Genomic DNA, 57,517 nt, shown 5'->3' with positions numbered 1-57,517 from the left:
CGCAACCCAATAATCATGATATATTGGGTAGTGGTGATTAATATCTAGCGGTGCTAGGATTGCTATTATGTTGAATCGTGCGCGAGGTGAGTCTCGTTTGATAATGTCCTCAAGAGGAGCTCGGACAAGGTTTTATTATTCGGAAAGCTAGCTAGTTGGAGTTTTATCACTCTATGAATAATAAATAAGTGTTTCTTGCTAAGTCCACTCTTGGATTAATAAGGTGTTAATTAATTAAGTCCATAGCATACATTAATTAATTAATGGACATTTATATCTTAAGCGTGCGGAAAATAAATAATATAAATAATGGAAACCCGAATTACTTATAATTTCAGATTTGGATGGGGAGTGCAATATTACTTCAGTAGTGGTCTGCTCGTAATATTCCAATATAAGCTTGTATTAAATTGTGGGTTCAATTTAATTAGTAAAAAGCTAATTGGGGTAGCCCATATCCAAAACCTTCCATAGATCCCTGACTGGGCCCAATATGAACTTAATATAAATAGGAGAATAAAGGAGAGACAGAAACACAATTATCATTAGATGGAATTTTCGTCCCCCTCTCTAATTAGTAGAGGAGCTCGAAAATCCTTCAGCTCTCCTCCGTGAGGAATTTATGTCTTCTTTTATTCGAGTCCTAGTATTTTGATAAGATCAGCCCACCCTGATATCGAGATGCAGTTCGGGAACCAGTCAAAAGATCCGTGGTCTAGTATTGAAGATAATCGTGGAGAAGACGCGAGCAATCGTTGATTCTTTGGAGAATCAAATCGGTAACTCTAAACCGTAGAATTCATGTTTTAGGATTTACTTTCTATGAGCATTAATTATTTGCGTTCTAGCATGCATTTATCTGTTTAACATGTGAATTGATTAATCGCATAATCGGTCAAATAGATCCGTATCAGATTTATTTGTTTTGTATAAGTCTTCCGATGTGCAAGGGGCCCTAAACCCCAGCACACTTGCCAAGCACCTTACTTGTGCTCGGACATTAACGAGCACTTTTACCATTGTTCGGAAAATACCGAGCACTTTTACCTTTGCTCGCAAAACTACCGAGCATATTTGCTTGTGCTCGACAAACCAACGATTAGCTCTTACTTGTGCTCGGAAACCCAGCGAGCACTAACTATGCTCGGAAAGTTCCGACCACTTCTACTTGTGCTCGGCAAAATAGCAAGCACATTTAAGTGTGCTCGGAAATGTGTAACATAGAATAAAATGGCGATACTATTTCTAAAACTACAAGTATAGAAGAGAATGGAGATACTTAAATATAAAAAAAATGTATTAAAATTATTATAAAAAAAATATTGGTCGTGGTATCGAACGCAATCGTATAACCTATTAAATCATCTATAAAACCCGCGAGCACCTTTACTTGTGCTCGGATAATACCAACCACCTCTACTTGTGCTCGCAATATACCGAGCACTTCTACATGTGCTCGGCAAACAACACAACATCGATTAAAATGCCAATACTATTTAGAAAACAACAAGTATAGAAGAAGAATAAAGATACATAAATATAGAAAAATGTATTAAAATAATTTTAAAAAAATACCATGCCGAAATGACGTGCAATAGCGCAGCGAAACCACCCGCTTGTGGTCGGTCCGAACGGTTGATATGGATTATAAACTAATTATTTGATTCAAATTTTCGTGAGAACGATTAGTTTCATTAAAAAAATATTGGTCGTGGTATCGAACGCAATCGTATAACCTATTAAATCATCTATAAAACCCGCGAGCACCTTTACTTGTGCTCGGATAATACCAACCACCCCTACTTGTGCTCGCAATATACCGAGCACTTCTACATGTGCTCGGCAAACAACACAACATCGATTAAAATGCCAATACTATTTAGAAAACAACAAGTATAGAAGAAGAATAAAGATACATAAATATAGAAAAATGTATTAAAATAATTTAAAAAAAATACCATGCCGAAATGACGTGCAATAGCGCAGCGAAACCGCCCGCTTGTGGTCGGTCCGAACGGTTGATATGGATTATAAACTAATTATTTGATTCAAATTTTCATGAGAACGATTAGTTTCATCAAAAAAATATTGGTCGTGGTATCGAACGCAATCGTATAACCTATTAAATCATCTATAAAACCCGCGAGCACCTTTACTCATGCTCGGATAATACCAACCACCTCTACTTGTGCTCGCAATATACCGAGCACTTCTACATGTGCTCGGCAAACAACACAACATCGATTAAAATGCCAATACTATTTAGAAAACAACAAGTATAGAAGAAGAATAAAGATACATAAATATAGAAAAATGTATTAAAATAATTTAAAAAAAATACCATGCCGAAATGACGTGCAATAGCGCAGCGAAACCGCCCGCTTGTGGTCAGTCCGAACAGTTGATATGGATTATAAACTAATTATTTGATTCAAATTTTCGTGAGAACGATTAGTTTCATTAAAAAAATATTGGTCGTAGTATCGAACGCAATCGTATAACCTATTAAATCATCTATAAAACCCGCGAGCACCTTTACTTGTGCTCGGATAATACCAACCACCTCTACCTGTGCTCGCAATATACCGAGCACTTCTACATGTGCTCGGCAAACAACACAACATAGATTAAAATGCCAATACTATTTAGAAAACAACAAGTATAGAAGAAGAACAAAGATACATAAATATAGAAAAATGTATTAAAATAATTTTAAAAAAATACCATGCCGAAATGACGTGCAATAGCGCAGCGAAACCGCCCGCTTGTGGTCGGTCCGAACGGTTGATATGGATTATAAACTAATTATTTGATTCAAATTTTCGTGAGAACGATTAGTTTCATTAAAAAAATATTGGTCGTGGTGTCGAACGCAATCGTATAACCTGTTAAATCATCTATAAAACCCGCGAGCACCTTTACTTGTACTCGGAAAATACCGACCACCTCTACTTGTGCTCGCAATATACCAAGCACTTCTACATGTGCTCGGCAAACAACACAACATCGATTAAAATGCCAATACTATTTAGAAAACAACAAGTATAGAAGAAGAATAAAGATACATAAATATAGAAAAATGTATTAAAATAATTTTAAAAAAATACCATGCCGAAATGACGTGCAATAGCGCAGCGAAACCGCCCGCTTGTGGTCAGTCCGAACGGTTGATATGGATTATAAACTAATTATTTGATTCAAATTTTCATGAGAACGATTAGTTTCATTAAAAAAATATTGGTCGTGGTATCGAACGCAATCGTATAACCTATTAAATCATCTATAAAATCCGCGAGCACCTTTACTTGTACTCGGAAAATACCGACCACCTCTACTTGTGCTCGCAATATACCAAGCACTTCTTCATGTGCTCGGGAAATAACACAACAGAGATTAAAATGCCAATACTATTTAGAAAACAACAAGTATAGAAGAAGAATAAAGATACATAAATATAGAAAAATGTATTAAAATAATTAAAAAAGAATTGTTTAATTGTTTAATGAATGCCAATAAGTTCTAATAAGTTTTAATATTTTCTACCACTATATCAACAATTATAAATCATCCACTATATTACAAAACGGCGAGCACTTTTAAATGTGCTTGGAAAATTGCGAGCAAAATCAAAGTGCTCGGCAGCCATATAATATTAATTTTAATTTTGAAATACTATTAATATAATCCGTGACTAGCGAGCACCAGCTATATGTGGTCGGAACATTCCGAGCACTGATACTTTGCTCGGGTTTCAAATAAAAAGAAATTCAACAATTTTGTTTATCTGCAATACTTGTGCTCTAAATATACCGAGTCCTGGAACTGTGCTCGGGATTCTTAAATCATACTCCCTACGTCCCACAAAAGATGTCACACTTTCCTTTTTAGTTTGTCCCACAAAAGATGTCACATTTCTTTTTTTGAAAAAAGTTCCTTCTCACATCAATTATAAAATTATATTTTCTCTCACCAATTAACATACAAAATAACATCTCCTAAAATCCCGTGTCATTTCCCAAGTGTGACATTTCTCTGGGACGGAGGGAGTACTACTATTAGAACAAAATTATTTCCGTGCAAATCTCACCGGCACATTTTAGAACAAAATTATTTCTCTCAAAATTTCACCGCCTCTATAGACCCTAAACCTCCCTTCTCTCTGATTCTTCATCGGCGGCGAGATTCGACCGATTGGGTGGCGTTTAGGCATTTCATTTGGTTTAGAATCTGCGAGCTGAGTGTCGCACCGTTCGGGTGGCGTTTAAGCATTTGGAGAAGATCGTCGAGCCGAGATCGGTGAGGTTATGTAATTGTTGTATTTTATTTTTCAAAATTTGATTGAAATCGGTGAGGTATTATTGATTTCTATTGTATTATCAAATTCGATTGAGGTTTGGATTGTTGACTCTGGTGCTTGATTGATGAGCTTTTTAAATAATCTGAATTTTCATGCTTTAGAGATCAAAATGGAGGATTATGATGACTATGCGTTAAGGATTCCATTAATCATATATACTAGTTTGTAGATGGTTATTTTGATGCATTGAATATAGCTGTTTTTTTTTATTTGGAGTTGATAAAATAAAATTATATGCTGCATTTTACATACAGTAGACTGGCATATAAGTTATTGAGTATCATATTCTATTGTAAGATGATTTTGAGCATGTTTTGGTTAAATTGGTTGTATATTGGTTTCATATAGGCAGTTTGATTCTGTCGGCGACAAATACAGTTCTCGGCGGGTGATGTATCCTCTCATATCCTCTGTTGGTCAGTTCTCGTATCCTCTCTCACTCTGACTCTTAACTCTGATTCTTCATTTGGGATTTCAAAATTCGGCTAAAGTTTATGATATTCGGCACAGATGTGTTGATTAATCTCGAATGACTATATGATAAGATTTTTACATTATCATTGGCCATTATGAATTTCAGATTTCCATTTGCTTTGCTTGAAGATTTGAAACGAGGGAGATATTTGTGCTCTCTCCATGTTCTTGGGAATCCAGGCTGACCTCGTGTGCAAGGATAATGGTCAAAACTACAATGATTAGGTATTATTGTAAATAAATACTACAGTATGTATTTGTGTATTAAAAGGTCATCATGTACAACAACACAATGATCAGCTTTAACATGATTGAGGCTGCAAGGATAATGGGATTAAAAGGTCTTCTTTCTTTGAACTGATATCCTTCATCTATAGCATAATTTTGAAGTGAAGAACTGAAATGGACTTTAATTTTGGTGTATAGGTTTTTTCTATGCCTCCAGTGCTTGTATCTATCCCGAATTTAAGCAGTTGGAGACCAATGTGAGCTTGAAGGAGGCTGATGCATGGCCTACAGAGGTTTTTTCACCTCCTATCTCGATTAAATTGTTTTTACATTTTATTTTCCATTATTGACATGAGCTGCATTTTAGTGATTGGTGTACCCTCAAGATGCTTATGGTCTAGAGAAGCTGGCTACCGAGGAGTTGTGTAAACACTACAACAAGGACTTTGGTATTGAGTGCCGCATAGGAAGGTTCCATAATATTTATGGTCCATTCGGGACATGGAAAGGTAAACTAGTATGTTTAGTATTCTTGTTGCAAAAAAGAGAGAAATTAAACAAATAAAGTTGAGTAAGGATTTGTATCATCTGTGGCTATAGGTGGGAGGGAGAAAGCACCAGCTGCTTTCTGTAGGAAAGCACTCACTGCTACTGATAAATTTGAGATGTGGGGAGATGGCAAGCAAACACGGTCGTTTACCTTTATTGATGAATGTGTTGAGGGTGTTTTAAGGTACGAAGTTTACCCAATAAGTGGAGTCTTGTTGCATCAAATTTCACTGCTGATACTAGTGTGGTTTTAGTTTTATACCATAAAACAGAATGGTGCAGATAAAGAATTTTATTTGTTGTTTTTCATTGCTTGAAAGGAGAAACTAACCTTCGATTGCCTCAGATGGTACATATTCATTTATTATGTTTTGATGTTTGGAGCTAGTGTTTAGCTAATGTGATATAGAAAAGGCAGCTTTTACTTCTCATGTTACAATAAGCTAAATGTTTCAGTTGGTATATCGATTATTTATGTGGTAGACAAGCAAGGTAGCACTTGATCACATTCCATACAAGTTTGCCATAACTATTTCATTTTACATGCTGCTGTTAGTTTGTTTTGTGTGAAACCTCCTCATGATGGGACTTGGTTTGAGATACATGTATCAGTATGCTAACAGAGCTCTCTCTCTCTCATTTTTTGATTAGATTTTTCTCGGAGTACAAATTTGATATCACAAAGTTGGAGCCTTGGGGTCCAAGGTGAGCAATTAATTTTTTGAAAAGAGTTAGCCATAAATATCTTAATGCATATGTACTTCATGGCAGAGTTAACTCATTGTAAGAGAATCTGATATAGCTTAAGAGCTATAGATGTTTAAAGAAAGTCTCTCTTTTACATGTCCTACTTATAGTTTGTTGTCTTAGGCGGTTAATCCACCATCGTTGGCTTCTTTGTCATAGGTGATTACGTGGTTTTCCCTCGTACTGGAATGCATGCATTTTTTGGATGTGCTTTTCAAGGTGGTTGGGTCCGGCTCGTGATAGCTGATGCCTTCCTCCTCATCATGTACTACGGCTGCCATTACGGGACATTGAAGCGATACGGATTGTGAGATGCATAAAGGTTTTGCTAGCTTGGATTCTAGTCTTGACCCAAGCTTAGTGCTTTGTCTATTCAAATTCATAAATTTTTAGCATTTCAATTCAATTCACTGTAAAACAATTTAATTGAATTTAATATAATGCAATTTCAGTTTTGTTTACTTTATTGATTTAATTAATATTAATTTTTAAAAATATAATAAACTAAATTAATTTATTTATAATTCCATTAAATAAAAAATAGAGAGAAACCAGAATTCCGAGCACCTAGGTATGTGCTTGTAAATTTCCGAGCACCTAAGTATGTGCTCGCATATATTCCAAAATCTGAAAATCATGTAAGTGCTCGGAATATTACGAGCACCTGGGGATGTCCGAGCACTCTAAGGTGCTCGTATAAAAATTCCGACGAAGCGAATACCGAGCACTCTCGGTGCTAGGAAAGTGCTCGGTATATCTCGATTTTCCGAGCATTTTGCTTTATATTTCCGAGCACTTGGTGCTCGGGAAAGCTTGTTTTTTTTTGTAGTGTGTTTTCTTGGTAATTGAAATTAAGAGAATTAAAAACACACACACTTACTGTACAACATATTCTCTCGAATCTATGGCATCAAATAACCATCATTCAATTTAAATTTTCAATTTGATAAGTGTACATAATTAGACATATGAATCCATTAAATTTGAATACGTAATACACGAATTGAACCAACTGAATTTGAATTGACAATTCATGAAATATACAATTCATCGTAATCTGAAGTTTTAAAATGCTTGAAACATGTTTTAAAAGCAGTCGATTCAAGAATACATAATTGAGTTCTCAATCGTACGAAAATACATGAGTTCTCAACCATGCTCTGATACCACATGTTGGAAATTATTTTTCATCATATATTCAAGAATACATAATTGAATATAAATAAAGCAAGATCTTCGAACAACATGTATTTCACGTAAACCATAAACATAATAGGATCGAGATATACCTTGGCGATCCATAGCGGAAGCGATTAGGGAAGACGGAGAGAACTTCCTCGGACTTTCTTTGGCGTAGTAGCACAGCTCCAACTCCAAGGATTTGTTTCTCTCTCTTTCTCTCGTTTATGTGTTCTCTATAATGTGTGTGATTTGATGGGATCACTACACTTGTATTTATAGGCAGAGAGTGGACAAACCCTAATAAAATCATTAATTGCTCTTTCCATCAAAGTGGCCATTTAATATAATAATAGGAGTGTTTCTTTTCCATAAAATGGTCGACTAATATTCATAAACTTGATCCTCAAGTTTTATGTCAATCAACATTATTCCTTACAATATTTGATCAAAATATAGAGCTCTTCTTTGATAAGTCAAACGACATAATTAATGTCAATTGCTAATCTAAAATTATATAATATATTCATTTCCTTAATTGTAATAGGAATGAATTAAAAGATCACAATATAGGGTAAGAATTATGATTCTCATATTGGTAATTAATCACATGATTAGAAACATTCCAATAATAATAATAATAATTAATTAGGGAAATTCTGTCTTGTACCAAGTTAATGTTATTACATTCAAAATCCAATTTTATTTAGGATTCTATCACATGTCACATTTGTGAGACACAAAACTAACATAAATATGCAATAACGCTGGAATTATGTTTAAGATTCGGCTTGAAAGGCTTTCTTTATTATCAATATCATGAGTTTGATTTTTTTTAAAAATAGGGCCATTTTTATGGTCTTCTTTAGAATTAATTGTGTTATACGGAAAAAACACCAATAATATATACTACTTTGTAGTGAAAGAAAAAGGAAATCAAGAAATCAAGCTGGCTTCATGATGAGTCTAGTTCTAGGCCTTGGTTACTGGTCAGTATAACGTGCTTTATTTGATAATATGTGCAAAATAGTTGCTAAAGTGTGCAGGTTGAGGTACTAAATCAGGAGGAAAGGATCAGAAGGAATTGGCATGAAAAAACAGCAAAAAGTGTGCAACTGGCCAGTATGAGCAAAAAAAGTGCAAACTGGCAATTATGGGCAGAACAGGTGCAAACTGGCCAGAATGGATGCTACGGAACTAGACACGAGAAGAAAGGACTTACTTGGAACAATCATCTACTAAAGAGGGGCAAAATTGTCATTTCGCATGAAGAGGCAGCCCTAGAAATTAGAGCAAGCCACCCTATAAATAGGAGTTGAACATAAGGAGGAATCACTTTTTGACTCATCACTTTATGATCACTTGGGACTTATCACTTATCACTTTGAGAACTCTTTTTGGGAGAATAGCTCCACTAGCTCTAAGTTCCACTCTCTAAATCCAGCAGCCTGCCATGAAGATTCCGGCCACCAGCCGGCGGGGAGTCATCATGCCTGAATCATTCCAGCCGCCGTAGTCCAGTTCCAGTTTCAGAAGAAGCCATCAGCCATTTACATGCTTTCTTTTAATGCTTTCTTAGTTTAAGAACTTGTTTTACTTGCATTTGTCTCGGATTTCAGTAGTTAATCTGTTTAAAGCATCTTTTGGTTTGAATGTGTGAATGAAGTTAAGTTTTTATGGTTTTATTTGAGTTTCAGCTTTGTTATTGCTTTAAATCTCTCTAGTTAGCTAAATCTGATAGTTTTATGTTGTTTAAGTGCTTGAATGTGCCTAGCTTAGTTAGATCTAATCTTTCCTTATTGTGTTTACAAGTTTTAATCGGTTTAAGTTTCTAAAAAATGCATGGAATTCGTTTCTGTTTGTTTCTGTCACTCTGTCCTGTTGACCAGTATGCGTAAATCTCAGTTTTTCTTGCTTTCGTTCTCAATTTCAAGTTAAATATTGCATTTACGAATTTTTGAGCTTGAGCATTCATCAATGGAGTTTGTTAGATCTGGTTAGTTTAGCTTGGTGAAGAAGAAAATGTCACAGTCAAAGATATGTTGCTTTTGTTACTTTTTGCTTTTGTACTTGCACTTTTTTCAGCTTTTCTACAAACCCAGCAGCCAGTCTGCCAGCATATCCTTTGATTCCCTTTACCTTTTGTCTAGGCATTTTTAGTAAGTTTCGTCTAGTAGCTTCTCATATGCATAACTAGGTGTCCAACTTTCACATTCACGTACACATCCAGTAGCATTAAGCATTTAGTTACTTACTGGTCAGTATAGGTAGAGTCTCATTTTAATTTTACGCCTAGGTAGAACTCAACCCCAAAAGCGTGGTAGCAAACCAACCCTTCCGAAATGTCTTTGCAATTGCACTTCGCCTACATCCATCTCTGTGGGATCGACCCTTACTCCATTATACTAGCCAGTAGAAGTGGGTTGAGGTATTTTTGTTGACAAGAGGTTTTAGGCACAGACCCAACGACACAGCTAGGTCTAGGTACCCTCCTGGCCAATTGACACGCACACACAAGAGTCGCCGCCCAATTAAAAAAAAAACCTCGTCTTGTCAAATGGCGCCGTTGCCGGGGATGGATGGCGTATCATGTGCTTTTGTTAAGAATTTTGGTGTAAATATTGTAAATAAACTTTTTTTTATTTTTTGTGTTCCGCAGTTTAAAGACACTGAGTCCAACTGGCTAAGGAGAGAAGGGGTAGATCCAGTCACCACTCATTCAGGATTAACCACTGCCTTGCCTGTTGACTTGGATGCGAGCATTGAGGAAGATTGTTGCACAACCATCAAGAGTGAATCAGAATCAATATCCACAGCTGAAGAGGAGAATGCTGCCGAGATGGCTGAGGGTCCAGACCTCGCATCTGAGGCAGTAGGAGATAAGAGCCCAGCAGAGCCGATAAGAGAACCAGAGGAGGAACCCGCCAAGCCAATAGAGAAGGGGGAGTCCGAGAAAGTGATGGAAACGGAACCACAAGTCCCTACTGCCCAGTCTGTGGCAGAAAAGTCAACCTTGACGAAACCCGAACCGGTAAAGTGGAAGTTGGTATTAAGTGATGAGCCGAAGGAGAAGCAGAGGCCGACGCGTGTATCGAAAAGATACCTCGGGCATGGGATGGCAAAGAAGACAGGGGCAACCACTGCATTTAAGGCAATGGAGATTTCGAGCGATGAAGATCAGGAGGATCCTACAAAACCTGGGGAGAATCCCGACTTGACTATTGCCCAGAAGGAAAGCCACCCAATTACAGAATCAGAATCGCCTACCGCTACTAGCCAGGAAGAAGGGACTCCTACAAAACCTGGGGAGAACCTATTTGAAGGGCCAAAAGAGGAGGCGGTCGTTGAAGCCCGAGAGCGCCTGTCTACTGCCCAGGAAGAGATACCAGCACCAGAAACCGACGTACATGAAAAGCAAGACAAAGAGGAAAGATACAACCAAGAAAGAAAGAGGAAAGGCATGGGGGCAACAAGGAAAAAGGAGACCAAGAATTCCAGGGAGGTCCTAACGGCCGTTATCATCAGGAAACTGGAACAATGGCCCAAACTGATATGGAGCAAGGACCTCTCTAACCATCGTCTGCGGCCCATGGAAAAGAGGAAAATCATGGGATCAAGAATCATAAGAAAAAGAGAGTGACACCTCCGATGATGTACCACGTGAAATACCCAGCACAGCAGCTACACAATGCACCACCCCAAGGAGGAGCCGAAGGAAGCAATGACACACCCCCACACTGACCAGTTAGTTTTTCTTTTAGATTTTCGTAATTTTTAGTTTCTTTTCTATGTGTGTCAGTTTTATGTTTATGTGTTAATACGTTTGTGATATCATGCGTATACCCCTTTTCATAACACTTAGCCTATTTCATAGTCTAAGTGTGAGAAGGCTGGGGTTTACACCATATATGTGTTTAGGTTGTTTAGAAATTTTCATTATGTTATGTGATTTTGTTTGGTAAGTATTATATCTTCTCTCACTTAGCCTATTGCATAGTCTAAGTGTGAGAAGTTTTGATATATAGTATGTTTTGCATATCTTGTTTTTGTTCTACTTTGTCTATAAGTTCTCTATGTTAGTTACTCTTGCCCCACTTAGCCTATTGCATAGTCTAAGTGTGAGAAGTTTTCATATGTAGTATGTTTTCCATGTGTTATGTATTTTTCTATGTTTTCTGTGTTTCTATGTGTTTGATACTAGCCATCATGTTTTCCACTTCACTGAGCTACTTGAGGGCAAGAAAGGATGAAGTGGGAGGGGGGGAACCTAATGGCCAGTATAACTGTATATATGTGTTGTCACGTGTCGAGTCAGTCCCTAGTAAGTCAGTTTAGGTTATGTTTTTTTTAGGATATGTGTTGAATGAACGGGCTTAACACTCAATTGTTTTAAACTAACGGTGAGGGGAATTGATGGAAATAAAGCATGCTAAAAAATGGAAACTACCCCTCCCAGTAGATCCTAGTCAGTACAGATGATGCGAGTATGAGAGAAAAGCCCAAACTTAAGGCCAGATACGAAAGCCCTCTTAAATGGTGAGTTAGAAGCCTAAAGTGGAACTACTTTCCGCTAAACATATAAAAAAAAGAAGAGTGGCTGCCACATGATGTCTAGGGTGAAGTGACCATGTGTAGAAAAATCCTAAGGGCAATAGGAAAACCCCCCTGAAAAAAAATAAAAATAAAAAAATAAAAAAATCTTCCCTTAGAACCCTTTTTTCTAGCCCATCTCCTTTAAACCCCCGATATAACCCACTGGCCACCGGGACTGTGTGTATGAAAGGCATGGCAAAGAGCTACTGATCAAGAACAAGGGCAGAAAAACCAGCCGGTGAAAGGAGCAGAAAAAAATGAAGAAAACTGACCAGGAGGAAATACTTGGTCCCAAAAAAAAGGAATAAGGGTGGCAAAGCCACGAAAAAGAAAAAAAAAGAAGAAAAAAATGGAGAAAATGGCCTGGAAAAAGTATCCGGACCACACAAAAAAAAAAAAGAGAAGAAAGAATAAGGGTGGTGAAGCCACAAAGGATGTCTACTGACCAGTTGGAGGCCAAATTGTGAAAAAAATCAAGCCAAGCAAGAAGAGATGCCAAGCGCCCGAATACACACAGCTCCTCCGCATCAGAATAAAGTAGTATTATTTTGAACCTTAGAGCCTTAGGAACATCCACCCCAAACGTTACAAGCCCAAAGCCCCGTTACAAGCCAATAAAGACCCTTAGGAGCCGCACGTGAGATCTATGTCCGAAGCATCAGTGGTTCAGCATTTTAAGGGAAACAGTCCTAACATCCCTGGTGAGGAATGAGTGACTAAGCGAATCTAGTGTTTGGCCGAGGGTTTGGGTAATCTTGACGAGCGGATGTACTGGCTAGGAAGGAAAAGGGGGGCGGCGGAAATTCGAGGCTGCTTACAGCCGGATTGAACTCAAACTTGAAGGGAAGAATGGTTGAAAATATAGCCTATTCAATGTGTTTTAATGTGTTTTCGTTTATGTGTAATTTTTCTTTTAGTGTTTTTTCTATTTGCATCAAGGTTTTTAGAGTGTTGCGTCTTTTGTTCTTTTTAGTTTAGGTCGGTCAGGGGAGGTAACCAGGCTTGTGAACTCAACTCATTATTTTTATTTGGCTTGTTTCTTCATACTTGAGGACAAGTATGTGTTAAGTGTGAGCAGTTGATGAGTCTCGTTCTAGGCCTTGGTTACTGGTCAGTATAACATGCTTTATTTGATAATATGTGCAAAATAGTTGCTAAAGTGTGCAGGTTGAGGTACTAAATCAGGAGGAAAGGATCAGAAGGAATTGGCATGAAAAAGCAGCAAAAAGTGTGCAACTGGCCAGTATGAGCAAAAAAAGTGCAAACTGGCAATTATGGGCAGAACAGGTGCAAACTGGCTAGAATGGATGCTACGGAACTAGACACGAGAAGGAAGGACTTACTTGGAACAATCATCTACTAAAGAGGGGCGAAATTGTCATTTCGCATGAAGAGGCAGCCCTAGAAATTAGAGCAAGCCCCCCTATAAATAGGAGTTGAACATAAGGAGGAATCACTTTTTGACTCATCACTTTATGATCACTTGGGACTTATCACTTATCACTTTGAGAACACTTTTTGGGAGAATAGCTCCACTAGCTCTAAGTTCCACTCTCTAAATCCGGCAGTCTGCCATGAAGATTCCGGCCACTAGCCGGCGGGGAGTCATCATGCCTGAATCATTCCAGCCGCCGTAGTCCAGTTCCAGTTTCAGAAGAAGCCATCAGCCATTTACATGCTTTCTTTTAATGCTTTCTTAGTTTAAGAACTTATTTCACTTGCATTTGTCTCGGATTTCAGTAGTTAATCTGTTTAAAGCATCTTTTGTTTGAATGTGTGAATGAAGTTAAGTTTTTATGGTTTTATTTGAGTTTCAGCTTTGTTATTGCTTTAAATCTCTCTAGTTAGCTAAATCTGATAGTTTTATGTTGTTTAAGTGCTTGAATGTGCCTAGCTTAGTTAGATCTAATCTTTCCTTATTGTGTTTACAAGTTTTAATCGGTTTAAGTTTCTAAATAATGCATGGAATTCGTTTCTGTTTGTTTCTGTCACTCTGTCCTGTTGACCAGTATGCGTAAATCTCAGGTTTTCTTGCTTTCGTTCTCAATTTCAAGTTAAATATTGCATTTACGAAATTTTGAGCTTGAGCATTCATCAATGGAGTTTGTTAGATCTGGTTAGTTTAGCTTGGTGAAGAAGAAAATGTCACAATCAAAGATATGTTGCTTTTGTTACTTTTTGCTTTTGTACTTGCACTTTTTTCAGCTTTTCTACAAACCCAGCAGCCAGTCTGCCAGCATATCCTTTGATTCCCTTTACCTTTTGTTTAGGCATTTTTAGTAAGTTTCGTCTAGTAGCTTCTCATATGCATAACTAGGTGTCCAACTTTCACATTCACGTACACATCCAGTAGCATTAAGCATTTAGTTATTTACTGGTCAGTATAGGTAGAGTCTCATTTTAATTTTACGCCTAGGTAGAACTCAACCCCAAAAGCGTGGTAGCAAACCAACCCTTCCGAAATGTCTTTGCAATTGCACTTCGCCTACGAACCCAGCAGCCAGTCTGCCAGCATATCCTTTGATTCCCTTTACCTTTTGTTTAGGCATTTTTAGTAAGTTTCGTCTAGTAGCTTCTCATATGCATAACTAGGTGTCCAACTTTCACATTCACGTACACATCCAGTAGCATTAAGCATTTAGTTACTTACTGGTCAGTATAGGTAGAGTCTCATTTTAATTTTACGCCTAGGTAGAACTCAACCCCAAAAGCGTGGTAGCAAACCAACCCTTCCGAAATGTCTTTGCAATTGCACTTCGCCTACATCCATCTCTGTGGGATCGACCCTTACTCCATTATACTAGCCAGTAGAAGTGGGTTGAGGTATTTTTGTTGACAAGAGGTTTTAGGCACAGACCCAACGACACAGCTAGGTCTAGGTACCCTCCTGGCCAATTGACACGCACACACAAGAGTCGCCGCCCAATTAAAAAAAAAATCCTCGTCTTGTCACTTCATCAATGTAATTATGCGGTTCTTGTTTTCTTCAAATATACTACTGCGAAATTTGTACAATTTTGAATCTTTCTTTTATCTCTGTCCAGCTTGTAAAATTCAATCATAAAGTACGAAGATACCAAAATATATTTAATAATTAAGAAACAAAAGAATATACCGTCTAAAATTATAAATTGGTGTATTCAATTTGACATAAGGAAACAATCTTGAGGGAAACGAAGATACTAATATATGTGGAAATAGGAAGTTTTATTAATGAGAAAAGAAACGAATAATTAAAGACGCAGATTGGGGAGAAATAAGCAAGTAGATTTACTTAGTGAGGAATTCGATATGCAGACGGAATTGATCAGCGGCGGCGTCGTGGCGGGAGGCGAAGCCCTTAACGGAATCCCCGACCTTGAGTTTGTATTTGTCGAACAGCATATGTCATTCATATGACTAATTTAATGTGTATGGCTAGCTTTCAGTTGTCCAATTAAAGTGATCCAATAAAGATTAAAGTTTGGGCTAAAGTGTATTTTAATTGTTATGGAAATAAGTGTAGATACCATAAAGTGATTTTCTATTTGATGAGGGACCGAATAGAAAATAGAGGGGTTTATATTTAATATAAATATAAGCTAGGGTTATGGTCCTAGACGTCAGAAGAACGTTCAATATCTCTGTATTCTCTCGGCAGACTATTGTGAAGGACGTCTCTGATCGTTTGGAAGATCCATAGCCGCTGCAAAGCAATTCCGCCTTTCAATTTGTTATGGATCAAGGTACGTTTCCGCTCTACAGTTTATGCTCCTTCTCTGTCGTTCTCGGTTAATCATCATAGAGAGCTTTATGTAATTGTTCATTCAATTATTACAACAAGTGGTATCAGAGCCACTCTATTGATGATTCTCTGAGAAGTGGAAAAGGAGAATTAAAGTTTTATATTTTCGTGTGTCTTTTGGATCAAGAATTCAAATTTCTTGATATTAGGGTTTGTGGTTATTTATTTAATTTTGGTAACCACGATGCACTTTTATATGAATAATGAATTGATTTGTTTAGTTAGGTTGATTTCATGAGAAATTGATGTTTATGTACATATTGGTTAATGAATTGATTTGTTTAGTTATGTTGATTTCATGAGAAATTGATGTTTATGTACATATTGGTTAACTGACGTGGTGGATTCCAAGTTCTTATTATACTGGAATTGATTTGGCTGTCTGTGAAGAATTGGCCGTCGCCTCTTTAGGATGAATTATTTGAGATTTGGTTTGTTTCCTTTCACAATTCCTGTTATTATGTATGCTCAAGGTAACTTTAGCAAGAATGAATTGCGTATGGGTATATAATTATGCGCTAACACCGGCCGTGAAAATATTTGGTTAGTAAATCTTTTTCTTTTGAGTTGCTATAAAGGAATTCTTAATATTTGTTTTGCTTTTGCAGTAAATCCTTTTGCACGCTGATGAGAATCTTCAAAATTAGCCCAAGACTTGTTCTTGTAAAAGCAACACAACTAAAAACTACAAACTAAAAACACTACAACAATAACATAAAAACACATTACATTGAAACTTAAATAAATAGTACATTAAAAAGGATAGGTGTTCCATCCCACAAAAAGATAGAACAAAATAGAATGGGCGAGGGGGATCGAAATGGAAGAAATTGAGGAGAGAACAAATGACCTCTTGGAGACCGAAGGACCTCCACCAAAAAGATGATGGCAACCCTTGGCAACTTTCATCCAAGCAACCATTTAAATCGACTCACTCGCTAGCTTCACGACACTAGGGTATACTTTCGTTCGAGCTCCGCCACTAGAGGTATACTCTTTCGAGCTCCGCCCCTAGGGTATACTCTCACTCTAGCTTTGCCACTAGCTATATGGTGCTAGTTGTGAATTTACCAAGTGGCTAACCCCGAGCTAACCACAAAGTAACCATAGCCCGGCCATGAATTTTTCCAAACATTCATCTCACCCAACATGGAGAGGGACACTCACAAAGGAGCCACTCTTTTTCTAAACTCAATCTAATCTCTAATCTATTACAAAAGATACAAAAGGCCCTATTTATAGATGTGGGAGATTGGGAGATGAAAAGTCACTCAAACTAGGGTTGGAATATGAAAAGACACTCAAAATAATTCAAAATCCCGCCTTTTGAATTCTTCTCGGACACAAATCACCCGGTCGGGTGTTTTCATGCAACAAAACACCCGCCCGCGTGAACTTTCTGGAGCCTCCTTTGCTTGACTGCGTGACTTTCGTTAAATGACCATAATTTCCTCATCCGAGCTTCGATTGAGTTGTTCAAGATACGCAAGCGAAGCTGTTTCGACGATGAAGGCAATGGTAGTCTTTGAATAGCATTTTGACATCATATGGATAGGCGAATAGTTGCTCAAATCTGACCCTAGTTGCGGCTTGGCTCATTATCACCTCTTCACCTCACTTTCCTTGGTTTAGCTTTACCCGGATTTGCATCACACGCATAATTTGGTTGATGTTTTTGGCAATCAGTTTTTGGATTCTATGTTTTGAAGTTGATTGCAAATATACAGATGTATGTACATATACACTTTGGACATGATTTTAAGGACTCATGATTATATGTGTTTGATTATGTATGATGTTAATTCTACATATATTGAGAATATAATTGTATATTTTTTTAGGCGATTATATTTTGTTCTCGCTTATTATGTGAATCCATAAAATTTAGGATTTGTGTTTTGTAGATTTGTTTAGTTGTTTTGATGTTGCTTGTGGTTATCTATGTTTGTTAATTTTGATCTTGGGAACATCAAAATTTGGATTTTGTCGATTTTAGTGAAAATCGGATTTGGAAAAATTATATGGAATCCCATTAGGAGTTAGCAATTTGTGATTTACTAGGGAGTTACAGGGCTGGCCGTCAGGATTCAGCGACTTGCTGAGTTCGCGAGGTATGTGAACTCAGTGACTCGTTGGCTAGCCACTGTGTTCCAGAAAGTTATCAACGACTTGCTTGCAAGCGTTTGTATTCAGTTTTAAAATTTAAATTCAATAATTTTGGTGCATCTCATGTTCCTTTTATTGATGTGTGTATTTTAATGTGGATATTAGTCGGCCCAAAGGAAGATTAATATTTGGCACGAGATACACACACATTAGGTGATAAATACGTGACAATTATTCAATTTTCATGTAAGTAGTGTGATGCCCAAAGGTGGACACTATTTGACATGATATCATTGTCAGTGTTTGATCACTATAAGGAGGTTGTCACTTGCAAGTTCACATTACTGTCAAAAGACTTGATGTGGATGTTGTGCTCGAAACCTCGTAATGTTTTACTAATATTCAAAATAGATTAGTCGAAACATGACGTTGCCAAAGTAACCTCTCTTGTCTAGATTTCTTTATTGAGAATATTAGGACGGTGACGTGTGTGTGTGTATTTTAATGCGGATATTAGTCGGCCCAAAGGAAGATTATTATTTGGCACGAGATACATACATACCTGTGGTGATAAATGGGTGACAATTATCCATTTTTTGTGTAAGTAATTGTGATGCCCAAAGGTGGACATTACTTGACATGATCTTATTGTCAGTGTTTGATCACTACATAGAGGTTACCACTTACAAGTTCATATTACTGTCCAAAGACTCGGTATGAATGTTGTGTAGGTACCTCAAGATGTTACCATTTTATTTGAATTTTTTGATGTGAGCATGACAATTTATTTGGTTTTGTTCTCTGTTCAATTATGATGTCTGCTTCTGCAGTTTCTTCCAACATGAACAATATGTCAGTGTTGAATGGGTCAAATTTTAAGGATTGCGAAGATTATATTTTGATTGCTCTGGGTTGCAAGGATCTGGACTACGCGCTAAGGATTGAGCAACTTACTTCTCATACGGACGGTAGTACTTCTTATCAAAGGAGAAAGTACGAGAAGTAGGAATACTCGAATCGTGTAAGTCTACTGATCATTAGCTTTAGCATCCCAGAAGCCTTTCGAGGCACTGCATCTAAGTATATCACTAAGGTCAGTGAATACCTTGCCAAAATTAATGAACGTTTTGTGAAAAACGATAAGGTTGAGACAAACGTGTTTGATCACAATAAAGTATATAAGGGCAAGGGCAATATATGGGAGCACATTATAAAAATTTCTCACGTTGCTTCACTTAAACTTGAATTCTAAAGACTTGCTTGTGCTTTTGGTGTTGCACATTTGGTCAGTATCTCAAGATATAAGTAAATGGGGTTGAAAAAAAGTATATTGAGAATGCTGCTATGGATGCGGGTTTATCACAAAAGTAACAACATAAGGATGATGATAGTTGTTTATTTTGTGGTAAACATGGATATAAAAAAGAATTGTAAATATCACGCATGGCGTGCAAAGGAAGTTACAATTCTTGTTTTGGTCTGTTCTGAAGTTAATTTGGCTTCACTCCCTAATGATATTTTGGTGGGTAGATTCTGGTGCTACTGCTCACATAAGGTTATCAATGCAAGGCTGTCTGAGCTACTGAAAGTCAATTGATGGTGAAAGATACATCTATGTGGGATAAGACAATCGATGGAAGTATAGACTATTGGGCATTGTAGATTGTTATTAAACACTGGAATTTTTCGGTTTTGAAGGATATTTTATTGTACTGTCTTTTAGACAAAATTTGGTTTCTATTTCTACTTTGGATAAATTTGGATTCTCGTGTTCATTCAGAAATAGTAAACTTCTTCCTTCAAATAATTCTAGTATTGTGGGCACTGTTTCCTTGAGTGCATATAACAATCTTTGTATGTTCAATTGTGTTACTTCATATTTAGAAGCTTTACATGTTGAATCAAAAGGGACTAAGCAAATTAAATAATGAAAATTTGGTTAATTTATGACACAAATGTTTTGGTTATATCTCAAAATAAAGGATTGTGAGACTTGTGTCATATGTTGTATTGAATACACTTATCTTTTCAGAACTTGATTTGTGTGTTAAATGTATCGAAGGAAAGCAGACCAAACTTAAGAAATTAGGTGCCAATAGAGCTATACATTTTAGAATTGATATATACAGACATTTGTGGTTCATTCACTTCGGTTTCTTGGAATGGTCAACAATATTTTATATCATTCATAAACGAATATTCTTGTTTTGAGCACCTATATCTAATCTATTAAAAGTATGAGGCTTTAGACAAGTTCAAAATATTCAGGGCTGATGTTGGGCTCCAACTCAACAAAGGCATTAAGAAATTCAAATCTGACCGTGGTGGAGAATACTACGACAGGAATGACTACTCAGGTGAACAATGTCAAAGACCTTTCGCCTTCTATTTGGAAGAGTGTGGGATCGTCCTTTTGTACACCATGCCGGGATCGCCTAGCATGAGTGGTGTAGCTAAAAGAAGAAATAAAACTCTTAAAGATATGTGAAGGAGTATGATTTATCATTCTTCCTTGTCGCATTCGCTTTAGGGAGAGGCATTAGAGACTGTATCATATATTCTCACTTTGGTCTTCCAGAAAAATTAGGGGTTTTTTAATTTTATGATCTCACAAAATGAACTAATTTTTGGGACGAGAAATATAATATTCCTTGAGGATGTTTTTGGGGGGAAGAATGTGTTAAGGAACATTAATTTTGAGGAGGAGTCTGTATAGACACCTACTACTGCTTCTGACAATGATCAGGTATCAATTACTAATCATTGAAGAAGAAGCATATTAAGAACCTCAAGATGATATTGTTGTAAACATGCGGATGATATCATTTAAAGTCAATCTCAACAACCTCAATTAAGACTCTCGTCAATGGTACCACAAATTTTATGAAGTAGTTCTTTCATTTGGATTCAGAAAGAATGTTATTGATGGTTGTGTGTATCACAAGTTCAGTGGGAGCAAATGTATCTTCTTTTGTATTTGGAATCGAAAGAAATAATTTTCGACAATGATATGTTGCACTAACACCAAGAATTTTCTCTCGAAGAAATTTGAGATGAAAGATCTTGGGGAAGCCTCTTTTGTATTTGGAATCGAAAGAAATAATTTTCGATTGTCACAGAAGGGATATAGTGAAAAGGTGCCTACATTATTTGAGATGCATAATTGCAAGTAAAGAAATACCCCTATGACTAAAGGAGACAAACCTAGTCTCATTCAGTGCCCTAAGATAAATCTTGAAATTTAGAAAATGCAGAAGGTTCCATATGCTTCAGTGATTGGGAGCCTAATGTTTGTTCAAGTGTGTATTAGACCCAATTTGGTTTTAATTGTTTATATGTTGGGCAGATATTTCAATAACCCGATATGGATCATTATGAAGCAGCAAAACGGGTTATGAGATATTTATAGAGAACTAAGCATTACATGCTCGCATACAGAAAATCAGATCATTTGGAGAGATCTTTAGGAATTTTGATTCTGATTTTGTTAGATGCCAATATAGTAAAGGATCCATTTTAAGATACGTGTGTCTGTTGGCTGTAGAGCCATTTCGTGAAGAAGTATTGAGCAAACACTTGTAGCTACTTTTGCAATGACAACAGTAACTTGTTTTGGGGCATCTAGTTATTGAATATGACTGTGAAATTTTGTCACTAGGCTGCATACTGAAAGGTATTGAAAGACCGTTTAAGTTATGTTATGACAATAACTATGCAGTGTTATATTCTAAACAACAAGAGCTATGCTATGTCATAAGTTTCTTGGTTGCAAGTAAAAGTTCAGAATGGACAAATACCTATAGAGCATAAGGGAACGGATTTGATGATGACAAATCTGCTCATTAAGGGACTATCACTCAAGGTCTTTCATCGGCATGTAGCCCAAATGAGTGTTATGTTGATTAAGGGTACTTCCGTTCAGTGGGAGTAGTTTTGGTTATTGCTCTATATTGTGTTTTGAACATGTAGTTATAAAACCCATGTTATTCTCTGCAGAAATAAAGTATTATGTTTTGTCCATTATTTTTTTTGTTTGATCTCACTTTGGGAGGACCAGTTGGAAATAGGCATGTTTGATCACCTTGCATGAAATTTCCATGCTACACTCCATAATTGATTTGTTGTTGATTATATTTGCATATGTGATTACTGATGGGTTTAATCATGAAAAAATATGGTGACTGCCCTTTAGTCCTATGTCGATATAGTTGATAATAAGATTGTTCGGAAATACACTATGTAATAGCACTTTTGAGCGCTCATTCGGTTTGTACACATTTATTTTGTGTCATGTGTTGCCCAAGTGGGAGATTGTTAGAAATTTGGGCTTCCACATGACTAATTTAATGTGTATGACTATCTTTCAGTTGTCCAATTAAAGTGATCCAATAAAGATTAAAGTTTGGGCTAAAGTGTATTTAATTGTTATTAAAATAAGTATAGATACCATAAAGTGATTTTCTATTTGATGAGGGACCGAATAGAAAATAAAGGGGTTTATATTTAATATAAATATAAGCTAGGGTTATGGTCCCCAGACGTCAGAAGAACGTTCAATATCTCTGTATTCTCTCGGCAGACTATTGTGAAGGACGTCTCTGATCGTTTGGAAGATCCATAGCCGCTGCAAAGCAATTCCGCCTTTCAATTCTTATGGATCAAGGTACGCTTCCGCTCTACAGTTTATGCTCCTTCTCCGTCGTTCTCGGTTAATCATCATAGAGAGCTTTATGTAATTGTTCATTCAATTATTCCAACAGCAAAGGCCTGAACTGAATCCCCAGGCTTGGGTTTGTATGTGTGGATGATGTTAGTCCATTGGTTTTCGAGAGTCGTGAAACGAGCAATTTGCAAAATCAATGTGTATTCAATTTCAAGTCCATATGCATCTAGTGTGGTCGCCTTTTGTTTCTCATCTTCCCTCAAAGTCCTCAACACCCTCTTTTTCTGCTCTGCTCCGCTGATGACATCCTTGCTTGTTAGCTCCTTTTCAAACAACAATTCTGGATTTGGGGCTTCTTCTTCTTGATTAGTGATAAAGTGGAGACGCAGGCGGCAAAGCCCTTAACGGGTTGAGTTTGTATTTGTGGAGCAAGATATGAAATTGATGTAACGAGACCACTGTATTCGCAAAATCAATGTGAATTCATCTCCATCTGCATCTGTCGTCGCAACGCTCACACCTCATCTTCCCTCAAAGCCTCCGTTTATGCGCTTTTCCGGTGATGAACATCCGCTGCTGCTTAATATCCCTTTCTGTAACCTCCTTTTCGAACAATATATCTTGTTCGATCTGCACCCTCTTTGATGAATCTTCTTCTTCTTGATTAGGGCTTTTTAAATTCTGATCATCATCATCTTCGCCTTCAACCCACATTACTATCACTTGTTTTCCCTTGCTCATCTTGCTTCACTTCTCCTATTCATATTGATTTGCTGTGTTTATTATTTTTGTAGTTGAAGAAAGAGAGCGTAATTCAAAAGTATGTATAGCGGGAGGGAAAATATAACTGCCAACTCCCTACTACTTTTCTTACTTATTTCATTTTATCTATATAGGTCTATATATAGTACAAACTCAAAACTTTTCAACACAACTTCAACAAAAACTTTTCAACACAACTTCAATACTGTTTCAATACAATATCAACACAATGTAAAATTTTAAGATTTTAATGCCAACACAGTATCAACACAACATCAATCATTGACTACCGTTGAAGTTCTGTTGACATTTTCCTGTTGATGCTTTTTTGTGATCTGTTGACATTTTCAATAGTCCAAATCATAGTTTTGAATCTGTACAATATTTAGAGTTTTCATTTAATCACGTCCCTATCTATATATTTATACCATTTCATCTTTATAGTACTTATTACTATTTCTACGGTTGTTTCGAGTTACATTATAAAATGAAATAACTAGTGCTGAAAAAAAAAAATTATAAAGAACGTCTAATGATATTTTTTTAATCACACTAATTCAGATTTCTATATACAATACCCACATGACTTAAAAATAATTTGGGCTTCTAAATAAAACTTTCAATTTTCACACTAGCCCGTTGCCCAAAAATGCGCATACAATTTGCTCGGGTTTTAATTAATCCTCCCACATAGTCGATCTCGTTTTACTTCATATATATGTACATTATATCGCATAACAGCTGCTATTTTATTCTCCACAAAAACTACAATAAACCATCCACCACAAAGAAAATGGCACAAGTATACAAAATTATGTCTAGTAGAATAATACAAAGTTACAAATATACAATACTACAAATTATGGCTGGATTAATATTTAAAGCTTAGCAATGGCATAAGCAGGTAACAGTCCGCCATTTCATCGCTGATCGACTCTAGCTTCGAGGGTTCCCACTGCAAGACCAGGAAAAACAAGAAAATGAGGTGTCTTTAGCTAAATCTTCGTTTACAGATATAATTAAAATGGCTGTCCACCTTAGGATTTCTGTCCTTGTCCAAAATTCGTACTTCGTTTATTGGAAAGCACACAGAGACAGCAAGTTACGAGAAGGTGCATTGGTACCTCTATGAAATCCTTGCTAACTTCTCCCAGCATCACATGACAAACCATTCTCAACTAACTGATGCCCTGTAGCCTTCCTTCTCTAATCTGGAGAGCATGAATACACAGAAAAAGCTTCTGATGTAGTAGAATAATATGAACTAAGAACGCTGATTGAACTGTACCTCATATTCTTCAGTGACTGTATGGTGGAAGGGATCCAATCATCCTTCTTTTCAGAAGACACCCTTTCCTAGAAACACGAAATCAAACTACATGGATAGCTTGAGCAAACAAGTACTAGTATGCCTTATCCCTTACAAGGGCTGCAATAATATCTTCAACTGTTCTTCTAGAAAAGCATTTGTTGATGATGTCCAACCTGCAGATACCGGTGCATCATAATCAGATTTGAAAATCTGGTCTATGGCCAGGCTACTAAAGTAAGTACAAAAGAAATCTAGTTATGCAGAAATTCTGGATTATAGGAGGATGCATATACTAACATAACAGTAGGGGAGTGCCGAATTCAACTATATTCAGAAATCCGGGAAGGTTTAAGAAATCCACGGCCACGAATGGCTAGGAGCAAAGATATGGAAACATGAGCAGATACACAAATATCATTCGAATTAGCTTATAAAAGATCTGTATTCGAAAATAATGTTCTTAGACTGGTTAACCAAAGCATGCAAAGCAGACTGAGGGGATAGCTCATAATCAGAAAGGAACGGAAATATGACCCGTGGACCCATTTCCATAGGAAGCTGCACAAATGTTGACCTAATGGACATGAAAACATGAAAAATGTTTCATACTATTACTTATATCTGTTATATTTACAACCAAATTTGAATGCTCAAACTCATAATCCACCATTTTGTATCAATTTATATGCATATAACTCATTAAACTAATAATCAAATTTTGTATGGTAGCCTCCAAATGCGACCTAACAGTCAGACTAAAGGAGTTCATGAGGCGTATCCATTTATCTGAGTGAGAAGCGAAGGAGATACAAAGTTGAAGTGATCTGAGAGTAATGGAGGAGTGGCTGACATGCCAAATATGCTCAACAAATGGCGGCCTTCTCCAACCCCCAAGAAGCCATCCATGCTGGTTCAATAAAGTATGTATTCGCGCATCTGATGATTTCATTCATCATTCCTTTATCCATTTTTTGTGCTTTTCTGATTTTCTGTAGGCTGAGTTCAGTTTCTCGCTATTCTATTGTTCCCTCATTTTATACACAAATTACAGCTGTGATTGCAAAGTGCAGTTGCTCTATGTATTCTGATTTGTGTGGTTATTCTCTTTCTAGTAAAAAGGATTATATCTTTGAGCTGCTGCTGGCAGATTTTTATGATTCAATCCAATTTGTATCACAGGGTAATGGCGATGATCTAATCCGTTGTGTGTAGTGTTGATTGTTCTGTGTGTGCTAAAATGACATTGCTTCTGTCCACTTCTTAGAAATGCAGTTGATTTTTCGCTGCTGCAGCCACCATATTGTTTCACTGTGGCTCAGATGGAAAATTTAGGCATCTTTACAACTTGTTACGAATTACTGGATCTTTTGCGGTTTAACATCTCTTGTGATGTTCAAATCCTGTTTGAGATCCTGTCTTTTCTTTGTATTAAAGGGAGGATAGAACGTAGTGAATTGTATCTGTCAAATTTCTGACTCTGTTAATTTACTTTGTTCGAAGTGTTGAGGTTTACTGTTCTCATCTCTATCAGATGATTTTTTATAAGCCTGAAAATGACAAATTATTTCTCTTACGGGTGGAGCAACGGAGAGCAGTCCACTGCTTTAGCAACTGCTACTGATGCTACATTACATGTACCTTAACAAGTGTGCTCTCATGTTTTTGTATGTTATCATTGGTGAAGTAGAAAATTCAGAAAATGAGAATCAGTGAGATGTAAATAAACATAAATTAGATGTGATAACATAGAATGTAAATTGTATATTGGCAGGCCTTATGCCGTTATAAACTGTTTCAAGATTACATTAGTCTCTGAAAATGAGCACTTCCTTTCATCTAGATGTTTGACCAACTGTATTTTGTAGGAGCTGTATGAGTGGAAAGTTTGGTTTTGTCTCTCATATGTGCATCTGGAAGACGTACCCCTGAGATACTCACTGAGATTAAGGTAAATATCTCGTTGCTTGGGTGGACAACCTTTTGAGGTCATCGTCTAACTAGGAAGATATCTTTATATTTGCTCTTATCTAGTTTATAATGTGGTTTGATGCAAAAGCTCTTCTTTCCTTTCTTCATTTGTTTTTATTTTCTTTTTTTGGGGCAGACACGGTACCATAACAGGCCAATCGTTGAATTTGAGCTTGCAGCCAAGGAACAAATGAAGATCACTGAATTACGTATCTCCAAGCTATTCACAGCTAATGCAACTTCTGCTTCCGCCACCAAGACCCCGAATGATGCGGATGTGGTGACAAAAGCCAGAGGTTCTGTGCCAGATTGGCTATTTCCGTTTCTAATCTTTAGTTTATGCTGGTCCATGTTTTACTTGGTTTCTTCTCGTGTTTTCGAGTTTCTGGACCCTAACTTACTGGAACACAAAGAACTTCAAATCGACTATTAGTCTGTGCAGGTTGTGGCAGTAGATTGTTCTCAAAATACCCCTGGTGTGGTTTATCTCTGAAATATATTATAGAAAGTTGATAAAGAAGAGTCTCCATACTTCTTGTTTAGACTATCAATATGGTTTTCTTTTCCTTACAACCCTAACTTATTTTGTGAGATAATTGGCTTGCGACTTTTACACACTATATATAATAGATGAAACACAATAAATTGTTAAAAAGGAGGAAAATGAAGTTGTGTGTGTGTGTGTGTGTGTGTGTTTGAGAGAGAGAGAGAGAAAGAGAAAAGAGTACTATATGTAAGAAAATTGAATGCATTCAATGAAAATTTGCCTTCATACATGAATATGCTTCTGTTGTGAATTCTCTATATATTATAGAAATTGTTAACACCAGAATTGTGTAATGTTTTTAGTTATGGTTTCAGATTTCCCTGAAACTCGTTTTCTCCGACCATTTTGTGCGTGATCTTCAAATGGTCTGATGATATCTGTTTATAACTGCAGAAGATTGCATGAATGTGATTGGAGGCCATTTGAACACTGCAAAGGAGCCTCCTGAAGCCGAGCCCTCAAGAGCATTCACAAGGACGCGGCCACCAATCACGACCCACATCCTCGATGTAGCTCGTGGCACTCCAGCTTCTGGCGTTGATGTGCTTCTGGAGATGTGGGCAGACAAGCAATCACGGCCATTATTCGGTGAGGTGGATTCAGGTTACTGGAGATGTGGGCAGACCAGGTCGAGTACAGACAGAGACGGGGGGATGGACAGTTGATGGGCATGGTGGACGCTCTGAAGCCTGGGATATATTGGATTAGCTTCGACACAGGGAAGTATAACCCTGATGGGTTTTTCCCTTATGTGGGAATAGTATTTGAAGTGAAGGAATCCCAGAAATGGGATCACTTTCATGTTCCTTTGCTGCTTTCTCCATTCTCGTTTTCCACGTATCGCGGGAGCTAGATTCTAACTTTTCGTCCAACTAATAATGTATTTCCTCCGTTCCTTGTTTATTGAGTCATTTTCCCATTTCGTGAAGTTCTAAGATAATTGAGTCATTCATTGGCATAGTATATTTACGCAACATTTGTACGTTGTACATTGATATTAGATATGCCATGAATTCCCAATTGTTGTCCACTCTTTTAAAATCAACTTCATTGGCAGGGAAAAAAATTCTCTATACCTATTTATAGGAATAAATGAAAGCATTTTATACTTCAAATAACTGCCCAAAAAATTCATTTGCACGCTTTTGATTCAAATTGAAAAAAAGAAAAGGGTGAAAGTCAAAGATTAGCGAAAATGCAGGCCATCAAGGATAAGATTACTGACATGAAGGAACTCCACAAAGCAAAGGCTGAAGCAAGAGAGGTTGAAAAGGTAAGGAATTTTCTATGTTATGGAATATTGATTTTACAATTCATATAAATTTTGAATCTGCATGCTCTTCTCGAGTCGATACAATAATTTCACGTTGTGTTTACGTGAGATCCTTTTTCGTTTCCGTACGACAATAATTTTTGTGCCGGATTGTGTTTATATTTTTATTAATTTATTTTCTAATTAGGCACGGATTTGTCGTTTCGTGTCGTTATCTGTGTTGGTTATACGATAACAACCTGAGTGTCACGATTTGAGTAATAAGGAGTAATTGATAATGATTGAGTTGTACAGGCAGAGAGACAAGATGCAAAAAATCGACTTGCGGTGGTTCATCAGGTGGCGAAGGCAAGAAAAGCTGAGGCGGCGATGGATTATCACGTCCAGAAAGCCGCGGAAAAGGCAGCGGAAGTACAGGAAGATGTTGCCTCAGGCGGCGCACAGCTGCCCTCTGCAGAGGAACTCGATGATAGCCTCTCTTACAGCCAGAACGAGGCATCAGCACCACCGTCTCAGGACCTTTACAGCGGTGGAGCCCACCCTGATTCTGGCCATGACAAGGCCGCTTTCGTCGACGTCCCCTTCTCCCCTGACACCGGCGCCCCACCATCCCAGAATGATAGGCTGTAGGCTGCACATTCATTCACATATCCCCTTTATATATAATTGAATAAACTTGTGCAGATGCATTGCTTTTTGCAATCATCCACTATTATTTTCGATTTTTATTCATTTAGTTGGTGTTGCTGGTTCGTTTGATTTGTTATTTGGCATTAGGGATGATGAAAATGTGCTTCTTCTGTATTTGTGTATTAATTGGATTTTATTGAAGATAATCGTTGTGTTTTCTGTCTGAAAACTATTGAACATCTCTTATTCGGTTGCAAGTTTTCAAGTATTATTGTTGTGATCGATGAAATATCCCTTCTTGTTGCATAATCAACCAAAAACATGTTTTTGTATTTACATAATGGCACAAGCATTAGGATTTTCATCACTAAACAACTGAGGAGCGTGAACATAATGTATGAAATATGGAGCTCCACCATCCTTTGCTTTCACCTCTACTTTCTCAACTTCCTTAAACTCCTTAATCACAGTGGTTTTCTCCTCAACAACCTTAACCACTTTCTCTTTCTTCTCCTCTTCTTTCTTCTTTTCTTGCACAATTTCTGCATATTTGTGCACCTTCTTTTTCATGTATGCCTTCAGCTTCTCTGCCTCTATCACTCCTTCGACCATTATCGTTTGTGCTTTCATGTCTGTCTTAACATTATGTATACCTGCAACAATATTAATCTGTAATCATATTTCATTATTATTCACAAATGAATTTCTATGATATATGTGTTGTAATTTTTGTACCTCTGTGCATTAAGAGTCGCCTACGTGCTTCCCTTTCGCATTGATCGCAGTGCAAGAACGCCTTCATAGTGATTGCTCTTATAGCTTCCTTCTGATGTTTTTATTAAAAAAAAAAATGTTATTTAGTATAGCTATCATAATTAATTACTAGTAGTACCTTTTTCTCATCTTCCTTGGATTTTGTCTCAGAAACTAATTCAACTTTTTTCTTGCTCCATTTTTGGAGTCTGGTGTGAATCTTCTTGGCATCAATGGCCCCTTTCACTGTGATTTCACCCTTGTCAAATTTTGCTTCAACTTTATGGACTCCTGATCATGTTTCATGAATATTGGTTGAAAATACTCAATTGGTGTATTTATGGAATTTAGATTCTACTTTAGTAAGTAGAATTAAAACATAAGTTAATTACCTGGGATTTTTAAGAGGGGCTTTTGAATGTCATGTGCACATTTTGGGCAATGTAAATGTGCTTTGTAAACGGCTGTAATCACTTCAACTTTCTTCTCTTCTTTAGCCATATAGTAGGAGTTTGCAAGAAGCAAAAACGCAGAGAGCTGAAATGAGGATGGGAAATTAGGAAACTAGTGTTAGTGTAGTCCTAATTAATTTGCTAAATTGTTCAAATTGGTTGGTAGGATTTTATGCATATGGTTCACCAATTTGTGGAATCAACAACCACGAAATTCTTGTTTAGTGTTATATCTTTGAATTTTGCAGCTACAAATTTAGGAAATACTAGTAGTTTAGATAATGTCTCGTGTTATAATAACGTGTTCGCCTTCATATCCCATTTTCTACTGCCTCGTGTTTTATCTTTTATGTCTTTTTCCAGTGCCTAATATATTAACCTTCTTAGACAATAAATTAAACAATACACCTAATAAGACAAAACTAGATTTAAGCATTAATTTAAAATTATTCATCATCCATGTACCTCTACAATTCATTTTAAATAATCCTTTTACGGATATACTTCATTTCATTTAAATTAATTGGATGTTATTAGCCCTTTTGAGTGTTGGGCCTAATTTTATTTTTTCACTTTGTTTGGCCTTCATTGAAATTAGTTGTTGCAAGTTAATAGATAAAGGTAACAGGCACATGCTTTTTAGTTATGCATCTAATATAGTTTGGTGTGACTACCAAAATTAATGTGATTTGCTAAGTTGGTTGATTGTATTATCAATTCCAGCGAACAATTAACTAATCGTTGCCTATTGACGGGGGTGCACTCATTTCCATTACGTTCGTGACAAGTATGCAGGTAGTTGTAACTATAGATTGAAGTTTTGAATTTCTATTTCATAATCTTAACTCTTATATAAATGAATATCAGTATAGGTACCTATAGATTGGAGATTTTGTTTTTTTCTTTCTAAATCCCATTTCTTATAGTATGTGTATATTAGTATTGTTGTTAAAGGTAGTGTTATAGATGGGGATGGGGGAGTGTTAGGGTGCCACCACCTCTTAAAATAACACCATACCACCATTTCTAGCCAATCATTTGTACACGTGAACGAATAATAAGCTGCCACGTGGAAAAAAAAGTTCTGAAAAAGACGGCCAACAATATTTTGTACACTATACAACAATTTTTCTTGACCAGCAATATCCAACACGCTATACAGCAATCTACACATTGCTATGTGTAGCGTTTATAATATTGTTGTGTAGCGTTTATAATATTGTTGTATAAGTGGTGTCACGGTTTCACTTTAAGAGGGGTTGTCATTTTAAAACAAACCCATAATTCTGCATAATTATATACTAAATCTCAGCAATTAAACAAAAAATGAAGGATGAGATTGAGTTATAAATTTTTAAATTTATAAATACGGAAGGGCGCGCTAGTTTATTTTAGAAAATTTGGATTTTTAAAGTAGGATAAATAATTTTAGATAACATAAATATCATTTTTAGATTTTTTTAGTTCATTTAGAAAATGTGAATATTAAAAACATGAAGTCATTTTGAGAATGTATTAGTTTTACACACTTATGATTTGTTTAAAATGAGCTAAAATGATCTTAAAATGAACTCATTGTCTTGGCATGAACCAAAATGTCTATAAAATGGCCTTCGGTTTCCGTCCAATCTCATCCTTCCATTTTTCGGATCTAATAGTTGAGATTCGGTCTTTCATTTTGCGGTCCTTATACGGGCTTTAATTATGCATTAAGATGTGGTTTTTTTTTATCATTATCCTATTGGAGATGCTTTCTTTTAGAACTTTTCTTCAAATTGGAACATGGAATTATATTATAGTTTACAAATACATTAATATCAATTGGCATAACAAAACATATCAGGAATTGATATTCATGAATCAGCTAACTGATACTCAATCCATCCACGAAAATAGTCTCATTTTTTTTTCATTTTGGTGTGCACAAAAAATAGTCTCATCCAAAAAAATGAAAAGTTTCTCTCCAATAATTAACACTATTCTATCTATGTTTTCTTTTTTCCCAATCATACTTTATCCACCTTTTTTTCTTTTGTCCCTTACTTTATTCACTTTCTCTCCTTCACTGTCCTAATTCACCAATTTTTTAATAAAACGTGCATCGTCCACCCATGAAATTATTTTTAATGAACGAATGGAGTGTCAGTGTATTAAAAAATTAATTCAATTTTCAACTTTTAAAGTTCTCATTTTAAAAAAAAATTCACTTAAACCACCTATCTCATCCTATCAGCATATACATATAACATAATTTTAAAATATGACTACAAACTATTCCTAAGAAATAAATGGTAATTTCAGGCCAATGTAGCTAGGACCTGGAAAATTTATTAGCCAACATTGTCAGAGGTAATCTAACCATAAAATATTGAGAAAATGCATTCTTTTAACTACCTAAGTGAATTATACATCAAAATGATTGACTACGGTTATACGGCACATTATGTGTAATTGAATTTACCAGCCGGCTAGTGTTTATTTTTTCTGCAAAACCTGCAGATCAGAACTGCTATCAGTGGCCTAAAATTACGGCACAACTAATAGAAAAAATAGGCCATAAAGTATAGCCGGTTTCAACAATCTTTTACTAAGTGATGAACTTTTTATTTTCGTTTATTTTATTTTATATATAGATCAATAGCTTTTTAAATTAATTAATTGTGAAACCTAGCTCGTACAGAGAGTTAAATATCCAAACACTCCACTCTGCCTACCTATATATCGTGCATATATATTGATATATATCTGGTTTTTATGGCATACAATACAGATCATAATTTAATTATGTTCCAAACTATGATCAATGCTTCTCTCTTACTATAATTTCTTAATATCAGCATGCATGAGTCAAATATATTAAACATAAATATTTTTATGAAATTTAAAAACCATTTACGTACTATAATACAATAACCGGATATTTTTATTTATTACTACAATGCAATCGACTCAAATGAATTTGGAAGTGTTTTAACTCTAATATATGGTTACTCCGTCCGCAGTATAATGGCCTGTTTTGACTCAATATTATGTTGATGATTATCCTCACATTCCAACACATGTCTTTTTAACTTGTTTTGTATTCTTTCACACGCTCCGTGAAAAACTTGTCAAAGGGCCACCCATTTAGAATCGTATAACTAGGCTAAGGACACTTAAGCTTGGAAATTTTCTAAGATGGGCGTTAGAAAAGAAGATGAATCTTGTATGAGTAGCACCTACGTCACGTCTCTAATAAGGTCTCATCGAATATGAAATCTCACAAATTCATGTTTTGGTTCATTCGTGTTCATCTTTGCTTAGGAACTATAGAAGTCACTCCTTGTTCATATCTATGCAATGATGATCACTCTCTAATTTTAACCCAAACATTACACATAACGGTAATTTTCGCTCAATCTCTTTCTTGACCTAATAGCAAACAAGTACTATATTAGTAACTGTATTTCATTCGTGAAGGTACATGTGCATCGCTAGAATCTGACACATTTCAAATTTATACCTTATTTTAAAGCATACAAAGTTGAGTTTTATTTCAAATGTATGTATAAATCTACAAGCGAGGGCGGATCTAGTAAAATGCAAAACTAATATATGAAAATAGAACACTTAAAATTGAGTAAATGCAAAATGTGAAGAGATCACGACGATATGTGAAAACATAAAACAAAACAAAAAAAAATATTAAAGTATTTTCAAAAGCTCAAAACTTTCGCTGTCGAAACAAGAAGAAAATATAGCGAAAAGTAAAACTAGACTATTTTAAGAGTAATATGTTTCTGTCTTTGACAAATTAAATAGTAGTAATACAGAAAAATTAAAACAACCTATGCAACAGACGAATAACACTGGAGCTAGAAAAGGGAATCTATTTGGTACTCCATAACTATTAAATTATTTGTGCACTGCTCTAATTAACAGTTAGCCCTTACTGCCGGCTCAACTCACATGGACTATAGAAATTTGGTCAATTTTTCTTATTGAAAAGAAGCATATATAGTCTATTTCATCCGAATTCAAACTTCACATCACTTTCATAGTTATAAACAATGTAATCAACCAACCTTGTGAGTTATAGTTCTCAGATTCTTTTCAAGCATATAGTTTATCTATGCACATCCAAACTCAAATTAATACTACTATGAAATTGTCCGTTTTAGACATAATTTTGTTTTTGAGACAATTTTGAAAAGATCTCTTAGCTAGTAGTAATGGAGTTAGAGTTGCAATAACAAGAAAATTAATATGGTCTCAAAGTGTGTATACCCCAAAACTTATTTCTCAAATCAATTTTTTGTTCTGAAATGACTTATGAAGAAAACAAGACCTAAATTAATTGAAGGGAACAAATTTGTGTACATGGATGATGACATCTGACCTTATAAACCCTAATACGGCTGCGGCCGGCCGGCGGAGTTCCCAGCCCATGCACCCTCAATGGGGAGCTGCTGCTGCCCATTAAAGAAAGGCAGATCAGGGAACTGGGCGGACGCCGGCGGCGGCTGCTGCATCTGAATATTCCCCTCGTCCTCGTCCACCAGGGGCAGCCGCTCGTACGCCACGTTGGTGAACGAGGCCGCGATGATGATGACGGGGCCGGACGCGATGAGGGCGCCGACGACATTCCCGCCGACCACCTGGCCCTGCCCGCCGGCGAGGTAGATGGTGAGGCTGGTGGCGCCGGGGGGCGCCGGCGGCGGCAGGAAGGAGCCGGAGAGGGATAGGATCTCGAAGCAGCCCTGGAGGGTGGCGGCGGGCTGGCGGAGGCTGACGTTGGTGACGGTGCCGGTGCCGCTGAGGATGCAGATCCCGCGCTGGCGGCGGGCGGCGTAGGCGGCGACGGCCTCGAAGACGTCGCAGCCGGAGGCCACCTCCAGGATGTGGGCCCGGAGCGTGTTGGCGCTCTCGCGCGTGATTATCACGGGCGGCTTCGGCTTGTTCTTCGACCCCGCGGGGCGGCCGCGCTGGCGACGCGCGACCGTCTCGCCGGATGAATTGTTGTTGGTGGTGTCATCGTCGGAATCGAGGGGGCGGTGGAGGTGGAGGTTGGGGCGGAGGAGGGGAGAGGCGAAGTGGGAAGGTGAGGTTAAGTCCAACCCAGCCATACATACACTAACACTCTAGTAGAGAGGGATAAATTACTTAATAATAATACTAATATTGGAACAACAAAAAACACTATAATAAACGAACGAAAATGTTTTTATAAGTGGGATATGAAAGCCAGGCGCAATATATTCAAACGTTGAGCGAATTGAAAACAGGGGGAATCAAGTGGGGAGAAGGGAAAGATGTTTAGAGAGAGAAGAAACAACTGATGTACAATTATTACTAAAATAAGTGGAATAATTTAATATACTAAATATAAGTCTTAATTCTTTTTTACAAATAAAATAAGATTATAGTAATTTTAATATTTCTAAATTATAAAATGGATTATTTTTATTATGAACAGAGATATTATTATCACACTATACTAAAAGGGCATAACAAATGTGCAAGATTGTTTATTGTATTTAGTAATTACTATTCTATAGAAATTTATAGCTGATAATGAGTACCCTAGTCATTGATTCGTCGTCAGTTAATTCTCTGGCCTGTTATATTATATAGTGGAGTATGAATTCATCGTGACATTTTTCCGAAATTATATCTATTGAACTATTCGTAATTGCTGTCACAAAAATAAAATTTTTAAAAAATACTATCTTCAAATTATAAAACTAAATTATTATACATTAGCTAGCGTCTAATCAATGCCGACGCTTTGCTGCCTAATAATAAAATAATAGTAACAATAATGTTGACAAATTACGTGTTCTTTTTCCAGGATAACAATATTTTGTTTCTTAATTTTATTAGGTATCTTATTTTTAATTTTCTATTTAAATTATGTTATAAAGTACTTAAAATTTTGTTCTATATATTAGTATATCACTGTTAGTATTTTATATATATAAACTAATCTTATATAAGAACATAAAACTAGAGATACAAAGGAACTTTTTTAAAATAACTCGTATACTAAAATTTAGGGTACAAATAAAAGTGTTCACAAATTTATCAATGCTTTAAGTCTTATAATTTTATTGTATGCGTATTCTTAAAGTAAACAAACATTCAAACAATTGAATCACAAGATAGAGACTGAGAGTGTAATGAATAATAGTATTATTAAGTGCTATTTTTATTCATGTGCGCAAGAAAAAGATGTCATTATGATAATGATGCACACAACATCATGTAACGTGTGATAAAGATCTCTCTCCGTCCACCCCAACCACATATTGTTATTTTAATGTATGTGACTTTAACTCAAAATTAATACAAGAACAAAAGTACAGAAGTAAAAGAATAAAAAAAGGAACTTTCATTTAAAGACCTATTTGACATGGTAATTAATTTTGAGCACCACTTTGATTGATAAATTAATGTTCTAAGATTATATTGTTATTATGTACTTATCAAATTATTATTTTCAGGAAATTGACAGTTCATATATTAGGAAATAATAGTCGACCTCGTTTCCCACATCGTAAGAAAATAATAATGCTATTGTAGCGTCACATATACAGATATACTACTATAGTACTTTTGAAAATCAAATAAAAGTACTCCCACAAAAAGTATTAATAAATCAGTTTGAAGAACAACAGCCAGAAATAAATATGTGGCTTCACAATTTGAAAAGTGATTTGATTATCATAGAAATAAATTCATAGAAATAAATTTCATTCGGTGGGGATGACATGGAGGTAAAAGTGCTAGTAGTAATTAGTTATCTCAATAAAATAATACAGAACTAAATCTATACTTTTTTATATACTTTTCAAATAAATGTAAAAAGGAAGATAATTATTTGTCTCATATTATTGTGTCGTAGTAGTCTTTATAAAATTCATTTTAGCTTTTAATAAAAAATTGTTTTATTTCAGTTTTTGTTTCTTATTTTTATTTGGCCATTTGTTAATATAGGATTGGTTATAGTATATCTAACAAGATTTCTGCTTTTTAGATAATAGTTGATCATTAGGTTATTTTTTGGAATAGTCATAACTCTCACTAATATAAGAGAAACTCATAAGAAAAGAAGTAAATGAAAAGTTATATTTCTTATTTATCTTTATAAAAGTAGTGATTTTTGGGGAAGAATTAATTGAGATAAATGAAAAAAACTATCATATGTAAACAAAAATTAAATATATATCTTCACAAAATTGAAGAATGTATTATATATACATTTTCAAATATCTTTCAACGAAGAATAAGTTTTCATAAAAAAACAATAGTATAGCATTTCTATTTGTCATTACATTAACACATTATAATTGTAGCTTTACCATTTAATAAAATGTGACATGTGTCCGGATTTTTAGTACCAAAAACACAAAGGAGATATATATGAATAACAATTTCAGGTGAAAAATTCACAAATAATCACTTGGTAAATTGAACAGTGCTCCATAACCTTTCTTACTATTGTATCACGTGGCTTTGAAAAATAATTATTCTGATTGTGGTAAGGTTAATGGATCAAATCAAACAAAATAAGGAAACACTCGATGCTTCAAAATGGAAAAAGGACATTTTTATTCTACTTTTTTAAAGCGCGGTTGGCAATAAGATGATCATTAATTTATATATTTAATTTAACAACCAGATCGAATAGCGTAATTGTTAAAACTCTGAACTATCGAATCTAGTGATCTAGCTAAAGATGGTTTTTTTTTTCTGTAAAGTAATCCTTTGATGCAATCACTTTGATTAAAAATAGTGCTCAAGGTATAATTCTCGTATTATTATTTTATAATTGTACAGTTGGATAAAGCTTCAATCAATTAGGAGTATTTGTATACTTACTTGGATCCCATTATCTATTTAAGAACTAAAAGTTACGAACATGAAATTTAGAGAGTACGCACACGCGCATTCTTGGTTTTGTATATTAATCACTATTTTTTATTTTAAATATCTCAATACTAATGAATGGCATTATTTACTCTATATTTCATCAGTTATTGTAATGAAAATGGGAGTTTGATGAGAAATAATTAGAACTAATGTGGTTCTTGATTTTTTTATAATCCAGCCATCAAGATTAATTGTGTAAAATTATGATTTTCGGTTACACTTTACCCAATTTGAATAACAAATCACGAAATATGACTGAGTTTATTAGCAACAAGATGAGTTACATGAACATATAAAAAAACATGGTAGGGTTCTTATGTCACAATATGAAGATATATAGGCTTCGTTGGAAACCCTAATGATACATGTTATTTAAAATAGTAAAATCCTTATAACAATATAAGTTTAAATTACAAAACTTAAATCATCCCAAATACATAGCAACTGTAATTAATTCCATGAATAACAAGAAAAATGAAATGTGAATTTTTTTTATGTAGAATCTCTAAATGGAACTAAGTGAGTTCATCTGTCTTAAATTTAGCAAATTGTATGTCTAATAAATCTAGTATTTATAGGTAGCTTATATTGAGTACCTAATTAAATTTAATTTTACTTTCATTACATACCACCGAGTAATCCAATTAATATTGTTGCATGAATTATCATAGATATGGTTAGGTATGTTTTAAAATGGAGGTTGACCAAATGCAAAATATTTTTGTAAGTGCAATTGAGAGAACAAGTTGGCCACTACATTATAGGTTAGGTTACGCTGGTGCAGCGGCGCGGGGAACAAAACTGCATTATTAATGTTGACATTTTTTTGAACTCATTGTGTCTACTGTTTCACAGTGTAAGGAAATCACTTAAATTTATAATTTAGCTTATTTTTGAAAAATAATTACCACGTGGGTAATTCAAATCCATGACATCTAAGTCATGATTCGATCGTATCTAGTTTTTTGATCAAGTGGTGCAAAAAATGAAGCAAAAAGATGAGTTGGGACTTCGGAGAAATTAATTTAATATATGGGGGAGATTAAATAACTAATGAAGCTTGAATTTAATTTGATTTCGAACTTTATTATGTACAGGATGGACTCTTTATAAGTTAAAAGAAAATCAAACTTTTAACTTAATCAAAATAATACGTCTAATTACTAATGGTTTTAAAACTAATAAACAATACTCCTCTGTCCCCGTAATATGAGTCCGTTTTGACCCTATGCAAGTTAAGAAATGTAAAAGAAAGTTGATAGCAAAAGTTAGATATGAATATTATTTTATCACTCCACTCTATTAGTTTTGTATTAAAATAAAATATAAGTGGAATATGGAATTATTTACTTCATCGGTTAATAAGAGTCTTATTTGTTTTGAGCTCGAGTTTTAAGAAATCTAAAAAATGTGAATTAAATAAGTTAATGGAACTTAGATCACTTATAAGTATATATTAATTTTATAATAAAATGTGAAGCGAAATAAGTTGGTGCAATATGTGACATACTTACCATTTATGGTAAAAGTGAAATATGACTTTTATTGTAGAACGGACGAAAATGGCAAAATATGACTCTTATTGTGGGACAGGGAGAGTATTATTTATAGTAAAAATTGAAAATAACTTTTGGGCAAATCAAAATATAAAAAAAAATTGAAATGGAGGTAGGACTAATATTTTTGTATTACTACAACTGCTCCTTTTTTCCGCCATTAGTCCTCCAGTTCTTTTCGGATTATCTGGAATCCCCTTTCCTTATTTGAAGTTTCCTACAAAAATTTCTTTTTTTTAAAATAACGTTATAATTTTTGTAAAGATCGATACGCATCAATAAATAAGATCAGAATAGATCAATTCCATGCACATGACTCATATTCATAAAAATACTTAGTACTCCATTTTCCTAATATATGTGAAATTGGGAGTGAATTATATTAATGTGATTTGACAATGGGCAGCTGACTCTCAACTCCCTAGCCGTCATTTTGACTATATCATAATTTATTTATTTTCAACCCCTAATAAATTTTCCACTAACTAAGAGTCATTATTAGGAGTTATAGATATTTTATAATAGTATTTAAGTTTACTAGAACTTGTTATCATTGATTATTTTATTAGTATAAGAGTTTTTTTTTTATTATTTCAGTAATAGTTTAATTTATTAGTTTGGGTTCACTATTCTTATAATGATGTATAAAACTAATTTTGTTTAACAGAAACTTGAAAATAAATTCAAAATTGATTACAAGTCCCAGTGTTGAATCCTAATTAATTCATGATAGTTACAACTACAATATAAAACAATCACAAATTCTAATGTCAACATAGTTTAACTACTGGATATTATAAACAATGCACCAAAAAAATGAAATAATTATATTGTTAACCATAACATAGAGCTGCCAAAAATCTTAATTATGATCCAATCACCCTTATTTGAGATCATTAATTAGTAAGTGTAAATAACTAAATATTTGGCTTAGAAGTCACAATGTTTTGGCATTTTGAAATTACAACATGGCTTTATAATCGCTTTAATTGCACGTTTTTTACAATTTTGTAGTAACTCCAAAACTCCTTTTTCCAATTACTTAGTACTGTACAATTTTGTAAGTGGAAAATAGCCTAAAAATTATGAAGGCTAGAGAATTGAGTCTACCGACATTATTTTGACTCACGAGTTAATCTTTTTAAGATGACTATTATACTACTTTTTTAAAAATTAGGAATCAATCTCAGATCTTGACTGTTGATATACTACTATATGTGGGCTTAATGATATCAACAAGCCTTAATTAAGACTATATATAGAGTACTAGTAGCAATTTTGTGACGGTCAAATTAGGGGTGGGTAGGTACGGTATATCTTACCGAAACCACCATACCGTATTACGAAAGAGTCATACCTTTACCTTACCAAAGTTTTCGGTATGCCGAACTTCGGTATACCTTATTTTCGGTATGACGAATTTCCATACCGATACCGTACCTCAATTTCAGTATACCGTACCGAAGTTTGTTATACCTTACTTTTGCGGTATACCTGACTTTCAACATTAATTAAAATAGAAAATCAGAGTTTTAAGAATATTATTTATATTTTATAATTTTACAAATAAATTAAATATAATTTATTCATAATTATATTTCACAATAGATTTTATAATTTAAAAATATATAAAATATATTTTATATATAATTGTATTTATATTTTTGTGGTATATACCTTAGTTTACGGTATATACCTTAATTTCCGGTATATACTTAATTTCGGTATGCACCGGTATACCGAGGTATTTGAAAATTCATACCGTTACCTTACCGGAATCTTTCGGTAAGGTATCATACCACACCGAAAGTCACGGTATAGTATTTTCGGTATTTTTCGGTACGATAAGGCCGGTATTTCGGTATTTTTCTCCAACCCTAGGCCAAATACCTCATAGTATGAGTGTGTCACTTCTGATAGGAGTATTTTCATGTTGTTTTTGTTTGGTACTCCCTGCGTTCGGCATTAAGAATTTCATTTGAGTTCGACACAGATTTTAAGAATATAAAGAATAGTGGTGGAAAAATGTAGTGGAATGTGAGACTTGTTTTTATATAATTTTATAATAAAATCTTAGTAAAATATGGGATCCACATACCATTTATAATAAAAGTGAACTGAGACTCTTAACAACGGCAGCTATATAGGAGTAGTAAGTTTTCTTTGAGGGAACCGGTAGTTCTGAGTCTTGGAGAATAGTAATTAGAAAAAAGAAAGGAAGCAAGCCACCTCCTAAGCCCACAATTTCCGGGCAGCATAAACAATGCTGGCATCAAAGTCAGAACCCAACACTTCTTCTGCACTTTCTCTTTCCCAAACACTCACACTAGCTAAATTCTGTCGTCTAATACGGGACAGATCGAATCATTCCTACTTCACTATAAATTTACATAGAGTAACACGCTTATTTTTTTTAATTAAGACAATGAATAATGATTCCGTATTCCTTCATAGTGATAAGTGAGTCGAACTATTGATCTATTTGAAGGAGGAAAAACGTTTTGCCACTAATTTCCAATATATTGACGTTACACATTGAAATGTCATCATGTGTTTAACCATTGTTTGAAAATACTTTCGTAGCAAAAGCAATGTCGTTTGCCATGTAGTAATTCTTTTTAATGTTTTATGCATTGCAGCAATTCATTGTTAGCTAGTCAATACATTGGAGCCAAGAAAATGATTAATTATGAAATCGATAGTTCCTCGCTAACATATTCATATGAAATTGTCACACATTCAAGCGGCCTACAAACCATATACTACTATATCATTTTGAAATTTGAAACTCTCAACATGGGTAGCTCAATTTCAATATCAAAATTATGGATTATAATAAATTGTTAACCCCATTTCTTAATTTGCAATTCTGAAATTAAAATAGCTCAGGTTTTAATTCTTCTTGTTGTATATTGTTCTCATAAATTGACCACCACCATAATTATGAATATGTATAATTTTCTTTATGTGTGTGTGTGTGTGTGTGTATTATTCGAGTATATATATGACATGGGTATAGGAAATTGAGGGCTGAGAAAGTGAAAATGGACAAAGAAATGCATTTTATACAATTTTAAAATAGTACTATGTGATATTTTAACAAAAATGATCAATAGTTTGGAACTATTCGCAATGCTCCTATTCTTTCCCACTAAGTAAATGCATAGCAAGTGACTTCGTCACAAAAGTTAGACTTAATTTAAATTTTGATTTTCATGTATTGGTTGCAGCTATACATTTCTTACGGGATAAACTGTCAAAAAATCCATAAAATTTGGTCAAATTTTAGTTAGTTCTTCAGTTTTTAAAACAGTTTTTAAATCAGTTTTTAAATCATAAAGTTTGGTCAAATTTCATGTATTGGTTGCAGCTATACATTTCTTACGGGATAAACCGTCAAAAAATCCATAAAATTTGGTCAAATTTTAGTTTGTTCTGCAGTTTTTAAAATTTAAATTTACTCTTAATCATTCCATGGTGAACAATTTAAACCCTATCTGTGTTATTATTCATAATTTTCAAACAAACTATTTCGTTTTCTTTATGTAAAGAAAACATTGTTTTTATAAGTGGCTACAAATCTATTTTAATTGGCAAGCCTAAAACATCACAAAATTTTGCCCAATAAGAAGTTTTTGGTTCAATTTAGCTCTGTGCTGTTTGCAATATATATTATGTACTATCTTCAATCCTACATAGTTGGGCACTTTTTTTTGCATGAAGTTTAAGAATTGATGTTTAATGTTTAATGAATATATAAAAAGTAGATAGAATAATTAAAGAATGAATGAAATATGAAAGAAAAAATAAGTTAATTATTATGCTATATGGATATGACTCAACGTAACTATAAATGAACTTTTCAAAATGGAAAAACGACTCAACTTATGAAGAAACTAATGGAGTATATACCACATGTAATTTAAATAAAATTATTTCAGAGTCTTAAATATAAAGAAAAGAAATACTAATATCTATTAATAAAAAATAAGCAAAAAAATGAATAAACAAGGATGCAACTCCACACTTTTGTTGCAATATTAAATGTATTGAATATTTCTCGAGCACACAAAAGATCTGAATAATCCACCTGTATTTACCCCAACCCACATGACAAAGGACCACACATACATGTTAATTCAAGAACGTAGAATTAGTTAAGATCGAAATTTGGATATGATTCATACACTTAATTATATGCAATTAACCATATGATAAAAGTCTAGAATCAACTAAAATTCAAACCTTAAACTTAATAGATCAAGTTTTTTTTTTTTATAATCGTTGATAGATCAATTTCAGTTGTTTAAGATTCAAGAGAAAACAATTAATTAAATAAATCTTATCCACAGTATATTAAATTTGAGTCAATCCGTTTACAAAAAAAAACACTGAATTAATGAAATAGAGTCATGAATAGTGCCAGGGCTGTCACAACTTGGAGTTGTTTATTAGTATTTACAACATTTGAAAGCCAAAAAAATAATAAGAATCGTGGTGTTGAATTAATTAGATTATTCATCCCCCCAAGTAAGTGCTTAAGTTGTCGTCTTGTGTGACTAATGCCAAATTAATTAACATCTTTTTTCTTGATAATCTCAACGGCTATGTCGCTATCCACCAATCAAAGCGCGTCTACGGACTTAATTAAAGCAATTAACTAGGCCTAATGCAGGTGTTTAAAATCCGAGGGGGGCCACCATGTCTGTTACCTAAAAGTTACTGTAAAACATTTTTATTGTTTTGCATTTGCAGCTCTATTAATGCATTTTCTAAAGTAAAGATCTTTGATAATCAACTTGTCTGATCTTGTTTTATTTTGGTTTTGCTATTGAATAAGGCCATCTCCAATCATTTACGCCAAATTCAAACTCATTTTTGAGTATACGTCATATCAAAAATTAATTTTACTCCAACCATTTGCACCATATTTATTTTTACATCATTTTTTAGTATTTGTCTAACAAAATTTTGGAGTAAGCACCATATTTGGTGTTATTCCATTCAAAAACCCAAAAATGAGTTTGCATATGGTGTACGATTGAAGAAATTATCTAGACCAAAAATGAGTTTTGGTGTATGGTTGGAGATGGTCTAAGACTGCTTAATTGCAGGCATAATTAACCACAAAATGTGGAGATCGATATTCATATTATAAATGTGTTTTTTATAACTTTTGTAAAAAGAAACAGTAATTAATATGTAAAATTCAATTCACATAACCTAAGCAATAAGCATCGATGCAAAACTAATCACAGGAATGAACCAACCGATTATTAAAAAACATAAAATCTTGTAGTTTCTTGAACTCCAAAATTTATTAATTAAATCAAAACTAAAAATCAAATGAAAAACAATAAAAGTTACTCCTAGTATTAGAAAATCCTAGGAACTCAAAAGAAAACAAAGTAGGAGTACCACTTGCTCTATTGTATAAAAAAAATTCCCTTTAAAAGACTTCTAATGACCAAAGGCCATGTACCTCACTGAAAGACAAACGTCCCGTTTTGCAAGTGCCATGTAAATACCAAGTCATTCCAACACAATTGAAGTTTTCAGCGTTTTCAACATTTTCAGCGTCGTTGGCTAAAACTGCATAAAACATTAAGATAGTGAAATACTCCAACTCCAACTGTATAAGAGAAACGTACATAAAATTAAAAATCAATCATTCTTAGGTTTTACTGCTGAGAAAATTTCGTATTATAACCATCCCCACAAGTTATGTATATATATTTTCCCTTGCTCTTCTGTGATGGGGATTTGTATTTGGTTCCTACCAACTATATGCTAATTCTAAGGTAAGTCCAAGGTTTTGTCAATTTGGATGCAAATGCAATTATATGAGCCAGTCAGCTGTATTGTTGAGATCTAGGGTTTACATTATAAAATATTCAACTTTAATACTAATCAATCAGGGGTTTCTCCAAGTACTCCAACCCCCTTCCACTAATTTATTTTAGGGATTTTGTGGATATAGAAAATAGTGTATGACATTAATTGTTTGCAAAAAGCTTCCACTCATAACTAGGTCTAATAATAATCAATTAAACTATACTATATTATATTAAAACAAGAGGCCAAGAATAAATTATGATTAAAGAAACTATCTCATAACTGAAAACAGAAACGTTATTAATTAAAAAAAAACAAATAGTTAATCTATGTTTAAATTAATATTGTCAATCTTTGATTAATCATTCCGAACAACGAATTTAGTGTAAATAAATGCCTGGATTTCAGTATCATTCCTCCAACAATCATTTGATTGATGGGAGCTTACTGAGCTTTTGCTTTCGGACATATTTTCTTCATATTTTGCTTACTTTATGTTTATTCATTTAATAAATACGTCTCTCTTGTGGTTGGCACCTAATATATGTCCAAAAGAGGGTAGTATAAAATAATGTGTCATGGGAATCTATATTACTCCTTAAATTATCCATCACATATTTATTTGGATATTGTAAATATTTAACTTGGTTCCAAGATGTCACAAAGATTCCACGAGTTACCTGACCTCCCATCTTTGATTCAAATTATAAGAATTTTTTTTAAAAAAAAAAGTAAAAGAAATTAGTTCCATCTGAAAGTTAAAAATGTGTAATCTTTTTATCTAGTTTAATAGAAACAGCTTTAAATATGTTTTTGTTTGATAGAGCAAAGGCGACAAAACCAAAGTGGTTTCGGAAGTATAAAAGCTGTACAGCCACTTTGTAGCTAGGCATGAAATGATTTTTTTTGTAAATTTTAATATAAAAATCAATATTAAATTAATGATTTTATTCATGCTTAAATCTCTTTATACTATTGTTGAATAGCATCATAGAAATATGAGGTGGGCTAGAAAGTTATAAAATATGTAAAGGTATATAGGGAATATAATGTTATTTAAAACTTAATGAATGGATACAGTTAGGAGAATAATTAAAGAAAATGGAATCATTTACCAATCAATTAGGATAACTATTTTAACGAATATTCACCGATATAGAAACCCTTTTTAGAAAGACCTTTTCAGTTACTCGTGTTATTATTTAGTATTTGTTTGTTTATTTATTTACCACAAGAAAATAGCGACAGAAATGCTTTCCTAAAAATATTACAGATATCCCAAAAAACATAAAAATAGCACAGACACAACAACTAGAGCCCACGCCACTATACATTAGATTAAAAAGCTATCCATTCAAAAATATAACTTTTAAAAGCCACTGATTAAGTTTAAATTAACTACAATCGTGCTCAAGAGAAAGTTCAAAGTACAAATACCAATCATGACAAAGAAAATTCATTTTATAAGAAAAGAGTATCCCAAAATAAACACTAACATATTGGGTTTATATATAAATTAATAAATGCCCGTCTGTTTTGGATTCTAAGTTAGTGGGCTTCTTCTACCAATACTGACCCATTTTTAAAAATAATATTCTCATCATATGGTGTGTGAGAGATACAGAATAATCAAAATCTAAAATTGATATCTTACATTTACTTAAGAGAAAATTAGTGTTTAACTTCTAATCCTAATTATACTGAGTCTGTTTTGATTAGATCCTAAAAATCGTATGAGGATAATGAACTTCTAGTTTTGGGCTTAGGGATGTAACATTTTTTTGTAAACTCAGAAAATGTTGTTTAATGAAAGTGATTATATAGAATTAAAATGTTGAATTAAGCATAGTTTGACAAAAGAAACACCTATAAAAATAAATAGAAATTTTAAACATTTCTTTATATGTTTTTCTTGCTAAAATATTTTCATGTTTCAGTCTATTTTGATTTTATTGTAATTTTTATTTTGTAATTACCAAGAGTATCCACCAGCGGACCCAGTGACTATTCCCCGCGCTAATGATTTTATTGTAATTTGAGCTTAATGTATGATGTTATATTACTAGTATTACTTTAGGTTTATATGGAAATTTGATCTTACAACAGAATTATTCAAAATACTCCATCCGTCTCAGTTTTATAGTCACATTTTGCCATAAAAATCTGTCTCACATTTATAGTCACATTTAGAATTTTTCATATTTGGACATAAAATTTTACCCCATTATTCACTAAAATTACACCCAAATGCCATTATCAACACAAAAATAAACCAAAACAAAAATAAAAAACAAAAAAGTCAAAAAGGGACCCACCTTCAACCAACTCACTTTATTTAACACACTTCATCATCTCACTTCATTTATTACACACTCCACCCATCTCACTTCATTAATTACACACTCTACCAATTCCCTCGTGCCATAACTAAATGTGACTATAAATCTGGGACGGGGGGAGTATAAGATAAAATATAAATTTTTCAAAATATAAGATCCCAGAATTGTGACAGAGAAGGGAAGTGGCAGATATGTAAGGTTTTGGCAATGGCGAAGGTGCTATCTGGTTTTGTCAAAGTGCTGCGTGAAGAAAATGCTGTTTGGAAGACATGGCTGACAGTGTGTCGACAAGGGAGGAAATGGAGTTCAACGCAACATCCAAAGTTTCTGCGGAACAACCAGGTCTTGTGAATCTCTTCACCTGCCATTTATTTCACTCAGCTATCAGAGAAACAAAAAGAAAATAGTTACTTTACATGTTCCTCTAAAAATGAAGGAAATATTTATAATTCAGTTGACATGGCATGCTAGAACAGAGTATCTCATTTACAAGTAATATCATACTGGCAATGCCAAAGGCTCGAAGCTTATAAAGCATTTTACCATATCAACATAAGACTGCAACTCCTCCATCTTTTCATCATAATCCTGATTGTGAAAGCTAGAACACGACTCCTTCAGCTGCAGCATTTCGTCAATTAGGATAGGTTTTTTATTCTCTGCACCAAATATGCTGCCATATCCAACACCAAAGAGGTAAATGAACAATGGCAAAATACCAAACTACAAAAAACAAAATAATCTGCAAAACAATTTTATGCTTCAAATAAGCCCCCATTTGGCTCTGCCGCTCTGGATTTTATACAGAAACCTTAACTAAGAAGGAAACTTGAACTTTGAAAGTCCAATGTACTATTTATCTAAAAGCAAACAAGGTATCAGCTATTGATATTTTAAAGCATGGTTACCTGGTATACCCCAATTAATATATGACATTAAAACACAGAATTCCCGCAGTTGTGATCATGTGGTGATTTTATTCCTATATAGCATTCCTAAGTAGTATATAAAGAAGAAAGCAATTCTACAAATCCAAACACAGTCAAACTCCAGAACATCAAAATATCTAGGCTCGTGATTGGGTGGTAACCTATTACTATATTGCATAAAGTTCATCTTCTATAATTAATTGTAGTTTTCAAAGAAAAGAAATGAAATGAAAAGCATATAATAGAGCATAAATGTCAGGAATCCAACTCAAACCATGTCTTCGAGGGTCGATCTTTGTCATCTTGATGAGGTGGACCAGATTCTAGAGAAGCTTCATCCTGACAGAAATCAAATCGCAAACTGAAACCTTCAAAAACTTTGATATTTACCACTCCATAGTCAGCAAGCAGATCAGAACTAAAATATGTTATGATTAAAAAAAAAAAAACTCAAAGATTAGATGATTGGAGAAAAGCTGCTTGTTCCACAAAGTAACTCTAGGTTAAGATACTATAAACTATATGAAGTAAAGACCAAAAAAGAAACAAAGAAAACATGTTATTCAGTTGTTGTCATCATAGAGAAACTACCAAGAAGGATATATTGTTACTCCTATTATTTACCTCTTTAAGAACCTCAACAATTCATGGTATCAATTTATAGATCATGGTCCTTCCTCACCCATTTACTTAGCAGCATTTGTATATTCATTCTTTCACCATATTGAAAATACTCCTCAAATATTCATTGCCACCATATATATTTTGAAATGTAAGGTCAATTTCTTTTCTGTAATATCACTTCAAATACCACATCAATAACAACTCTTAATTGCCATGAGAGACAGCTTTAACAACCTCCACCAATTATTCCTACATGTAAGCTGTTAAATCTGAGTATTCATAATTTCAATTCATAAATTGTGTTAAAAAGTAAAACATGGAGTACTAATTATAAAATTTCTCTTTTTTTCAACTGAAAATAAAGTCCAAACAGTTTTTCCCTCCAATAATCCATGTGTTCGAAATTACCCAGGAAATTCGTCAAAAATGCACAAATTGAAATAACAAGAGTGTGCGAGTAAAGTGATTGAATTACCTGGTTTCGGAAATTGCAATTACGCCATGAGTTCATATTCCCTTCGGTGATTACACAAACAAGTTCGGGATGACTATGGAAGACCTCTGGATTTCACGCCAATTTTTTGTCTTTTTCTGTTTGGTCGGTTTGTTGGCCTCAAATTCTCAACTTTTTCTCCAAATGGAGAGTACAAGTGGATACATAGATTTTTTCATGTACTACGTTTTCTTCAATTTTAATAGATGGATTATATATTCCTTTATTTATTTGCCTGTAAAACAAGACAAATATTCAAAATTGGTTTACTTCTTATCCAATATTTGAGAGACCTCGAGTCATCAATGCAACTAGATTTTTTTTTTTGTAAGAAGAAAGCAGATTAAACTTGAGTTGAAAATAAACTAACGACAATATGAAATGTCTAGTCTATCATGAAAGAGCCAAATATTAAGACCTCATGGTGGTTGATTGAAAGCATGCACACCCCGACCAAAGTTGTAGGTACGATGTGATAAGAAGTGCGCCGCAAAATTCCCCTCACGATGCACATGGCGCACCACTGCTGAGTCTAATTTCTCTCCAATATTTGTATGCATTGATTAGTAACTAAAATTAGCCTAACTATTGCAATAACTAAAATTGACCCCATCTGCATCCAGATATTTTAGACATATAAATGCACAAGAGGTGTAAATATGGCCACAAAACTCATATTACTACTTACCAAAAAGTAGAAGGATTTATAGGCATGCTTAGTTTCGAAAAGTAGAATGAAAACACTTGAAGAGGCAAACTAAAATGGCGAAATAGAAACACTCATAGGAAGAGGGAGTGCATACTATCACAAACTTTTTGGTATAAAAGAAGCTTAACAGAAAGGTGCACAACTTGGTTTCATTTTCCATTCCGAATCCAAGTATCAAATCACTTGAAAATGTGACTATTACCAAATTTCAAGCCAAACACGAGATGGAGACAATTGTGTAAGATGATGACAACAATTGAACAACACAGGATATATTGACTACTATCTTGTTCTTCTATGTGTAACCAGATATATAACACCTTCATTCTCTGCTCCCAGATGGATGCTTATACCGAGCATCAGTCTTAGAAGCCAACACAAGGACGGATCATCAGAAACAATCAGACAAGGTAAAGGAAGGGCCTACGTGCTTCCGGTCTTCTCGGTTGAATCATCAGCAGGCAATGTTCCCTTGGAGAATACAAACTTGTTGGTTACTCCGAACAAGTTGGCAACATTTAAGACCACTTCTTGGCATGCGGAACCCATTGGTGACATGACTTCTGGAAGACATGGCATACACTCTGGCAAACACTCTATCTTATCCATGGATGGAGCGAAGAGTGACAATACTGCTCGACAGAAGATAAATCTGCAATAGTTGGAGGAAATATATCATCTCTGCCAGTCATATCATAACATGAATTTGAATATTCTGAAATACCCGTTCCATTCCAATCATTTATCTCACATCAAAGACACAACAGAAATGAGTTAATTGAGTGACATGCTAGGAACACAGGAAAGACGAAACTCAAAAGTAAAACCTGCTGGAAAAGGAATCAATAAACATGTATCTGGTGAAGCTTCTAATCAGGATGAATTAAACTATACTTGGCACCTTAGAATAGCACATATGAGGGATCTCACATCACAAAATTTTTAGCACAACTTCAGAGGTTCATATTGCGTGTGATCACAAAATCTTTGAAATAACTTCAGAGTTCATATTATGTGAGAAGTATATATGAGCAAAGAAGAATCAACTACCTCAAAAGGAGTCGCCTCAAGAATGGATCAGTTAAAATTTGAGCCCAGACAGGATCAAGACTATCAGCCACAGCCAATAATGATCCCAATTTATTTATTGAGGACTGGAACAATTGCTCTCCTCTATTAGCCAGGTCCTGAAACCCAAGTGTTCCCCGTTGAAATGTTACACATTTATGCAAGATACTAAAGATTAATAGAACTTATAAGCATCATTCACGAATAACTACCATACCTTTTCAACATGATAGCCAGTAAACCCAACCAACAGGGCAAATGTCTGTATAGGAGTTGTGAGAAAACTGGTGAACAAGCTACCACTAGATCGCTGAGATGATTCTACAGTAGGTGATGTTACTGGAGAAAGTAGAATAGCAGCACGTTCTCCTTTTTCTGCACCACTCATAGCCTGTAATAGATCATGCTTCGATTAGTTTTGGACGTGCATAAAAAATAAATTTCTATGATTCTATCTTTCAACTAAAGAAAATTCATGTTGAGCCTTCTTCGTTAGTATCCAAAGAAGAGGATACTAACAAAATAATTCCAAAAATAGAGGTGTGATCCATTTTTCCATTTTCCATGTACTTTTTGCATCAAGATAAGTATGTCAATCCCAAATATAATGGGAACCTTAAATATATTTGTACTTGACTGAGTAGGTGTATGAAATCATTGATCCATTCAATCAATAGAAAGTTTAATAGATGCATGGTATTATATAGATTAAGTGTACTAGTTCACAACTTCAAGGCTTTAAGCCAACTAACTAACACTAATAAAACATAGAGCAATGAGCAATTCTCTGTTACCCTAGTTCTACATGAGTAATTTATTTGCACAGTACATGAACATAATAGAGCCATGAAGCATGGTAAGCCAAGATTTCAATTTCAACATGGCACTGTAAGCAAAGATTTCAATTTCAACATGGTACTACTATTGGGTTCTAGATATATACAGATCATACACATCTCTGACATGATGCTGATGACACTGCATATAGCTTCAATTTATTGGATGTAAGCAACAGATTTTGCAATTTAAACTTGGTGACGTGAAACAGAGTGATGTGAAGTGGAATCACAGTGAGACCTGCATCAGGTTGGTGAAACTTACCTTGAATGCTTTACTATTATCACTGTCAACAATTAGAAAAAGGGGCCTTCTGGTGAAGGGCAATATGTCCGAGGGATATATGCAGTTCATACCTGAAATATAACATTAAATATTCCTCAGTGTCCCAGATTGTAGAAGCTGAAAAAAAACAATGAAAAGAATGGCCACTCTTTCTGATATCAGATCAAGCTTTAGAAAAAAAAAATATAAGTGGACTAATTTTAGGGGACAAACCAAAATGGCAAAGGTGGACTAATTTTAGGGGACAAACCAATATTTTTGTATTTCTGACCCACATGTAAAGCATCATTAGATTCTTACTGAATACTTGCCACAGGCTGGTCATATAACCAAGAAAAAGTAAAGAAGGAAAAAGATGATAGAATGTGATGGCAGGCGTATGCTCGTGGGAAGAGAACAGTGGCCCAATATAAACCCATGTTGAGCCAGCCCATAGTGCATGGGCTTTAAACCAAATATGGTAGTACTAGTATTTAAAGGTTTTATGTTATTGTTTCTTGGGAGTATCAAGAATTATATTGTTATCTGGACAAGTTGTCATTGGCTTAGCCTTGTTTGAGGATTATTATGGTATTTATCTTTTGTGTTCTGCCTTCACTCAATAAAAAGACAAAGTCAAGCCTTCAGGTGACGTGTTTGAGGTGCAAAGGTGCAGCAAGGTACATACGACGCACATGAATCAAGCACCCCTGATCTCCCATTATAGCATATTATTCTATATATTATAGATACAGAAGATGAAACTATTATGCATTCAATATTAAAATGTAGCACATGCTCAATAAAAAATGCATTATAATACTCATTTACCTCCTCCAGGTCCATGAGGTCCAATATGTAGGCAATCAGCAGCATACCCAGAATGGTCCCCAGACTCCACACTATCACTTCCAGGACTGGTTGTACTGGAGTCAGAGTTGATTGAATGATGCTGAAAGCCCCTCACTAAGCTTTCAGTGTAACCAATAGAACTTCCTGCACGAGTTGGAGATGAAATTACATGTGAGCTGTTTCCTGTAGCAAATAAGATGATGTCCATCATGTTTGATGATGCGAGGTAGAGAGAAGTAATGTGGACAGTCTCCATCATGCATAGACTACACTACCTGAAGCTGAAAGGTATATTAGGAGTATTCCATCAGAAGGAAGCTCCTCGCAGACTGTCCCTAAGACCTAACAAACACGCATTGTCACTCTAAAGAGAAAGTTCTGCACATCTATATGCATAGTTAAAAATGAAATTTTCATTGAACTCTATGATAAAGAAGTATTTTTTTCATAATAAAGAAAGCACATGATTAAGCATAATAATAGCAAATGTGCATGATAATAAAGAACTATGATTGAACATCAGAGTTTTGATAGGAAAATAACATGAGGTTCCCAACTCACCTTTGGCTTATTGCTCAAAGAGCTATCAACAATGTAAGTAACACAAAAGAATATTACAAAAATATCTCATGCCCTATAAAGCTCAGTCACCGATTTCCAAAGGTATAGAGTCATAGTTATTGTTCCAGTTCAACTTACTATTGTTGATAAAGACCCAACCTGCAGTTTGTGGTGGCATAGAAAAGGAAATGCTAATCTTGAATGTGAATACTCACCGCCATGAAATGGGTGACAGATGGACGAAATAGGATGGCTTTCCTTGGGTTAGGCGGCAAAGTTGGATCAGTAATATCCTGATTGACACGACTAGGCCCTGATGCTCCATTTTGGCCAGCACCAGATCCAAGCCCAGTGGAGGGAACCAAGTTTGCTTGATAAAAAGAGCCACTGGGTTCCCACTCCAAATTTTGTAGCATCCTAAAGGTGTCGAGTGTGAGTTCTGCAAATTTGACCTGGCGCACAGCAAAGAGAAACATATGATAGCTATAGTTTGTGAAATTAAGCACCCAATTCATTATTCAACAAGCATGGGAATATTTTAGGTAACAAACTCTGGTAATAAACCACTTAGATATATTTTTGTTACTGGATGCTTAGAGAATAAATAATACAAACCTCATTAGGATGGTAACTGCATACTAACGCATCTTTTAGCCTTAGTTTTCTCTTCACATCTGTAACATGTGGGAGACAATCTGGGTGAAGGTCCAATACAACACTGTATCTCAAAGGCCTGAGATTCATAAAAGCTGTGTCAGCTTTCAGGAATTTCATTATCTCCTGAATGACAATCTTCCATTCTTTAAAGTCAGTTTCCTGGAATCAAGACCATCATATAAGTGATTCAATAATCTACAGTCAAACTATGGTAAAAGTACATCAGTGCAATAAAATAAATCTAATGAATATTGGATGGATATGAAGCTATGCATTGAAGAACAAGGTATCCCTCCCTGCTAAGCATCTCTATATCTAACACTCAACCACGTGTTATGGACTTTGATGATGATTATAGATAACAATTAATAGGTGTTCCATGTAAAAGGGACCACAAGAATGATTGAAATAAACTTGATCCAGGTTTTCTTTAAGTTTCAAAAATGGTCCCAATATGGGGTCATTAGAAGCACAGGTTTAAATTGAGCTAACTTCAGAAATCAAAAGGTGGACACTACTTCCTTATAGGCTAGTTGAAACATGAAAACAGACTTTTAAGATTTGCAAGTTGATTCATCATATATGAAACAAACATGATAGGCATTTTTCTATAAGATTCAAGAAAGCAATGTGGAATTTGAAGCATTTCTAGAGAATAAGAACTACACAGATGCTCAAATATCAATGCATACATACATATACTACCTCCGTCCCTTAAAAATAGAAACTATTTCCATTTGGGTCGCCCATTGAAAATAGAAACTTTTGAATCTTTCTATTTTAGGACATGGACCCCACAATCCACTAACACTACTTCCACTACATTTTCTCTTTCTCTCTCTTATTTTACCCATTTTTCTTTTCATCTGTCTAACTTTATCAATTCTTTTCTCTTACTTTATCAATTGTGCATTAAAACTCATGCCGTTTCAAAAGTTTCTATTTTTTGACGGAGGGAGTACATCATAACAATATCATATGCAGTTGATCCAATTCTACCACAACATGTGTCCAATAACAACCACAACTTAATTATTATACTATTGAGCACATAGATTGAGAAAATAACCTGGAAGGTCCTTCTGCACTCATCAAGCAACATTTTAAGCTGATTTACCAACTGATACACCATCTCTCGGCGGTTCGAGACCAAACAAACTGTCAGAAAACGAGCAAAGAACCTCAACTGCTTACTAGCAAGACTGACATCTTGATACAGCCCATCCTTGAAGTACTCCCTGGTCAAAATAGCTTCGTAAAATATGTAAGATTCTGCCAAATAATTGGCCTCACCAGTCCTCATATACTGTCCGAAATAGAGCTGGCCAATCCTAGAGGCAATCTCCCCAATCTCCCATCTCTTAATCCCAGCCTCCACCAACTTCTGCCGATTCTCTTGCTGGAACTTCCAGAGCTGCGTGTAGACCTTAAAAACTTTATAGAAGTACGTATCATATCTGCGACACCGTTATGTAGACAGAAGATTTTCAGGCGCCGATCATTTCCAGCAATAATAACACAATTAAATTTTCTAAACCATATCATCTCAATTCTATCGCAGGAATCATGCACATATAGCTACAAACTAGGGCAACTCCTAGACTAATAAAGAAGAATTACAGTCAATTCCACAAAACGATAATTCTCAATAAGCAATAACTGGAAACGACTGAGACTAGTGAAAAGGTTTACCTGGTGCGTTGATAGTAAGGCAAATCGCGGATCTTAGAAAACTTTTTATCGGCCTTGGACACCAGATTCCAGTACACTTCGCTCACCGGAATATTGCCATAGCCGCTGTGTGGCGGATGATTGTGAGACATTTTTTTGACTTGATTAGCTGCAATTCTGATATGAACAGAATCTTCTACGCCGTTTCTGAATTGCAGTCTGGTGTAGTTTAGAGAGAGAAAGTATATCGGAATCGGAGTGAAGATGATGGTTGAGGGAAAATTTGGGGGTTTAAGAATTTTTGTGGGGTAATAAAATGGAAGGCAGGAAAAAAAAAAAAAAGAAAACCGTTTATGGTTTGACTTGTGCTTGACAAATCCGGCTAGTTTGCTACCTCTACATATTCATCTTTTTTATTTTTACAAATACTGCTTCTTCTTTTTTTTGTCCATCATCATTATATGTTTGGCTTTGATTTACACTATATTTACGAATGAGAATTTTACATCGGTAAGCACCGCATATATTCATAACCAAACTAAAATATCTATACTTCAACTTAAGCCGGTTGAATTTATCGTTACCCGTTTATGAGCTACTTACACTCAATGTGCTTTCAGGATCATAATAACATTACCTTAGCCCTATGTTAGTATAATAAAGTCTGGAAACATGATAAATTAACAGAGAGGGCTAAATTTAAAAAACTAGAAAGAAAGGATGTATAAATAATAATATATTCTCTCCGTCCGCGAATAGAAGTCCCGTTTTCCATTTTAGTTTGTTCGTGAATAGGAGTCCTGGTTCACTTTTACTATGGTAATAAGGTCTCAC

General features: G+C 34.8%; 4 protein-coding genes, 1 long non-coding RNA gene and 1 pseudogene across 12 annotated transcripts; 3 read left to right on the top strand and 3 right to left on the bottom strand.

The window, feature by feature from the left end:
• Positions 1-4,100: 4,100 nt before the first annotated feature.
• LOC125217959 lies at positions 4,101-6,661 on the top strand. Of its 2 annotated transcripts, XR_007175847.1 has the most exons (8): positions 4,101-4,296; positions 4,706-4,773; positions 4,938-5,056; positions 5,258-5,352; positions 5,427-5,568; positions 5,660-5,792; positions 6,260-6,313; positions 6,515-6,661. It is a non-coding gene; the product is annotated as an uncharacterized LOC125217959 (long non-coding RNA). The 2 variants fall into 2 exon arrangements; XR_007175848.1 differs by lacking the exons at positions 4,101-4,296; positions 4,706-4,773; positions 4,938-5,056 and adding an exon at positions 5,078-5,172.
• Positions 6,662-26,307: 19,646 nt separating this feature from the next.
• LOC125220904 lies at positions 26,308-28,122 on the top strand (annotated as a pseudogene).
• Positions 28,123-28,409: 287 nt separating this feature from the next.
• On the top strand, positions 28,410-29,372 carry LOC125218729. The gene is made up of 2 exons (XM_048120467.1): positions 28,410-28,542; positions 28,837-29,372. The coding sequence occupies exons 1-2, from the start codon at positions 28,465-28,467 to the stop codon at positions 29,170-29,172; spliced, it is 414 nt and encodes a 137-aa protein (XP_047976424.1). The 5' UTR covers positions 28,410-28,464; the 3' UTR covers positions 29,173-29,372.
• Positions 29,373-29,481: 109 nt separating this feature from the next.
• LOC125217838 (heavy metal-associated isoprenylated plant protein 4) lies at positions 29,482-30,498 on the bottom strand. Its single transcript, XM_048119390.1, has 4 exons — positions 30,318-30,498; positions 30,065-30,216; positions 29,908-29,998; positions 29,482-29,825 (listed from the first exon to the last, which is right to left on the bottom strand). The coding sequence occupies exons 1-4, from the start codon at positions 30,424-30,426 to the stop codon at positions 29,506-29,508; spliced, it is 672 nt and encodes a 223-aa protein (XP_047975347.1). The 5' UTR covers positions 30,427-30,498; the 3' UTR covers positions 29,482-29,505.
• A 4,115-nt stretch (positions 30,499-34,613) lies between these two features.
• Positions 34,614-35,626, bottom strand: LOC125219655 (AT-hook motif nuclear-localized protein 23-like). The gene has a single exon (XM_048121692.1). The coding sequence runs from the start codon at positions 35,480-35,482 to the stop codon at positions 34,766-34,768; it is 717 nt and encodes a 238-aa protein (XP_047977649.1). The 5' UTR covers positions 35,483-35,626; the 3' UTR covers positions 34,614-34,765.
• Positions 35,627-48,139: 12,513 nt separating this feature from the next.
• Positions 48,140-56,984, bottom strand: LOC125220181 (protein SCAI). 7 transcript variants are annotated; one of them, XM_048122328.1, is made up of 13 exons: positions 56,705-56,984; positions 56,082-56,469; positions 54,971-55,171; positions 54,571-54,807; positions 54,070-54,136; positions 53,774-53,977; positions 52,943-53,034; positions 52,059-52,232; positions 51,824-51,960; positions 50,047-51,425; positions 49,216-49,286; positions 48,562-48,691; positions 48,140-48,379 (listed from the first exon to the last, which is right to left on the bottom strand). In XM_048122328.1, exons 1-10 carry the CDS (start codon positions 56,833-56,835, stop codon positions 51,197-51,199), a joined length of 1,860 nt encoding a protein of 619 aa, XP_047978285.1. In that variant the 5' UTR covers positions 56,836-56,984; the 3' UTR covers positions 48,140-48,379; positions 48,562-48,691; positions 49,216-49,286; positions 50,047-51,196. The 7 variants fall into 7 exon arrangements, with proteins under 7 accessions (XP_047978285.1, XP_047978288.1, XP_047978286.1 ...); XM_048122331.1 differs by having other exon boundaries at positions 48,562-48,639; XM_048122329.1 differs by having other exon boundaries at positions 48,140-48,399; positions 49,222-49,286.
• Between the last annotated feature and the right edge of the window lie 533 nt (positions 56,985-57,517).

This window comes from Salvia hispanica, chromosome 4 (genome assembly GCF_023119035.1).
Source record: "Salvia hispanica cultivar TCC Black 2014 chromosome 4, UniMelb_Shisp_WGS_1.0, whole genome shotgun sequence".
Classification (NCBI taxonomy): Eukaryota; Viridiplantae; Streptophyta; class Magnoliopsida; order Lamiales; family Lamiaceae; genus Salvia; species Salvia hispanica.
The sequence above is the reverse complement of the archived record's forward strand: the minus strand, read 5'-3'. Positions and strand labels throughout refer to the sequence as shown.

Excerpts from the sequence above, each read along its gene's own strand:
- LOC125218729 (XM_048120467.1), top strand. The coding sequence starts at position 28,465 with ATGCAGGCCATCAAGGATAAGATTACTGACATGAAGGAACTCCACAAA. Across the intron at positions 28,543-28,836 it reads AAGCAAGAGAGGTTGAAAAG|GCAGAGAGACAAGATGCAAA; the intron begins GTAAGGAATTTT and ends TGAGTTGTACAG.
- LOC125220181 (XM_048122328.1), bottom strand. The coding sequence starts at position 56,835 with ATGTCTCACAATCATCCGCCACACAGCGGCTATGGCAATATTCCGGTG. Across the intron at positions 56,470-56,704 it reads CCTTACTATCAACGCACCAG|ATATGATACGTACTTCTATA; the intron begins GTAAACCTTTTC and ends ACGGTGTCGCAG. Across the intron at positions 51,426-51,823 it reads TTGAGGCGACTCCTTTTGAG|ATTTATCTTCTGTCGAGCAG; the intron begins GTAGTTGATTCT and ends CAACTATTGCAG.
- LOC125219655 (XM_048121692.1), bottom strand. The coding sequence starts at position 35,482 with ATGGCTGGGTTGGACTTAACCTCACCTTCCCACTTCGCCTCTCCCCTC.
- LOC125217838 (XM_048119390.1), bottom strand. The coding sequence starts at position 30,426 with ATGGCTAAAGAAGAGAAGAAAGTTGAAGTGATTACAGCCGTTTACAAA. Across the intron at positions 30,217-30,317 it reads GCCCCTCTTAAAAATCCCAG|GAGTCCATAAAGTTGAAGCA; the intron begins GTAATTAACTTA and ends AAACATGATCAG. Across the intron at positions 29,999-30,064 it reads CCAAGGAAGATGAGAAAAAG|AAGGAAGCTATAAGAGCAAT; the intron begins GTACTACTAGTA and ends TAAAAACATCAG.